The sequence below is a fragment of the Chrysoperla carnea genome, chromosome 1, assembly GCF_905475395.1.
Source record: "Chrysoperla carnea chromosome 1, inChrCarn1.1, whole genome shotgun sequence".
NCBI lineage: Eukaryota > Metazoa > Arthropoda > Insecta > Neuroptera > Chrysopidae > Chrysoperla > Chrysoperla carnea.
The window spans coordinates 26,108,866-26,180,954 of record NC_058337.1 but is presented as its reverse complement, the minus strand read 5'-3'; the positions used below and the strand labels follow the sequence as shown (position 1 = coordinate 26,180,954).

The following is a 72,089-nucleotide window of genomic DNA, read 5'->3' as shown; positions in this document are numbered from 1 at the left end:
AAATATGAACGTTTAAAATTCCTAATTAAACAAAGAGGAAGATACTTAAAAAGTGACGCCATTGTTGAGTAACACCATAGAAATTACATACAAAACTCTGTTTTGCAAGAAAGAGACGAGCAACAATCTTTGAATGCTCATAACTTCTTCGTTTTTTAATTAATTTTAATTTAACTTTCAAATTTTGTTCATCAAGTCTAGTTTTACATTTTTATGGGTAATGTAGCAAATTTGATATCAGCCATCGACCCAGTTATTTTCATATTCTTATATGGTATAAAAAATATTTGACAGTCAACTTCTGCATCTTTGACCAAAACTTATTTTTATAGAAGAAAATTATCTTTCATTCAAAATATGATATCCAATATAAATTATATTTTTAAAAAAACGCCATAGTGTCTACAATGACCATGATTTCAAAAAATTTTAAAAACAACAGACAGTAATATAATAAATTTTTTTTTTCATCAAACTCTTTAGTCTTAACAACAAGCTAAAACCACAAAAATCCCATTAACATAAATTATGGATTTTTTTTCTCCAAAGAAGGCCCCAAAGTTAACCTACCAGTTAGTTCGTTTTAAAAATATTCTATAATTGATTAACATCACTTTAAAAAAATAATCAAATAGATATATTTGTTACAATTTTTAGTCGTTAATTCATCCACTAGAGATTGTTTTCTTAGTTTATTATTGTAATTTTTTACAAATAAACAAAATAAATAAACTATTGTAATCGAATCAGTAGAAAAAAGTTGTTGCCTAAAGTAGAATTTGAAAAAGAAGAAAATTTCTTCCTTGTCCGCCATACGTCATACGCACTTTTTCTTCATCGTAAGGTTCATCGCATATATAGAAGTCAAGCCGTAAAAAAAATCAAAATTCATTATTTTTTTAGATTTCTAAAAAAATTTTACAGAAGGTAAAATATTTCAAATGTGTCAACGGCGCGCGCGGCGGTGGCTTAAAGCAATGAAGCTATTATAGTACAAAGCGACGGTATAAGGTCGATCTTCACCCATCTGATATCCAGTTGAGACATATTTTTTATGAAATTTTATTGATTTTTAAACATGTATTTTTTTTTCTATCAAAAAGTGTCAATGGTGATTAAGAAGCAAATAGACCTTTTTCACATTTTTTTTAAATTGAAAGTAAATGTCTTGATAAGTGGGCTAATTTTTTCCCCGATTTTTTTGAAGCCATATAACCGAGAAAACAGACAATGAAAATCATTAAAATTCAAATTGGCGAAAACGATCCGGAAACACACGATGTTACACGAAGGTTGGTTTGACGTCATTTAAAGTTGATAATAGTGATATATTAATACAACTGTTGACACTGTTTTATTGTCATTGCTTGTCGGATTGACATCACAGATCACGTGTGCGGTGGAGCCAAAAAAAATCGTTTTAAAATATTGCAAATATTGTGACTTTTTAACAATTTTTTTTCATAGTGTTTTTATTGTTAAAAATGGGTAATATTTGAGTTAGAGGCTCTACTCGACCAACATTTTCATAAAAAAATATCAAAAAGCATTTCTGTTTTTCATGAAAAAGGTCTATTGTGTGATTGAGCTGATCCCATCCTATTAAAAAGAACAACATTCAAAGACAAAAAACAACTTTTTACAAATACATGTTGCCCCAAACTCAATAGATTTTGCTACAAAATTACGTTTAGGTATAACTGGAATACCCACTTAATTTCAAAACGCTATAAATTCTCTAAATTAAAATTTTTCACAACATTTGCCATTAGTAAAATAATTACTTATTCACTGATAATACAAATTTTAAGAACTTGTCATATTTAAATGATTCTAGAACTGAATAAAGTTTGAAAAAAAGAGATGTTAGGCTATCCTCGGAATGTAGTTTTACCCAAGGAGGCCCTATTTACATACAGAAAACAAACTATGTAAAATTATCATTTGAATGCGTTTTTTTTTTTTTTATTATAACGAATGCCCATTTATATTTTTATTAAGAATGTAATCATTTAAAATGTGTGAGCCTTCATAAGGTAATAGGTCTATCAAAACTCTACAAAATTGCTACAAAACCTAAATTTATCTTAAGTCAAAAATGTCACATATGGCGATGTATCACATTCATTTATAACAACATATAAGGAAAAATTAGTTTAATCAGTCATTAATTTTCAGTCATAATATTTTGTGCGCCATGTTTAAGTGCTTAGAGGACAATCAAATACAATATTTATAATCTTAGCAAATGCCTTTTTAGCAAACTATAGAAAAGTTAATTAATCCTGTAATAAAAACAAAAACTTTCTCTTCATTCAATTTCCAAACGTTTTGGTATGAAAATGTACTGCTTATAATAAAATAATTTTAACTATTTTTCTTTAATTATTTCTAAATCACAAGTCATAATATATGCACACACTTTGTTATGTCACTGAAAACTAAAATCCAATGTTAAAATGGCGACGTTTTTATGTATAGGTGGGGTTGCCTTTTTTTCTGTGACAGCTTTTACGCATTAAAAGGCTATAATACCGGCTATTATAGGAAATGGGGTATCATTGATTTCATTATCATATTAGACTGTTTAAAAACAAATAATTTTTGGCTACACAATTTTTTAAATAGAAATGATAGATATCTGCATCAATTACGTATTTTAAATCGGGTTATTTTACAATTTTTTAAATAAATTTTTAGAATACATGCAATTTTTCAACCTACTTAAATAAGATTTGATAGCTGAGGTATAATAGTGAATTTGCATGCCGAAGATATCAAGATTGTTACATCCTTCCTCCTGTAAAATTGTATTATTATAATCAAAGATTCGTTTAATAAAAGATAATTTATTACAAGTGAAAACAAACAATTGACTGAGTTAATTGTTGAGATACCATGCATAGTCAGTGTTGATTTCTTTATCACATTACACATACAAACATGTGACACATACATAACTGATAATCAAGTACAGTACATATTATAAAATTTCCGCCTAATTGGCGCCATCACGTGTAAACAGTGATGTTTACGAAAAAATGTTTCAAACAAAAGTTGTTTAATTTTTGATAAGGAACATTTTTTACATTTAAACTTTTGTTCTATCTCTAACGGTTTACAAGATGGGTCCTACGGACCCAAGACCCAATTGACCTATGATGCTCATTTATGAACTTGACCTCACTTTTTACGCCCTGAGTGCACTGTAAAAATTTCAACTCGATATCTTTTTTCGTTTTTGAGTTATCGTGTCCACAGACGGACGTACGGTAGGACGGACAACCGGAAATGGACTAATTAGGTGATTTTATGAACACCTTTGACAAAATTTTTTTCCTAGCATCATTATTTTTAGCGTTACAAACTTGAGACTAAACTTAATATACTATGTATATTTCATATATACATGGCATAAAAACAATATTAAAATAAACTTTTGTATAATCATTTACAACATTTTTAGGCATATAATATACAAAATACATAATTTATATTCATAATTCATATAACCATAAATAATATATTTAATGACTTCTCATCTTGTTCAGGTAAATCATTAACTTTTGTCATTAGCGGATCATTAAATAGAAATATAACTTTTATTTTTATATAATATTTATTTAATTCTTATGAAATATATAAAGAAATTGTTAACATTGTGTAACACCATCTCTTAAAGGAAATGCTTCTTCTAAATGCAACAAAAAAAAGGAATACTTTATTTAATATAGTTATATAATATTATAAGAACCAAGAAATATTCCCACATCATAGAAAAAAGGTACATTAACACAAATAAAAAATCCTAGTTAATACGCGATTACTCGAGAAAGAAGATAAATGGACCGAGCCAGGTTGGAAACCAGCGAGAGACGAAACGAAAATTAGAATACCGATTTTATATAAATTTTTGAAACATACTGTCCTCCAATCTCTATAGATTTTTAACAAAAACAAACATTTTCAAGCATTTTTTAACTGACTTCAAACAAAAAAGGAGGAGGTTATCAATTCGACTGTATTTTTTTTTTATGTGTGTTACCTCAGAACTTTTGACTGGGTGAATGGAATTTGATGATTCTTTATTTATTTTAAAGCTGGTGCTTCCCGTGTGGTCCCATTTTGGCCCAGTTCTGGCAACGGCATCCAGGAGAAAACCATAAAAGTCTTAAATTTGCATAAAGTATGCACGACAAGAAGATAAATTACTCAATTTCACGCCAACCGATTTCGATTATTATTATTTTTTTTTTTTTTTAGAGACAAATAAGTTAGTGTACATCAGTGGTCTTTAAAAGAAAAACTTTTCCAAAACTGCACTAAAAAGTAAACAACGATAATATAATGTAGTTAACATTATTGTTATTTTTGGAGTCGGTGTCAGCCAAGCTAATGTAGCAAACTGTTCTGTCAGACTTGTTTCCTTGGCTGACACCGACTCCAAAAATAGCAATAGTTTTAACTACATTATATTATCGTTATTTTTTTTTACTTTTTAGTGCATATTAACTTGTTTTGGAAAAGTTTTTCTTTTGAAGTCTATATGATATATACAAACAACAGCTTTTACCTAAAAATTTTTTCTAATTTTGTTAATCAGTCTAATATAATCAAAATTGCTATAATTGAGAAAAAATCATGGACCTTCACCAAAATCTGCTAAGAAACTCCAGCGATTTTCTTTTGGTTAACTTTTCCAGTTCGTCTCCTACCTACCATATTGCATCCCATTGCCAACATTCCACTGATTAGAATTAACAAGCACTTTTGGTAAAAGGCACTACTTAGTATCCCTCCCTTTCCTTGAAAGAAACAGCTGAACCTTTATATAAAACTCAAAGAAAAAACAAGAGAAAACAAACAATTGACTGAGTTAATTGTTGAAATACCATGCATAGCCAGTGTTGATTTCTTTATCACATTACACATACAAACATGTGACACATACATAACAGATAATCAAGTATAGTACATATTATAAAATTTCCGCCTAATTGGCGCCCTCACGGGTAAACAGTGATGTTAACGAAAAAATGTTTCAAACTAAAGTTGTTTATGTTTTGATAAGGAACATTTTTTACATTTAAACTTTTGTTCTATCTCTAACGGTTTACAAGATGGGTCCTACGGACCCAAGACCCAATTGACCTATGATGCTCATTTACGAACTTGACCTCACTTTTTACGTCCTGAGTACGCTGTAAAAATTTCAGCTCGATATCTTTTTTCGTTTTTCAGTTATCGTGTCCACAGACGGACAGACAACCGGAAATGGACTAATTAGGTGATTTTATGAACACCTATGAAAACATTTTTTTCCTAGCATCATTATTTTTAAGCGTTACACGATTAGCACATAATAAGTAGCACGTTTCTCAGCAAGGCGTGTCTTGTGTTTGACATTACAAGGAGATTTTTTTTATATCTTTATGAGTTTATGACATTTCCGTTTTATGTAAATAAAATAATTTTTCCCTTCTATTTTTTACTCAAAACAATAGAAAACTCAAAAACGTTGAAAATGAAATAAAATATAATGGTTCAGAAATATTAGTCAAGAATATATTGCAAAAATTCAATACATTAATTTAATACTTATATATATACTTTATTTAAATAATGCAAAAATTTCGTAAAACAATCTGTTTGGCATATTTAACTATATACAAATCAATAATAAGCGATTACTTAAAGTAAAAAAACAAACGTACCTATTAATTACTAGATAATAATTATAACAAGAGAAAAATTAACTAATCATTTTGTTATTTTGTAAAAGAAAAATATTGTATTAATAATTATACACATGAAAGGCTATTGTTTTAAATTTGTTATGGACGTTTTTTTTTCATCTAAAATGATTTTTCAAGGTATTAATCATATCATATTGCTTAAGTTCAATAATTAAGCATGGATAAATTAAGTAATTATCTACTACTAACCTGAATACAATAATTAAAGAACAATAAATGAGCATAATAATTGAATTTTCGTTTCGCATTAAAGGAAAAGACAGCGACATATTTACGTATAAGCTAAATGAGCTATAGCCATGGTGATAAAACTGTAGGGGCGGTAGCTCAGAAAGGGGATTTTTTTAAGAGCGCAGTTCTCAATTTTTCAGGAGTGCTTTTTAGTAATTAATAACACCAGTCAACACAGATCTAATCACAGAAGCATGAGCTTACTTATTGAAAGGGAACAACTTGTTTTCCCTTTAAATTCGAAGTCATGCGTGAATTCGTAGTCAGAGTTAACTTAAGCCAAGTAAAGCTTAGATAGCCACACACAACTGATATTCCCATATAATACAAACTATATAATCAAAGGTAAACAGTGATGTTTACGAAAAAATGTTTCAAGCAAAAGTTGTTTATTTCTTTATAAGGAACATTTTTTATATTTAAAGTTTTGTTCTATTTCTGACGGTTTAAAAGACCCAATTGGCCTATGTTGCTCATTTACGAACTCGACCTCACTTTTATGTCTTAAGCACGCTATAAAAATTTCAGCTTTATATCTTTTTTCGTTTTTGAGTTATCGTGCTTACGGGCAGACAGACGGACAGACAGACAAACGTACAGACAAAAATTACTATATAATAATAAAAAGAAGGTAAGATTTTGCGGACACTTCGTGTGCTTTGCGTATGTCTTACACATTATTTGGAGTAGATGATTAGCGTAAAAAGATATTATCTAAGTTTTTTGAGTTTTTCTCAGACTTTGTGAGGGACAGTCAAAGAACGCAATCACAGAGTTAACAAAAAAGCCAAAAACCCCGCAGACTCGTTTTTCTATTAAAACATTACTCGAGTAGTTTTGTAAGAAAGCAATGTATATGTTTTTCCCACGAAAAAATCCCAACTTACTGTAAAATTTTACTTAAAAATAAATAGCGGAGAGTTTTCAATAAGCCAATTGAAAATACCCCCAAAGTCGATAAAAGAAAAAAATTCATTAGCATTCTTCTTTACAATCGCGATTTCAAGTGAAAGTGAAAACATTACTTTACCTAGTATGAATTAGTGCTGATGAAAATACGAAAATTTCATTCGGTAAACTATTATAGACAGTCTTTTTCTTTGCCCAAATCTAGATGAAAATTATCAAAATATCTCGCCTACCAGCCGCTTTAACATAATACCAATTTCAAATAGGCTTATACTTTTGAAATCAATTATTTATTTAAATAATCAGATAACCCCCCTCCCTTAAATTTAACTAAAACGTATTTAAACTACATATAAACAAAAAAACAAGCCTTTTCATGAAAGTTGCTACCTTGCTTGTATTTTCCTTAATTTATCAAAAATTTTGCGAAGAGGCGTTTAGAAGTATAAATACATAGACAGAGTATGTATTATGTACAACCAGTAGTTTCTTTTTTTTTTAATATTTCAATTATATTTGGTGGAATCCACGAAGGTAAATAAGAGACAGGTGTCGTCTTTTTTGACCCTGACCTTACAATATTCATAGTTTACTAGATATAAAATTTTTCCGTGAAAATGTCACCAAGCTATTTGCAAAATATTCTTTAATATGATGATTTTATCTTCTTTCTTTTTTTAAAATTCGGTTTATTTAAAATGTATACCATCATCTACAGACTTTAAAAATTTAATGGATATTAACCACTGAATCGGTGGCTGGCATTATAAAACCACTTCAAATGTTTCATTATTGACAACTTCTGTTTTTGTTAAATGTCGTAATTTGTTATTTAAGTTGTTTGATAGTAACCCCAGAAAAATCAGAAGTAACCACTGACCAAAATACTACAATTCCCTCGTATATCGTTGCTATTTAATTTTTGGGATAAAAGTAGCATACGTAACACAATAAACTATTATAATGCATTAATTATCTCTGGAAAATGGAATAGCAGATGTCTTACAAGTAAAAAGGCATCAATTTTCTTTTAAGAACCAGAACGGGTTAGGAAATTATTTCTACCACAATTAATTTAAGACACGTTCTGGTGGAGCCTTGTTTATAGCTTAGGAGTATAAAAGTGTTCGAAGAAAAGATTATCATAATTGAATCCAAAACTTTTTCAATTCTTAAGTGTTTAGCATATACTATTAATCCACTAATATTAATCAAAAAAAGGAGTCAATCTCGGATTTTCATGGAATTAGCTGAATATTTGTGCAAACCATTATTTTGATTGTACAAATGCTGTCTCACAAGTTGCATATGGTCACTTGTTAGGGTCTTTAGATACACAAGGTCTAAGGGCGCTGTTTTTTGAGAATGTGCCGTTTCCTTCCCCTTCAATCGTATTACATTTATTATAAAAGTTTTAGAGGATGAATCTCCAAATTTTGTCTGAAATATTTTTTTTATACCGTTGAACTGTTTTTGGAATAAACCACACCGTTTGCTACAAAAATTTTTTTAAAGCCAATATGATTTTCAATAAGAAAGGTTCAGCAAGTATAATAGACTAGGATTCACGATTCAGCCTATACAAAAGTACGTATAGCTGATCGCTCCATATTGTGCACCCTGTATTTCAAAAACGGTTCAACGCAAAAAAAAAGTTTCAGACAAAAGTAGATCATTTTATCCACTACAACTTTTATAATGAAAACCTAAGATGATTGGACTATATAGATTTTATAATGGACCCCGCAATATTAGATAGGAAAATGACTTTCTAACCCACCCCAGAATGTTCTTTGAATCATTCTGATCAAAAGTTCTCATGGCCACAAATTAATCATCATCAAAGCTACTCATATTATATTTATAGTACCTATATGGCTAGGAAAATGGCTTTTTGTGAAACTTTTTCAAATCGCCTCAAAATGTTATTCGGATCGTTCTGATCAAAACCTTTCACGGCCACAAAGGCTTTCAGCGGGTAGTACTCGAGGTACGGGCAGTAACTACTATAATGGCTATACTAACTATAATGTATGGTAGCATTGAAAGCCCGTAGCTTGAAAATTCCCGTTAAAAAAATTTTATGGCCATAATAGATTTTGATCATGATGATCGAAAGAATATTTTAGGGTGGGTTAGAAAAAGTTTCACAGAAAGCTATTTTCCTATCTAATATTGCGGATTACTTTGGTTAACTTCTACTTAAAATCCATTCTGCTTTACAAGGCAGAAAGCTGTTAAAAAACGAGTCGAATATGCTCCTCATTCCATAAATTGATATGAGTTACTGTCGAAGAAGTGCTAAATAAAGTTAACAAACACTCGATATGAAGGATTCCTATCATGTAATTCGTCACAGCAATGCACGTTCCTGTACCGAAAGTTGAAATTTCTATGATGATCGTCAATCTTCGATTTGAGACGACACACGAAATTTGAAAGAAAATGAATCATACAAGAAGATATTCCAAGTAGCAGGTACTACGTCCGACTAACTTTAATTCCTTCTCTTCTAACTTACTTATGACATTTCACAACTTATTCATTATGAATACGGAAATTTAAGTGTTTTATTTTTTTTTTTTTAATAACGGATATGCGATTAAAAAATTTGAACACTCCTTTAAATATACCTCCCCGAATTCTGAAAATGCTTAAGAGCATAATTATAATAATGACGTTATAACTACCAAATAATTAATATTTTTTTAAGACACAAAAATATCACCTATATAAACTTTCTTGACGTAATAAAAATGAATGATATTTAAATTTTAACAAAAGATTTAAAATTAGGTAGTCGTGTATATTTTTATAATATTTCCGGTTTTTTTTTTTTTTTTAATGTATATTTACTTAATTCAAGACATATAACTTAATTAATTATTAATAATAAAACGTCAGTAAATAGACTGAATAACAGATATGATATTTTTAACTGTATTTATTGTAATTTTCATTGAAGGACAACTATAATGATTTATCTAAACAATTGATTTATAAATATATCTCTCAGTAAAAATAAATGGTAAGTTATGATTTAAACATTTACTTGTTTAGTCTAGGAGGAAACGTCAGGTTATTGAAACAAAATTTGATTTTTATAACGAAATTCCTTAACGCGGCTTACCATGGTGATCTAACGAGTAGTAATCGTCACGTAACAGTGTGAGGTATGTTGTGTGTGTCTGCGTGCCATGTCCATGGCAACCACTATAGGTATATCCACCTTCTTGACACCAACCAAATGCATTATTAAGACTCTGTAATCTCTCAAACAAACAACAATTTATAAACGTTAATTATTTAATAAATTATTTTAACTAATTAGTTAAAATCTTTATTTAAGTGAGCAATCAAAAGCAAATTACATATATAATACAGATTTAGAAAAGTAAGTAAAAAATTGTGTAAGTATTTATTTAACGTTTACATTTGTTTTTATACTTAGTTCCTTACGAGGGTCCCACAACCGCACTCTCTTTTTTTGAAGAGCCATTTTTTTCTGCATAACTTGAAAAACCCAGGTAGCAATATAATATTATAGCATTCAAAATAAAAACTTATTTTTAATATAGGTACCACGTTTTTTTAAAATAATTTTAATTGTTATGTAAAATCTGAAATAAAAAAACCCTGCGATGCTGTTATTATCAGTCTCAACAGCAGATGTCGAGCACCTCACACGCACGGTTTGTAAACCGTCACCAAATTAGCAACGAGTAACATATGCTATTTATAAGAGTAATAACGATTAGCTAATTCATGCTGATGATGACTACTTGATAGTCGAAATACATATATATAAAACAAAAATTGATCTAGGTAATGGGGACAAAAGAGAAATTTAATTCGAAACATCCCAAAATTTTTCTCTATTTTAAATATTTTTTTACACTTAATTACAGCATTTTTAAACAGTATTTATATTTTTTACTATGTTATAACGGTGTAAACAATGAATCAATAATATTTAAAAAAAAAACATGATTTTTCCCTATTGCCCAGAAAAGCGGGTGGGTAACTGCTAGTTTTAAACCTGTAAAGTACGTGGAGCCTATAGAGTACCTACGGATATAATGAACAACATCAGGTGCGTCCACTTGCTTTCCACACCCATTTAATTACCTTGATATTAAATATTAGGATTTTATTATTTTTACCAATCATAGTGTTTTTTAATGTATTTTAAATGCTTTTAAAATTAATTTTTAAAACCTTTTTTATTTTGAGTCATGTTCTGTAACTAAATATATTTATTTTTTAATTAGTTACATATTTAATTATATGATTAAAATAATTGTGAAATTATAATTTTGTCAAATTTAATTTTATGATAACAAAAAAATTCAATTATTGTGTGGCCATTAATTACTTATTAATTTATTTTTAATTTGGTTAATTAACAAGAAAAGTCACAAAAGTTATATTTTTATGTATAGAATTTGGCAATACTTTTAATTTTTGATAACACTTATCACAAAACCTGTCGTATTGATCTCAAGTTCAAAATATTAAAAAAAAAGTATATGTATATAAATAGAGTTCTATCAAACCAAAATGGCACTGAGCAAGAGAGAGTGTAGATATAAGTGTACATACTTATATATCTCTTTCGCAGTGCCACTTTGGTTTGATAGAACTCTACAAGGTGGTTGGAATTTCTGTTTAATTTTACTATGTAAATATTTTGCTGTTAATATCTTTCCAAATTAAACCAAGTTTCTTGAAACATAGCTAAGAACGCTCTCGATCAAATCACTTTTAAATCAAAAAAACCACATTCAAATAGGTTCTTCCGTTTAAGAGCTACGGTGCGACAGGTAGAGACACAGGCACACACATATAGCAATTTAACTTATAGCACTCCTCTTTTTGTGTCGGGGGTTAAAACTAATAAAGGATAGATCAAGTTCAAAAGAGCAATTAAATAATACATTTTAGTTTATTTTGTTGCCTAAATGCCTCTTCACATTGGACCTTTGGCTTCTAAACAATACCTACAGAGAAAAGAAACAGAAAATACATGAGTAAAATCCACTCGAAATTATGAATTTTTCAATTTAATAACAAGTTTCTGAGAAATTAACTGAAATTGCATTGAGATATTTCCCTTCATAGAGAATTTTAGGCTATATCATAGAAATTAAACGTCCAATAAAAAATTAGTTTTTTTAAATCGAAGACAAAAAATGTTTTCTTACAATTTTCTCAGGGTGTAGGGTACCTTTTTTGAAATAATCGGGAAAATCACAAAAAAATTTTGTTTTAGAATCCGAGAGGACTTTCTGTATAGAGCAATATTGACCCAAAAATACAAAAACGGATTCATTTAACGATTAGATAAGTAGTGTGAATATCGCCTAAATTCTGTACGCAGTGCTTTTATTGCATAGCGATTCTGGATATATTTCGAAAACTAGTCATCTTGTCGTCAAATCAACTGGATATTAATGTTTTTCTTTTAATTGTATAAATTATTTTTAACAATTCCCATCCACGAAAATCTTCAAATTTATTGGTAAACAATGGATTAAAAAAAAAATATTATTATTCTACTCTTCTCCTATTATACCTTCCAAATTTTTTTGCAGTTCCTGCGTAGCGAAATAATTTTTTATACTTTTATCTATAATCAAAAAAACATATACTTTTAAATATCGCCAATTTTTTAACTTAATTTTTTTTTTTTTGCTGACTATTAATAAATTAATACATTCCGCATTTATAAATAAGAATACCAGATATTAATTCAATATTGACAAGTGAAAATAAACAATTGACTGAGTTAACTGTTGAAATACCCTGCTTAGACAACTTTGAATATCAGTGCTTACATTATTTTTAATAAATTAGAAAAGTTGAAAAAACTAATACATTTATCTAAAAATGTCAGAGACACAAGACATGTTGAAGCTAGCTAAAAATTTTCAATTCTCTATCTGTTTGCGACCTGACGAGTAAACCGTGTTGATATTTACGAAAAATTTTTTAAAACTAAAGTTACTTATTTTTTCATAACGAACATTTTTTTACATTTAAACTTTTGTTCTATCTCTTGCGATTTACAAGATTGATACCACGGACCGAAAAGTCAGCTGACCTATGATGCCTTAGCACGCTATAAAAATTTCAGCTCGATATCTCTTTTCGTTTTTGAGTTGTTGTGTTTCCAGACAAACAGACGGGCATTCGGGCAAACGATTATGGGCAAATTAAGTAATTTTATGAACGCCTTTACTAAAATTTTGTTCGTATCATCAATATTTCTAAGCGTTACGAACTTAGGACTAAATTTAATATAGCTTGATATATATTTCATATATACAGAGTATAAAAATTTATACTTATTAACAAAATCAAAAAGAAACCTATCGCTACTGTATGCACACACAATAACAACAAAAATTTTAATTAAATCTTAATAAAAAGATATTTGTTTATATTAATGTGAAAGTTGTTTTTTTTTTTTTAAAGAAATGATAAAAGCAGACAAAATTCTGTCCAAATTTGTTGTTAATTATCGATCTGAATTTATATATTATTGATATCAATATTCAATAAACTACAGCCATTTATTTTACTACTTATTACGATCCTGAATATTCATAAAATTTGATACGTAACACAAAATTGAAATAAAATTAAATAACTTGTTTTGTAAAATGTAAATGATTTTGACAGTAAATAACTTATTTAACAGTTTTAGTTTTATTCAATTAAACAAAATTTTTCATTCTTTAAAAAAAATGGGTAAGAATTTTAAATAATTAATTTCTAAAAACATTTTAATTATTTGCTGATTTTTTTGATAGTTTCTTTTCAAAATAAAAATATCATTTTTATAAATGAATATCATTAAAAGAATTAAAGTTGAAAAAAGTGAAAGTGAACAAATAATTTTTAAGTTACTCAAACGCAGTTAACAAGATCTTAAAATATCAGTTATAACTTTGAAAAAGTATCCTTAAATAACAATATTCAGATAATTTATCCTTAACAATATTAACAACAAAAGAATTTTTATATTTTTTTTGTTAATATTTATTCATTAATTAATATTTAATGAAAATATTTATTATTAATCTTAAATAATTTAATTGACATATTAAGGTTGTTTAATTAAATTTCTAGAACCGTGAATAATTGCAAAATAATAACTTAATTAAAAAAAGGTGTAATAAGTTAATAATATATTATAGTTAGTTAAAAATTCAATGTTAACACATTTGAGAAGCGGAAGACAAAAAATGATTATTTATTACATGTTCGGAAATATGAATTTCTATTGTATTTTTTTTTTAATAATAAATCTGTTAATTAATAATTTATGGTTAATTATAAAAAATGTACATAAATATCTTTATTAAAACAATTTTTTTTAAATATTAATGAGAAAAATTATCTAAAATACAAACCGTACAATACCATACAATACTCAATCAAGTACAGTCGCTCAAAAAACAGAGTGTATAAAATGTTTCTTACAGAGACATCTACGTTCAAACGAACAAAACAATTTTGTTTGTTACATTAGTAAACAATTACAATTTAAGAGGGCTTCTACTAAGTATAAGTTTATACCATGTTTATAGTTTATACAACAGAGGGTTATTTTTATTATTTTAATATAACTCATTCCATTATTTTAATGTGTCTATTATTTATATCTCGGCTTATTACTGATGTCTTATAAAAGAAGATGATTTATGCCAATTGGATATTATAGGATCACAAATAACAATGTGCCAACAATAAGACGCACAAGAACCCGGTACTCGGATGGTACTCGGTATATGCCTGTCTATGGTATATGCACAAACTAACGTGATTTAGATAAATATTCTTATCTCTAGTCAAAAGCTAAATTACTGCAATGATTCATTATTCTGTTCCAATTAGCATTTATTATATGAATTTATATTAGGTTTTTGGTAGTACACACTATAATACAATAAATAATTAAAAATAATTTTATTATTGGTGTATGACTACAAGTTTTATTATATGATCTCAAAATTTTTCGAACTTTCGTTCATTCTCAAGAGATTAAATTTAGTTTATAAACTACTAAATCTCTTGCAATTGGCCATAGACCATAGAATAATATATGCCATAGAAAAAATTTGCAGTTTAGGAAATAACTAACCCAACCCCTGCAGGAGGATTTGATAGTAATGATTTATGATAAAGATGGTGGTTTTGAAAACAACTTTTCGAATTAGCCATCACGTCGGCTACTCCTCATTCTGCAGTCATGAATTATTTAAATTACCAAATTTTATAAAAACAACTCTTTATTTCATTATATCACCGAAAATACCAATCCGTGGTAGCTCAACCCAACTAATAAAAGACTAGTTCGACCTAACTAACCTAAATAAGCCTTTTCTTCTATTTGCTATTGTTTCGGACAGTTGTGAAAAAACAATTCAAGTAAAGAAAATAAATATCCTTTACCTTTATCAAACAGCGCTTTTTGGCAAAAAAAGTATAATTTTTTTAAATGAAAAGGTCATAGATAAAAGATTAAGGTATGAAAAAGGTCTATTGGCTTAGCATGAACTGGCCTTATGCCCATGAAATGTATCAAACTATGTTTGATGATTTAACATTCGTTGAATATTTGTTGATCGAACGAATACGAAACTAAACCAATGGTTTTAATTGACTGCATTTTAGCTTCTCCTGGAAAACTGAACTGTTCTGTTTGTTCTTTTTGTAGCTATTTCAAAAATATTATCTATACTCAGTTATGTCTAGTCAAGTGACTTTTTGTCTTAATTTATTATGCCTTCAATAAAAATAAATATGTCAAAATCGATAACAATGAAAATAATGTTTTAAAAATTCAAATTATATTTTCTTTATGAAAATGGCATCTGCAAGTAGTACAAGTGCCCGTTCTTTATTTGCAGATTCCAAATCACGCTTGGCTGAACGAGTTAAAGTAAATGTGAATAATATCGCATCATTAACAAGGCAAATTAATCGAGGATCGAAAAGTAATGAGGTTAGTATTTTTTGAATTGAAATAGTGTTAATTAACTAGTATATTACGACCCTAGACCAGAAAGTTGAATTTCCTGGCGTGGAGCTTTATATTACTCCATACACCAAGGTACCCAACATTCTGGGCTAAAACAACTTTTATGGCTTGCTATAGCGTTGCTATGCTACCGAGCCAGCCACAAAAGTCACTCTTCCCGGAGTTAAATACGGCTGGGAGGAACGTAATTTCGACTAGGGGTTCGATTAAAATTTTTTTTTATAACCAAGATTACTTATTTTGTAGATGTTAATGCATTCTGCACGTAATTTTGCATTACAAGAAAATGCAATCGCAAATTCTGAAAATAATTTAAGGAATTTACATTTAATTACTGTTCATCTTGGATATCAGCAAGATGCTATGTTAAATTCAGCGCAACAACTTGAAGAAGTTAAAGAACAAGTTCGAGCTATGCAACGCTAACTATTAAAAATTTAATTCCTTGAAAAAGACTGTATACTTATTTGGGAAGTTTGTTAGAAAATGTTTAATCTACTAAACCTGTTTTGAATAATTCATAGTTGAATCTGGTAAAAGTAAAATTGCAATTTCATTTCATCTCATTTATTATGCCACAAATAAAATAAATATATGACTGGATCTCGATTATAAATAATTTCCGAGTTTTTCCTAATTTTTAATAATTCAAACAAATTTAAGCCCTTAACTGCAATGAAAACAAAATATTGTTATTTTTATAATTTCACCCACAACCGGTTTTTGTAATTTAAAAAAAAAATTTGCCTCTCTTGGATTTTCTTCAAAAAATCCAGTTTGTTTTACTATTAGACAAAATATTTTCTAAGAAATTGCTTGAAATCTATCCGAAAAATGCGTCCTTCTTATGTGATTTTGGACGGAATCTCCACAGCTATGATCCCAATCATTAAATCAACTCGATGTATATTTTTTGGGTTAAAATTATCTAATGTACCGAGTTATCAAAATTGGAAAAAAAAAAAAAAACAATTTTTCTCAATTTTCTTCTTGTTTCAGAATGTGAAAAAACTCGTAATATAGCGTAATTTTGACCCAAAATATACAAAAATCTGATTTAGCCGACGATTGGTACAATATTTTTTATGGTATAGCTCGAAATTTTCTATGAATTTTTATATTTCAGATAGGTTTTCAGTAGCATCTCGTTAGATATTAACCTAGTCGTTAAATGGATTAAATAGCTTTTTGTTTGAGTATATAATATAGATAAACAAATTTTGAGTTTCCCCATAAAATCAAAAACGTCAGATATCGGCTAAATCGAGCAATCCATAGATATGCAACCACCCTTGAATGGTGTTGTAGTACTTGATATTAGCGAAAAATCATAGGCTGTCTGTGACTTAGCTTTAAAAAACATTCGACGAACAAATTTGAAGATATTTGCACTTGTTAGATGTCCCTAATTTCGATAAAAATAACCGATCAAGTGGCCATCTAGTACTGCATTAAAGGTTTCCATCTTGTCCTATTCCTATACCGAACCAAAGTTATTTGTAATAAAATGAAATAAACAACTATTGTAACATAAATTATTTATTATTTTATATTATAAAAAAATTATTACATTAATATTTATAATTTAATATCACAAATTTGTCTCAATCTAAAACGATTTTTTGTTTTCAACCAATTTTATGACAAAATAATTATCCATAATTAGTTTATCCTTCGCTCGTATATTCTAACACGTATCAATATGCACTCAACAATGATTATGTTTTTATACAAATAAAAATTGAGTGCATAACAATACATGATACACATTTCCTTTTTAAATATTAATAAGTTTTGTTTTTTACAAATATTTACAAAGAAAAAAGTTTATGTCAGGAACTGTTAAGAAGTATAAAAAATAAATATAAACTAAATATAATACAAAATTATATAAATTGTTCGTAAAATAAATTAGTAATACTTGAATGTTTAAACTTAGATGGAGGTTTTTTAGCGAATATGTATTTTTAAATCCTTCAAAGTATAAAAATCAAATTAGCACCAGGCAATAATAAAAAATTCATGGAAAATGAACAAAGAGTGAGTTTTCAGAGCAAGGGAATGGCATCAATTGTGTCTGCAGTGTAGCTGTGATAAAAAGATTTTCAACTGAAAATAATTAATTTTAAACCAATTTTATTAAGCCCGTAAGGACAAACTTTTGACTAAGGTAAAAATTGAATTTAAGTATTACAATCCAAAATAACAACTTCAGAAATTACGCTCTTTTTTTCCATAAGGATTATTGTATAAAATAACAACTTTAGAATTCATGCCTTTAATTTTTTCCATAGTACCTGGATTCTTAGTGAAATTCTCCATCGCAACTCCGAAACCAAAGGTGCCATCAAAATATAAATGTATAGCTTCATAAGTCGTTCTTTTAGATTGTAATAATCACAGACACGATATTAAAATAGAATAAAAATTCTTGCAAGACTAACAATATTTAATATAAGTCTGTAATTATTCTCAAGTGCCTCAAAATCATAAACCCTACACAAAAAAAGTGCAAACGATTAACCGTAATGGGTTTTGATTAGATAATTAGAAAGTATTCTATAAATTATTTTTTTATATTGGACCCAATATTTACGTTTGACTCCACCACTATCGATTTATTAGTTAAAGAAATATTTCATTCGTTATGATGACCTTTGACATAAATATAATAATATCCACTGTAATCATAGTCCAGTCACGAAATATAAAGCTGCCATTAATGCGCCATGTTCAGTCAAAAATTGATTAGTGTTGTTTATGTTAACAGTGATAGCAGATTATACTTTATCTCTCTCTAACGCATTTCCAATACTTTGAATAAATATGGCGAATATGGACTTTGTTTACAGAGTTTCAAAATATAATGCCCGGTTGCGCCATTAATAGCCACCCACATAAGTTTACAAATAAAAGAGGTGATTATGGCATTAATTAATTACACGATTCACTTGATGAAATTTAAAAATATTTGCTTAAAAATAGCTGCCATGTTTATTAAATAACATTTTCCAGAATGTTCGTGCCAAGCATGCTTATTTAACTAAACGATATTTTATTCAATAACAATGCAATTTTAACGAATTTTGCTTAATGTTCGTTCATAAGAGTTAATTCGATATTTGTTCCGAAAATATAAACAATTGTTTAATTAAAATGTATACCGAACAAAGCACATTCGAAGTTATGTGTTATCTTTTTTATTTTATTGTCTGGGTCATTGATTGTTTTACTCTACTTTATGGAGGGTAGAGATAAGGAGAACTATCTTAAATAGGAGTTAAAGTAAAAAAGTGTAAAATACAGCAAATAACAGTTACAAAAACAGCAAATAACAGTTACAAAATTGACCAGAATGGCGCTTGTGTAGCAGGAAGTGTTTGATGTGAAATTCTGTATCCTTCTCGAACAACTTTTTTAGATCGTTATCTTACTCTTATTACTTTGAGCACTTCTTTTAAAACTTACACTTTTGCTACAGAAACGCCACCCTTATTTGCTACTTTTCGATGGACACTTTTTATATACAGAGATGGTCATCCTTATCTCTACCCTCCATACTCTACTTAAAGCTAAAATATTGCTTTTGTTTTTAAATATCAGAATCTCTACGATTGTGTTTTTTTTTTCTTTGAAAATATAAGGCAGTTAAAAATTAGAAATTTATTATTATATGTTTATTCATTGGGTCAATACTTGTCGAAAATCCATTATAAATGTAAAATAAAAACAAATGCTTGAATTTAAGACATAATTTATACAAAAATTAAAGATTATACTGAATGAGTCGCAAATCATACTAGACCACCAAGTTGGGTTCCGTGAGAAACATTCAAATACAGAACAAGTCCATCGCATAGTTAATACAACTACCAAAAACTTTCAAGAAAAAAATCTTGTACAGATTCATTTTTTGACGCCAGAGCAAGATAAACCATGGCACCTCTAATTGAATTTAAATTTTTCCAAAATTTACTAGCGTTTATGTCATAAATCAAAGTTATCATTAAACAAAAAACTACCTGCGTGGACTTATGGAATCCAACTATAGAGAACTGCTAGCAACAGTAACATCGAAATTCTTCACGTTTTCAATAAAAAATGAGGACATGCATCGTAGTCTCGAAGTGCCCACAGTGCATGAAGAAATTGCGAGGTTTAGTGACAGTTACTTGATTTGCCAATAGTGAAAGAGTAAATAGACTAAATAGACAAAGTGCACTAGATTTAAGATTTAGAATTACGTAAATAGTTTACTATCTTCGATCAGGTGACTACCAGTTGGTAGTTACCGTTCAATATATTTATGTAGCAGACCTTTTTATAGTTAGGAACTTATAATAGGATATTAGGATACCAAAAAAAAAATTAATTATATTTCACATTTTTTTCCAAGTTTAAAGAAAAAACTATCCGGACACTATTGTCGCAAATAAATATAATTTTGCGAAAAATAAAAACTTTTGTTTTTATTTCACATTTAAACGATTAGTATACTCTCTCTGTATTGGAGTATTATATTGAATTGTGGTTTGTGACTTCATTCTAATTAATTAAACCATTCATTTATTCTTTAGTAGACAATTATTTTAATTAAAAATTAGCATGCTTTAACAATTTTATGCATCTAATTTATGAATTCTGTATCACATATGATATTCATTTTTTGATCAAAAGTAACGGAATCAAAAGAACAAAAATAAATGGTTTACGATTGATCCTTGATTATATCATATTATTTCTTTGCCCCCAGTAAGTATTTAAAAAAATTAAAATTTCATTTTTTACCAGAAAGAATAAAATTCACATAATCACTAAAAACCCAAAAAGATTCATTTTTATTGCGATTTCTAAAATAATTATTTAATACGTATATATTTTTTGAAACATTTAAGATAAATAACGATTTTGTTTTTGACTTAAAATTAACTTATAAATATTCTGTTTTACTCTAATCTACTAATTTTTAAAGAACGAATATTTATCATTTTATATTTGTACTGTTTTAAATATTTAGTATTGCACAAGTTCTCCAAATTCAATAAAAAAACTACACTTTTGTATACGTGATTTTATATCGATTGGAAACTTTTCTGTTTTTAATTTTAGTACGGTGCAATTTACGATTTAATGTGGTCGATTATTTTGAATAGGTATTTGTTGAACTGGTCCTAATGGTAACAAATTATTTGATCCAAGTGCACTTAAATTTACAATGTTAGGATTTCGAGTTCCATCTACTGATACTACCGGTAAACCAAAACAACCGCTATCATTTCCCTGTAAAAAATTATAAAATTTGTTTAGAAAAGATGTTTATTTCAGCTTGAAACAAACTTCTAATTTGAAACAAACAGAAATGTGAAAAAAAATTTACCTGAGCTAATGGAATATAATGATAAATGCCAATTCTAGACAAAGTTTGTAACACTTGAGGCCGTCTAAGATCCACTACAGGTAATCCCAAATTCGAAACACTAGATGCGTTGCTGTTTTGTGAAGTATTAGCACGGCAGTTCTTTTTATGATTTAGTAGATCAGCCTGTTTAGGATACGCAGCTGGACATCGATCACAGCGAAATGGTAATGTTCGATGTTTTGCGACATGCAATGTATATAACTGCAATAAAATTTTAAATTAATATTTTCTAGCAACATAAGAGATATCCAAGCATAAGTTTTATAAAAATTATCAAATAGTACAATCGAACTAAATATCTATCAAGAAAAAAGTGTTATATCTTTAATATTTGGCATAGTTGCTTATTATGTTGTAACAACTTTCGATTGACCGTCGAAGTCGATTAACCGTAACTCTCTAACTCGAGATAAATTCAATTAAAGTTCGGATAATTAACATGGTGAACATAGGGAATTTTTTGTTTGGTTGTGTTTTTAACAAGTTTTTTAATTCTAGAAAAAAAAAACTAGATTTAAGATATTTTCAAAAAACTAACTGAACATTCTTGTATTTGTTTTGAGTTTAAAAAAAAAAAAAACAAAAAAACAAAATTATTGACAGCTCCATTCTTGAGATATAATTACTGAATTAAATTTTTTTTATAACAGAAACAATTATATTTAGAGTATAAGTAGTGGAAGCGAAATGTCTATTATATACAGAATCACAGATGTTTATAATTATTATTTGTCATACAGAATACATACAGTACAGTACAGTACAATACAGTTGAAAGCATGTTAAAACGAATACTAAATTTGAATATGGATGTGTGATTAGGATGTATATACATAGTACATATTATTGCTGTTGAAGTAGTATACACCATTTTTACAATATTGTACGGAGACAACAGCCTTGATTTTTTTAGACCCGTTAACAAAATGACGAATGCGCGTGCTTAAATGAGCAAAAAATTTATGATCTTAAAATTGGCATATCTCATTCAATTTTGAAGTCAGAAATTCGAATAAAAAACGAAAATGTACACAATTACTTCAGTTACAACTTTTATTTGAATTATTTTATCTGACGCACAGTTGTAATTTGTTAAAAACTGATTTTTTTTCTCCCTAACCGATTACCTTAGGTAATCCATTTTTCGGTACAAAGTTGTTCCAATCAAATAAACAACTGTGCCAAATTTTAAAGACTCAACAGTTTTTTCTATGATTTTTTAAATAATTTCGGCTACAAATTTGAGAGGCTATTGCCTGGGTCGTGCCAAATAACTTTTTCTCTACGAGACGTCTCCTTCAGGAGGCCTGACGAATATTTATTAAAAACGATAATTGAATAAAAACATAAAAGTTGTGTACGAAACTCAACAAAGCAGGTTTTCCGTTGTCCGATACCTTGAATATCGTAATTTTTAAGGTTTCGGATAACGGATATTTCGTTCATTCAAGTATCAAACAAAATGATTTTTGCATTATTATTCAATTAAATAATATTTCATGAACAATGAATATTTCTCAATTTAAAGTTTTAAATTTTTAGAGATAAAAGTTGTTAGGTACGATGTTAACAACAACCTCTCAAATTTTCAAACGTTTAAAAAAAACTATCATGTCAAATACTACGCCTTTCCCTAGACCTACAAAGATAAAATATTAAAAATTTACTTACATCTTGACTATTAAATTGTTTAGGGCAAATACTACATTTGTAAGGTTTATTTGGACGAATTAATGAAGAATCACGATTTACTGCTTGATGCTCTTCATCAGTTAAGTCAACTGTTGATGGAGGACGGGCAGGTCTTTCTACCGAATTTGATTTTTGAGCGGGAATAATACTAACAGCATTATTTAAGTTTATAGCAACTTGTGCTACGGCATTATTATCAGATGCCCTGTCATTACTTCTTGCTTGACTTGAATTATTTGATTTAGCTGCCGGTGTAACAGTTATTCCTCGAGTTGCTAGAATATCAGCAACTGCATTAGCTGGTGATGGCTGTGTAGTGGTTGGTGATTGAGAATTTCCTCCATTATCTGTGAAGCAAAAATCATTCATTACCGATATTCTCATTTAACCGTGATAGATGACCCATAGAGTTTAAAATAACAACTTTCTGATTAAGTAAATTATTGTACTTATTCCGAAACGATTGCAAAAATGTAATATGGATAGTTACTAAAAGTAAGAATATTTTACGATTTTATCTGGCCCGGTTTTTTTGTGATTTGATCGGTAAACTTAAAAAATTCTAAACAAATATTTTCTATGATATCGCTTACAGCCTTTTTTATGAAACCTTTCCTATATTTTGTAAATATTTTCGGTGATATCTCGATAATTATTCATCTAGTGGCTGAATTAACTAGATTTTAACTAATGTAATTAACTGAGGCCGTACGTGTAAAGGCGAACACCAGACAACAACGAAAATAGGTTAGTATAAAATGGATATATAATGTCGCATAATTAATGAATTGTATTCACTTTGCAATGTTATATAATGTTCATGTCTTGCCGTAGCTAAATACAAAAAACACAAAAATGCATTTTATAGTTGGGTAGTTTCCAAGATTTTTTTAAAGTTTGGATTTCGATATTTGGAGTAAGTACAAAAACTTTCTACCAGAAAATTAAAAATAAGTAAATCACTCACTTTCTTTTCCTCTAACACTTAAAGTAATTGAATCAGTTAAATGAATCATAGAATCTTTAACTTTGCTAAGAGGATCTTGTGCCGTTTCTGTTACATTTCCTTGTATGTTCTGAATTACTGGTAAATCATCATTACGTTGCTGGACAGCAATAACATGACAATCGGGATCATCATGCCGGTCGGGTAGTAGGACATCCATACGTTTTCGCTTTTGTGGATCGTTATTCTGTTGTTGTTGATTTGGCATAGGACGACGCATACGTGTTGCTTGATTTATTGATTGCGTTGGTCCTCTCGGTGGAGGGGGCCCTTGCATTCTTGTAGCCATTTGAGGTCCAGTTCGACCACGAATCGCAGGCGGTCTATACGTACCACGTACCGGTACTCGCATACCAGGAGGTGGTGGAGCCAATGGCGAACCTGCCTGTGTTGATGGAAGAAATGCTTGTCCTCTAGGTCGTACGTTTGGTACACCTGGTGCATTGGGACGTGGTTGTTGTTGAGGTGGTCTTTGTTGACCATATTGTTGTTGTTGTGAAGGATGGCCTTGTTGATTAGATGAACTTGGTGGAGCTGGAAGAGCTATAGGTTGATTATTTTGATATTGTCCATATTGCGATCCATAATGACTATTATTCTGATTATAGCCTTGTTGTGGACCTTGGCCTGGCGGCGCTGGTAAAGCTGGCATACGATAGGGTGATTGTCCTCCGTAAGGAGGTGGAGGTTGGCTTGGACCATACGGCCCGTACTGGCTACTTGGAGGAGGCATTCTATTAACCTGGGAACATATTTTATATTTAGAATCAATATTAATAGGAGAAAACAATTTTATAATACCTGTTGAGCTAATTGTTGCATTGAATTATCTACCATGGATTGGGGTTGTCCATAAGGGGGTAAAGGTGCCATTGATGGTTGTTGGATAACATTATTCACAATAACATTATGTTGTACTCGAATTTGATGTTGTATTGGTTGCATACCCCCTGCACCCATTGGACCATGAGCATTTGCTAACGTTTGTAATGCCGTTGTACCCAATGGTTGCAAAGCCGACGATGGCGGATGTTGTGGCATAGACGAATTACCATAATGATTTAATCTTCGCTTATGTTCTTCTAACGATTGTGCATCCGGGAATCTATATTTAAATTTTCAGTTAACAACTTGTTTGAACTCTTCGTTATTTTTAATTTGCTTACCTTTCTGAGCAAACTTGGCATGCGCTTATCAAGCGATCCAAAGGCATAAATTCAGCCATTGCTGGATTATCATTACCTAAACCAGGATTAACATTAGAATTAGGTGCATCCAAAAATGATTTTAATAAAGAATCATTGGTCTCTTTTTCTTTTTCCCCTTTTTACAAAAAAACAAAAAACAAAAAAAACAAAATAAAAATAAAATAAAACAAATGAAAAAAATTGAATCAATGAAGTTTATTATTTCTTGGATTTTATAGAAAGAACCAATTTTGTTGTTATTCTTGATAAAAATTTGTTTAAATTTAAATAAAGGAAATTAAGTTATGTATTGTATCTTTGGAAGTTACACAACAATCATTAATTGGTGAAAAACCGTTTTACTATAGTATTTTTCCGCTTATTTGACTTTATAAGATTACAATACAGACTATAACAAATTTCAGCTTCTGCTCGTTTCAAATATTTGCTCTACGTCAGCCTAGCCAGCGAACGAAGGGTAAAAAAGTAATTTTAATGTAAAGGTGTCTCAATCAGTGTTGCCAACTTTCAACTCTAAGGCTAAAGGTAGAAAAATTGTAGAAAAAAACCACTAGTTTTAGTGGTAAAACTACTAAGTTGACAACACTGGTCTCAATAAGAGTGGACTATTTAAATTTTGTGCTATTTTTTTCCGTACAATTGGCACCTCTGTGATTTGACAGTTTACCAACATGATTAGAAAACATAGATGAAATGAAATTACGTAGATTCACCACTGTAACTTTACGAGGATACTGTACTGCTATACCTAGTTACAGCAAAAATCTAGGTTATGTGTTAACAGTTGACTAAAGTTTTTTAGTTAGTGATAAACCAAGAATCATATTTGCAACTCCTAAATATTTCCTTTTTCCCTAAAAAACTATAGGTAAGTATCTATAGTTTTGTTCAAATTACTTCTTTACTATATAGTATAGGAGAAGTTAATAAATTGAAAAAAAAAAAACTGGTGATTGCTGCTGGATTCGAATTCGGAACTCGTAATCAGTAAAATAATTACAAAATGCTAGCGCCTAAACGCCCACAGCCATTTACCACACTTGAAAAAAACATAAAATAAGATATATATTTAACAAATGTCATTTATTTTTCATAACTTTTTCGCTTTTTTTCAAGGTTTAGCAACCGAATTACCGTCTGGCAAATTATTTTTAGGTTTTTGTATACTTAAATAACATAATATTAAAATTACACATATATACGTAATAAAATTCTTTTAAAATTTAGTATTATGACTTGTACATTTAGGCTACGCAGTACTAAACACAACCACTTCCGGCAGCCAGACCGCCCAAAGCTCTAACAGAAAGAGCAAGGGAAACAACATATCATAAAATCAGCAATAATAAAATTTTCTTTTTACCGACGTTGCGAGCTCCTGTACCAATAGGTATCTATAGTTTTTAACTCTTTATTTAACTGCCTTCATATGAAAACAGTAACAATGTATTTCCAAGAAATTCCTCATTTTGTTAAAATATATCCTCTTCAGGATCCACAATAAAAATATCTTTATGGTGATCCTGAAGGAGATATTTTAACAAAATGCATAAAACAGCTCACAGAAATGCTTATGTTAATTTGAATAATAAATTCCTCGTTAGAATTCGTCAATTATCGTTCCAGCAATTAAGTCGTATTTATGTTTGATGTGCATGTTTAAAGTTTTAAAAACTTTATTTATAAAAATTATTTATTTATTTATATTTTCAAAAATTCAAAATATATACCTAATTAATTAAATTTGATAAAGTTTTTAACAGTAATTATACCATGTATATATGAAATATACATACTATATTAAGTTTAGTCCCAAGTTTGTAACGCTTAAAAATATTGATGCTACGAAAAAAATTTTGGTATAGGTGTTCCTAGAATCATCTAACTAGTCCATTTCAGGTTGTGCGCCCGTCCGTCCGTCTGTGGACACGATAACTCAAAAACGAAAAAAGATATCAAGCTGAAATTTTTACAGCGCACTCAGGACAATTGGGTCTTGACCTATGGGTCCGTAGGACCCATCTTGTAAACCATTAGAGATAGAACAAAAGTTTAAATGTAAAAAATGCCTTATCAAAATATAAACAACTTTTGTTTGAAACATTTTTTTGTAAACATCATTGTTTACCCGCGAGGGCGCAAATTAGGCGTAAATTATATAGTATGTATTATATAAATTGTATATGTATGTGCAATGTGATAGAGTAATCAACACTATTTATGCATGGTATTTCAACAATTAACTCAGTCAATTGTTTGTTTTCACTTGTTAGCTTCTATTTTTTATTGCCTAGCCTTTTAAAATTGATAAAAATAAGTAATTAGTTTTTCTATATGACAATTTTAGGAAAATGTACATGTTTTAATGTATTACTTTAATTAAAAAAATGAACTTACTTATTGTAATCATAACATGAATAATCCTGTCAAAATTTGGAGTTTTATTACATTTCAAAAACACATGTCTAACTAAGATGAGATTTTGTTAGATACTTATGTTAAAATTTAAGTGTAGGGGATCTAATATAAAATCCATAAGTATATGTAGTACGTCATAAAACTAATCGCTCTTTTTCAAAAATTCAAATGTTTGCAATATCTCCGAGTAAAATGATCTAATCGGGATCTCCTAAAACTCATTCGAAACCCTGTACTTTGTATTTTTGAAAAGGGAGCCGAAAATTTTTTATCATCCCCGCCGCTTTGTGTCGGCTGTTGGAAGGATGAAAAATGCTATCTTATACTTTTCTAAAAACTTAAAATAGAATATGTTTTAACACGCTCTCGGATGTGCTTTTTTTTCTAAGTTATGCACTGTCAAATCAAATGAGATACTTTCGAATTTAAGGTTTTTTTAAACATTTTAAATAACTAATAATAACTTATTTATTTTCTTTACCAACCATGCTTAGAATGTACTTTTATGGATTATCGTTCTAAATTTAACCTCATGTTCTATATAATACAAATAAGTTCAGTAGTTTATATAGCGACTTTAGCTGCAGTCCGGGCCCATTATTGGGAAGAATTGGTCTAGTTTTTAATGGGCCCCGTCTGTTAAAGTCGCTATGTAAACTACTGGACTTATTTCTTTCTTTTCAGTTTTTATTTAATTCAGCCGGGTTTTATTTATTTTAGACTTTTTAGTGTCGCGGCACTAAAAAAAACTTTTGGTTGAAACATTTTTTCGTAAATATCACTGTTTACCCGTGAGGGTGCAAATTAGGTGTAAATTGTATAGTGTGTAATTATGGGAATATCAGTTATGTAATGTGATAGATTCATCAACAATGTCTATGCATGGTATTTTAACAGTTAACTCAGTCAATTGTTTGTTTTCACTTGTTCCCAATTAAATTTAAACGTAAAAAATTCAAACATCTATTTGAGAAGCTTTGGGCTTTTAAGGCGAATATAACGATATCTTAACTGTCGAAATCCATCGAGCCGCTTGGAAGATAAGAGGTAATAAAGAAGTTTACAAACATACGCGCGAAAAACACAAACACTCCTTGACAATCGGGTAAAAATATAACGTTTATATTATCTGGGTATTTGAAACTAAGCAAAACTTCTAAACAACCTTTCGGGCAATATTTCTTAAACTCTGAGTAAATAAAAACAATAAATAAAATTGTCTTAAAAACAATCTTATCAATATAAGTTATTACAGTAAATTTTAACCATTTTAAAACTTCATTGACTCAAAAATATACATAAATAATACAACTGAAAAAATGCTTACCACTTTGTGAAAGTTTTAAAGGATCGTCTTCTGGATTGATTGCCAGAGGGTCTATTGCATCAGCTCCCTGTCCAGTATTAGGCCAATATGATGATCCTGGTGAGTAATTACCATTTGCAACATAAGTAGTTTGATTGTAACTCGAATAACTCGAATATCCATTATTATTGTACGTCATACTTTGTTGACTCGTATACATATTTTGTGGTTGATGCCCACCCATTTGATGTGGATTCATATACGGATTCTGAGCATTATATCCCCCATGTTGGCTTTGATATGGATCATGGGGTTGTTGCTGTCCATACATATTTGGTGTAGCTAACTGATTTTGCATATGACTAATATTATTATTTTGTGGACTAGTCAAATTTGTACGAACACGTAACGTAGGCGATGAACCTTGTAACGAAGGTGAATTGCTAGAACTTTGGCTATGTGTTGATTCCGGTGTACCATTTTCTAATCGTTGTACCGATTCTAAAGAACGTATTCGTACACCTGGTATATACGTTTGTTGAGATGTTTCACTTTCACTAGTTTCTTCTGGTATTTTATCAGTAATTTCTTCGGGTTCTTTTTCAGTATTTTCACTTGAGTAGTTTGTGGTATCTTGTAAATTTTCTGTGTCATATGATTGCTCAGTTTGTGATGTTTCTTCATAATTTAATAAAGCGTTGTCATGATCCTCGGGTGGATCTTGTACGGTGGTATTCTCTTCAGTATTTTTATCTGTCTCTTCGTGGGTGATTTCGGTATGATTTACTTTTTCTAAATCCATTTTACTCTCAATTGGATCGTCTAAATCCATATTATCGTCATTAGTCTCTGTTATTTCATTTTCTAATTCCATGTTATCTTCTAAATTATGATCGTATTCTTCTCCTTGAAATTCATCAGCGTGATGTGTTGAGTCCATTGTATTATTTTCTTTATTAATTATTTCAAATTCGTGATTATTATTTGTTTTTAATGTCAATTTCAGTGATGACATTTTAGGCGAAGCCGTCGAAGCTGAAGTGGAAGGGATATATCTAAAATTGAGAAAAACCATGTACCAATTAATAACCGGAATTATTAGAGCATGCCCGCAAATGGATTTCAAAAAGTGTTAAAAAATAATTGAAATAAATAATACGTTCTTCTATTTTAAGTTTAACAGATTTATTGAAATAAGTAAATTGGTTTTACAAAATATTTCTGAAACTCTGTATTCTGAAAACTTTTGATGAGTAGTTTCAAAATCTCCGCGGGCAAGGGGTCGGTTTTTGAGACATGAAAGTTCATAGTTCGAATATAGACAATTTTATACGCATAATTTTTAAAAATAACATTGGATTAAAAATTTCAATTTAAAAAAATCGAATCCAATTAATCGCATGATACAAATAGAGAGCACATCGCTTAAAATTTTAACTTGCACCCTATAATTATTATAATTTAGCAATAAATACCTATATCCTGGTCCGCAATGGTTCTCAATTTCTTCCGGTGTCACTTTTGTCAAATACACATACGGTAAACGAATATGGGTGGAGATATGTCGCCAAAATAATGTTTTCTTTGAAAAATTTCTTTTACAATACCAACAAAATAAGTCGTCACTAGGATAACGTTCGGCCTGAGGTGTTGAAGTACTAGTTAAACGACGTTTTTTATTTGGAACCTATTTAAAAAGTACATTATTGTAAATTTATAAGTATTAAACATAATAGCACTCCCGGTAACGAAAAGCTACGAATGAATCCATTTTAACCGACATGATAAAATGTTAAAGAAGGTGACCCCAGGTAGGGTATGAGCTGAATCTTCCCAAAAATAACCCTTGAAATTTGAATATCCTCAATAATTATCCATTTACACAGAACTCCTTAGTACGTAGAAGACATTCGGCCTTACAAATTTGATGTTTGCGGATATTATAAACTTGTTTTAAACCTTATCTGTTGTAAAAGACAAACAAATTTCAACAGTCTTTTCGGGGTTACTTCCCAGATCAAAGTTTATCGCGAAGTCATACTTTCATTTGCACCCTCTTTAATACTTTATCAAGTCGACATAAATTGATCTCTTTCGATCCCTTCACCGAGTAGTGCTCTAAAGTATAAGAATTGCATATATATTTTTTTAATACCTCGTCTGTTTTCGATGAATCCGACAAATATCCTGTGGATTGTGAAGGCGTAACACTACGACTTACAGAATTCGAAAAATTTTCACTTTCCCCGCCGTCCTCACTAGGTGCTGTTTCGTTAAAATCACCAAGTTCCGATACTTCTTCGCTAATTCCAGTAATTTCACTTTGTGACCTATTTAAAACTTCACTATAATCCTCATTTTGCAATATTTTAATGGAGAGTTTAGTAGGTGGTTGCGACGATGAAGAAGTGGATGCTTCGTTTATATCTAATTGTTTTTGGGCTTCTTTTTCTGATTTTAAATTATTTTCTGTGCTTAGTTTTTCACTTTCAAGTTGTGAATCTTGCTGAGTTTCGTTTTCTTTACTAATTTGTGTTGGTGGGATTTCTATGTCCGATTTTCTAAAAGTATTTAATTCTTCTGTCGAGGAATTGTGTTCGCCAACTTTATTTTTCTCGAATTCTGACAAATAATCGATAGGTGATTCAGTGTTTTCGTTAATATAACGTTCAAAATCACTATCTTCACTTTCACTATAATTACTTAAAGATATCTTTTTTCCTCGAGTTTGACGTCTTGTCACTACTGGCGTTCTAACATGACAATCAAAATCCTCGTCAGATTCGTAATGATGGCCACGCCGTGAAGCTCGTGAAGTTCTTCCACTTCCTGCCGGGACACGATTAAGTGCTCCTCGTGGTCGTCCACGTCCTCTTTTAACTCCTCTTCTTACTGTAACTTTTACTTGGCTATTTTCTTTATTAAAATTTTCGAGTATATTTTCCTCCAAATGTTCATTAGATGCCAAAGATGATGTATTTGAATTACGTCTCGATCTAGATCTAGATTTTTGAGATGTATTTGATCTAATAGAAGATCTTCGTGCGATATCTTTTTCCGGTTCAGTAGACTTTGATCTATCACTAAATTCTTCTTCTTCTAAACCTGGTTCTTCTTTAATTTCTGTTAGTAAAGGTTCATTTTCTGCTACAGGAGTTACTGATTTTTGAACTGACGGTACAGGTTCAATAGTAGTTGCAGATTTTTCAACAGACGATAGAGATTTTTCTGTAGTCGTTACAGGTTTGATAGTTGTTACAGGTTCGATAGATGCTACAGGTTCAATGGATGTTACAGGTTCGGTTGATGTTACACGTTCTATAGATGTCACAGGTTCGATAGATGTTACAGGTTTTTCAATAGGAGTTACAAGTTTTTCAATGGAAGCTGCCGAATTGACAATGGAAATTGCAGATTTTTCAATAGGTTTAACTGTAACACTTTCTGTTTCAATAGGATATTCTACCGGTTTGTCACTTGTATTTTTTACGCTGTCTGTACTTTTTTTTCTAGCTATCGACACAATAGATCCTAAGGAACTTAATTTTGCAATTGGATCATCGTCATCAACAACACTTTTTGAACTTGACGCAGTACTATTTGAGCGTGTAATTTTTTTAACAATTGATATTGAACTATTACCTAACAATTGATTGATATCAACAGAATCATCATCATCTTCTTCTGGATATTCGAGATTTTCTTCGTCATCCTCGTCTTCAGGTTCAATTTTAGGTTCAACAATTGGTATAACTTTACAACCTCGTTTTGGTACACATTTAACGGTTATTCCAAAATTTCGAAGTGTGTCTAAATAATTATCATCATTTTTCGGAATAAAAGTCATTAAATTTGGTTTTTCCTCAGCTTTTACAGTGGTTTCACCTATTATGGGAATGGAAACAATATTACTCAATAAAAAATTTTGAAATAAAATTGATATTGTTTACGTACTAGGTTCATTTTCTTCTTTTTTAGGTTCTTCGACTTTTAAGTCACTTACGGCTGAAGACATGTCGGAACTATAAACAAAAATAACAAGGTCGTTAACATTCGATTGTTGTGGGAAGAAGTTCGAAAAAAGTTTTGAAAACTATAAGCTAACAATCAGATTTATCGAAAATCTACTTGAAAACATTTGAAAAACTTACTGTCATTGTTTCAAATTAATTTAAATCACTTATATCAACTTTTTATTTAATTTAAAAAGTAAAAATAAAAAATATTGACAGAAATAAATTCATAAAGTAGAAGTTTAAAAATAACTTTTAATAAAAATAAAATAAATTAATTACATTTATAAATAAAAATAAACAAAAAGCATTTTTCACAAATAAAAAAAACAAAATATTTTTAAAGAAAATCACAACAATGTTTTGAAAGTTCACAATAATTCAAAAATAAAAAAAAAGGTTCACAACTTTTAATTAAGTGTAGGCAAAAAAAAACATTTATTTTTTTTATTGAATATAATTAAAGGCAAATGACAATAATATTTGTCACATGTCAAATGCCTATATTTTGTATTTATTTCAAATACAAAAGATTTGTGACTATGCGTTCTTTTCTAACCGGTACAGAAGGCATTAATAATGGCCACAATCTGAACTGCTTTTGGTCATATTTTCTTAAATGCAATGCACAACATACATCCATGTCGCTTGACATACACTAAAACTTTCATGTTACCGTTAAATAAAGACAGCACTATATAAGTGTATACAACAAAATGAAATGTCATGTGCAAACATGCGCGTAACAAATAGACAAAGATAAATAGATACGAATTTGGTATGGTAAGTGTACCAAACAAAACTCCTTTAAATTTTTTTTTCTATTTGGTTAAACTTATCTTTGGAGGGGCGCGTCTAAATCATGCAATTGTAATATTTTGTTAGCGCATGTAGATGTAGACTACCTATTATCATCTCGAGTAGTTCGAAAGATAAATTGTTTTAAATTTCCATAAACTGAAATATTTTGGTATTATCTATCTCATTCCTGTATGTACAAACTATATCAATAAGACTATTTTGACGTCTGACTCATATGTTATAATATGTGTTTAGAATTATTTATCTTTTGTAATGCAGCTTTGTTTAGTCCCCACTATAAATAGGCTACATAATTATAATATATATTACATTTGTCAAATACCCCCACCGAGTGTTTACAGTGTAAACATTTGACTAATTTAATAATAATACATAAATTAATATACACATACTAATTAATTAATGTTCACATTTAATTATTATTATAAATTATTTATTGAAAAATAAAATGCTGACCCTATAAAATATAAGTTTGGTGGCATGTCCACAAGAGTGAAGGGTAAAGAGTGACGATCATGTTTGGTATGAGTGAATGAGTATGTTATTTGTATAGCAAGTAGAGAGTAGCACCAAAGCAAAACTCAATACTAATGGCATCAGTGGGGTTACTGTGGCATAAAATGCTATACTCTCTGCCAACTCATTTATAATGAATGTTTTCTACTGAATAAAGATATATATGATATTTTAAATATGTTAGATAAAGATGTGTAATCATATACCTTTTTCATGATAATATTTATAAAATTCTGTGAGCTCAAACAGGCGACGATATCAACGAACTATATTCTATGTAGAAAATAACATATAATGTTGGATATTCGATAACAATACCAGCAATGCGGGCAAATAAAATTGGAATTTGCTTCTAGCCTTACAAAATATACAGTGAATCATCAACCAAATAAACTGTTTTGATTATTATTATTCCATAATTTCCATAGTTACATGTAAATTAATGTATATGCATAATCAATTAATCAATAAAAATAATTAATTAATTCAATTAATTTTTTCAAAACTATGAACTATTAGTAATGGTGATTTTACTCACTGTCACGTTTTAAGAAAAAAATCAAAACAATTATCTTCTATCTTTTTTTAAATAGCAACCATGTTGTATTTTAGCTAGCAACACACAAAACATTTTTGTAAACATGTTTTTGCAAGTTTCAAGAAACCTTGTTGTTCAAAATCATTCAGTTATTTTTAATTTTTTATCTTTAAAGTAAAAAAAATTACGTATTTATTAAAATGAGATAAAATGATTAATAATAATTTGTTAAATATTATCTATCTTTGTTTTTTTTTTTTTTATTATTCAAACATATTTGATATAAAAGAAAAAAGGGGGGATTCGTTTATGTTGAAACTACAACACAATTCAATGTTTTTTTTAGCTTTATACAACAAAAAAAAAAACTTTTTATAAAATGTAGGTATAAAAAAAACTTACATACCTATACATATAATAATAACATAATATTATGTGATATAACGAATCTACTGAAAAAAAATAATTTTAGCTTTATTTATTATGTTATCTTGTGAACACAATGACGAATATTATTTATTATTCAACTCGAATTGTTTTTTTGTTTATTTACTTGAAATATCAACTTTTTTTAAACTGAAATCGAATATAAATGTTTTGTTTTGGTTTTTTTATCATTTGTATTGTTTTTTTTTTTTTTATACGATGTATGTTGACATGTTCTATTGTGTTATTTTTTTATTATCATGCAATTTGTTTTGTGTTTTTTTAGCCTTTACGCATTTTATTTATTTTTTACAAATATTTTTTAGCCTATGCTACTTCCAAATTTAGTTAAAGCTTATAATATAGCTATATTTAGAATATATGTCTGTATTATATTATATTTTATTTGTTTGTGTTTCTTTGACGTTTGTGTGCATATTAAACTTACATGTGCATTTGAAATTTTTTTTAAAATTGACTCACCAACACCGTTCTTCCACCCCTCGAACTTTTTGGAAAGTCTTTGTAGAATCGATAGATTTTGATGAAAAATGATGACAAAATGGGTCTTTTGGATATAAAAAAAAACATTGAGTTAGAAGGGTGGTGTACAAGGTGTTCTATAATTGACTGCAGAACTCTTGACTTCCTAAATAAGGTTATAAATACGAACGAAAAAGATCTTTATCAAATTTCGATCTGACGCCTAATTTCCGAGATAATTAATTAACCAAATCAATTAATAAATTTATCCAAGGACAGAGCACTTAGAAATATAAGGATGTCTTTATCGTTGCATTTAGTTATATTATCTATCTCATTTTTTAAAAATTTTATGAAACTTATCCCAGTAACCCCTAAATTATTACATGCCATGCTAATTACTGGGTGGGGTTTATTAAAAATTTGAAAAAGTGCGATAAGTAATTTGATAATTAAATGCAACGATAAAGACAGCAATTTTTCTTGTATTATTTACAGCAAAAACAGATGTCTTTATCATTGCATTTATCACTTTTCTAAATTTTTACTAAACTCAAGCCAGTAACCTTTATTTATTATTACATACCATGGTAATAACTGGGTGGAGGTAATTAAATGCAACGATATCTCATTGGACAAATTTATTAATTGATTTGATTAATTATGTCGGAAATTAGGCCCCTGATTCGTCTATATAAGCTTATTTAGGATAGAGTTCTGTAGTCAATTATAGAACACTTTGTATTTCACTCTTCTTATTAACAAAGCCAACCCGCACTAACTCAACTTTTTATAACTCAATGTATTTTTCCGCCCTGGGGATAATTTCATCATCTTTTTTGTGAAGATGTTTCGATTCCACAAAAAATTTCCCAAAATTCTGGAGGCATGAGAGGGGGCTATAATTTTCCAAAAACGTTCTTCTGGTAGTAGAATTGTAAATATATTTCTAAAATTTTCGCTAAATGAAAAACTGTCTAAATGTAATGTAATTTGACATCTTGAGAATTTAAAACAAATATGTTTATTGTGACTAACGATTGTTGAGGTCGGTTATTATTATTACCTGATCATAGCTAAAATCTGTTAAAAAGGTTAAGATAGCCCTTAATTCTTTTAAAACGAGTTTAGTATCTGTGAAAACATTCTGATTGGTCGCTGCATGTGGTCTTCATCACACATATTTTGTAGGTGATTAATAAAGATTATTTCGGATTAACATTAGGGTTTATTCCATGTTTGTAATTTTTTTTTCTTTTTTATATAAGTAGGAAAATAAATTTTGTTAGCTTGTCCATGTTCAAACCTATCATGCTCTTTGAATTGGCTTAAAATACTTTGTTTTAGTGAAGCGTAAACAATTTTACAAATCCCAAGAAAGAGCAAACAAGGGAAAATAATTAAACAAAATTCACAGGGTTTCCATAACTTCTTTTTATTTCTTTGTACAAAGTAAAAATAGTATGATAATCAACAAAAAATTCTTTTTAGAGTTTCCAACGGAAATATCTACTTTCAGCATTCCTGAATCCATATTTTTGGAACGTATACATGCATGTAGATTAGATTAGATTTGAGTTTGGAAGGTATTTTGTGTTGAGATTAGTTTGATCTATTGTGCCTTCTTTGCTTCAAAAGTGCTCCAGGAGCCTTAAACCTTTAGTAAACTTTAGGATATATGATTGTTTGTATTGGAGCTTTATCGCCAAATGGCAGGCACCACATGCGCATCTTAATAATTATAATATTTAACCTTTACAGCTCCTGAAATCGGAATCGCCCTAGCACAACGACCCCAACTCCGATATACAGTGTGGACCATCTTAATCTATTATGGCCATTAGCTCGTTTAGTAGTTCAAAAAATTGTAGAAAATACTAAACAAAAGTTGCAGAATTTGATGGGGGACCTCATGTTTTGTATTCAGATTCGACCTTCTTCTCCGTATTGCTTTAATAGTCAATTTAGATCCTAAAAGGTAAGAGATAGAATAATACTTTAAGTTAGCAAGTTGATCCTCATAAGAAAAATAATATTTTTTAATTAAAACATTTCTTCGAATATCTTTAGCTATCGGAAAAATTTGTCATTATAGCATTTAATCGAAAGAAAACACGCTAGCTACAGAAAAATGCTTTAGCCAAAAATTGTCAAAGAAAATAGAGGACATCCACCTGTGACCATGACTTTGACTTGAAATTCTAGTTTCAAAGTCACCTAATAGCCAAGGTACCTTGTTCTTCATATTATCTTGAAAAACCTGGGCTTAAAAGTTATTAATACGTACGAATAGTCTTCATTGCCCTTGATAATTTTGTCTAAAATATTTTTCTAAAGCTACCGTATTTTCTTTCGATTAAATGCAGTAATGGCATACTTTTAAGTCGCATTTCCTTCGACAGCTAATTATTTTCTAAAAAATCATAGTTTTTTATGAGGATGAACTGTCTAATTTAAAATGTTATCTTATGAAGCATTAAGGAATGAAAAAAAACTTAACTGCTGATTTCTAGTGTTTTTTTTTTCTTAGTATGGAATTTTTTTTTTTTTTTAAATATTATACTGCGTGCTTAACTACTTTGGTCATATACGCAGTGTCAGTAGGTAATGGAATTTTTAATATCAAAAAATTAAAGGATATGTTTATAATGCACTCCTTATTTATTTTTAAAATTTTCTAAGAAAAAGCATGTATAATCATTCGCCTCTACTTTAATCTATAAATCATCCGCTTTGGATGGATTTTTAGTGAAATCATTCAGATATAATTTAATCTGATCATTACAAAGAAATGCACTCAACTAAGAAATAACTAACTCAGGTACATTTTATTGCTGCTTCGTTGAAACCACAAACTGGAATAAAACATTTTACACTTTTTATAATTTCGAAGAATGTTTTTAGTGGTGACTGGTGAAAGAAAGCTTTATTTGTTGTTACCTATATATAAATATAAATTTCAAATATTTCAAATTAATATTATGTTAATTGAATATCGAAAATAATCGAATTTATTACATAACTAATAAAAGTTACAAGAAATAATGTTTTATCCATATAGTTTTTTTTTGTGTGATCGATTTTTAAGCATGTCAGTAAAATATGATTGATATTGTTCAAAAAGCCAAATTAAATCCAACATTAAATTTGGTGAATGACTACATAGAAACACTGAATTTACGAGAGTTTATTATTTTAATCTGCGGTTTGTGGTCGGTTACTGTGGCAACACATTAATTCTGTCAGAAACTCAATATCAATCGAAAGCACTCTTTTCCCGCACGAGACACAACCTTGTGTTACGTTAATAGAGTTAATACTTAGTCTTCGAACAGGACAGGGCTCAATAATCATAATAACATGCTCTTTTTCATTACTGATGCGAATATTAATAACCTAATATAAGATTGTATTCCGGACAAGAACAATGTAATTTTGATTGATATTGAATCTCTTTTGAAATTTTCGTTGTACTAGAGTCAAAACCTCGCTACTCCGAAAAAACAGTAGGTCTATTATGGCAACTGAAAAGAAAATGCATTTGGATAAGGAATACATTGCAAAAAATCGCACACTTCTAACTCCCTTTTCAAATGGTAAAATACTTTTCGATCAAAAAACACTTGGCTATCATCTACACATCAACTACACTTATGAGACTTTTCAAAACAATGATTCCGGTAACTACATTAAATAACTAAATTCAGACACCTAGAAGTTCTTATTTCTTATTTATCTTGACGATTTCCGAGGATTTTTAATTAAAAAATTTTTATTTTTGCCACTTCTAGGGGTAATTTTAATAGGATTGCAATCATCTTCAGTTGCTGTTTGTCGGCGGATTTATGATGACCTCGGGAAACCATTTTCGGGATGGAATTTAGAATTTTTTAACCACTGTTACTATTTTAGTGCTTTGGGGGTGGAAAAAATACTCTCATTTTCAGTTAGTGTGGCTGAATGTTCCTGGAGGCCTAAAGAACACGTGTAAACAAGAATTTATGAAATCGAAGCTGCTCTACTAATTTTCCACATTTTCCGGCTTATTAAGTGTACTAATATAATGTAGTTTGCTTAAAGTCTATGCAGCAATAGCCGCAATAAACAAAAAATGCGAGAAATTTATTAATTTTTTTTTCACTCAATTATACAATACAATAGTTTATTATGTTTTTTGTGGAAAAAATAATAGTAAAATAACGCATGGGATTTTAAAATTGAGAATAGGCTGGAACACATATTGTACAGCGCGCTTACATCATTATAACAGGTGACTCACAAAATATTGCAATTTGGCTTTTGATACTGTATAATGATATAGCCAGCCTCTATGACTATGAATATAACTTCATTTAACTTTTATTATGTTATAAAATAATAGGTATAGGTCTGCAAAGCATCACAGTCTTCTCTCCGAACCCATCGCTTCCAATCTTAATGTTAAACATCGGCAGCTTGTTTTCTGTAAATTTTTGTGTAATTGTTTTTCTCTTAAGACAAGAGGCAAAGCTATACAACTTCATTGTTAAGGCAAGAAATATGTCTTAAGATAAAAGCCCAAACGACTAAAGAAATGCTTTCCATTGAAAATACGTACAATATACGATTTGCTTTGTACCCTAATACAAAACGAATTAATTCTGCTACTTTCCACTGATGGAGCATTATTACCGCTTATGGAAAAAAGTTTGAAGATGCCAAATGACGGTCCGAATTAATAAATAAAAGGATGCTTTCGCCATGCTTCAAAAGCTGAAGATTTTCTGAACCAATGTAAAAATTGTTCTCTTCCGTAGATGTCACGGTGAAAACATCCATGAAGCTTGTGATTGTCGTTCGAACGATTACCTTTCGATATCTGAGGAGTATCTTTAGGATATAGATGGCCACCGGATATTTCTATTGCGGAGAATATATGTATAGCCTAATGAACACTAAATTGTAGGTTTGCAGAAGATGGCCAAATAGGTCTTGGAAGTAACGTATTGAGGAAGAGGAGAAGAGGAGGGTAGAGAATGGTGGAAGGAAGATTTGGTCGCATATACAAAATATCTGGTTATTGTGTGACTGTCTTTGGTACAATAAAAGGCAGGAAATTAAATACAGAATGTATATACTTTGTATACTAAATAGGAGGACCTCCTATTAAAGAGTATGGGAATATTTTTTGAATGGGTAAAATATATGGAAATCGCCATGGTTAAATTCAGGGCGTTTCGCCTGTATCTGCAATTAAAAATTTTCTCCAAATATGAGCACTTAATGTAAATAGGGTCCTCATTAAGTTTTCCATTTTAACTCAGTCCTATATGAAAAAATTCATATCTTTCCATTAATTGAATGCACAGCAAAGTTCAAAACATATTTTGCACGAAATTGAACCCTCTATAAAATAAGTCTCTTCCGCTAGTCTAACCATTTAAAAGATATTGACAGCCAAAGAATGAAGAACAAAGCTAAATTTCTTTTCTTCTTCGTTTTATAATTTGTTATTTAATAAAACTCATACAATAAGCAACACATATTTTTGTAGAAAATGAACTGATCTATAAAAATGGTCTCCTTTATTTAATAGATTTTTGTAAGTGTTTAAACGATATTCGTAACCAAAGTTTAAAAATTTTAGATAATTTTTAATAATGATCTTAGAAAATATGGCTTTTTATTCATTTATTTTTGATATGATGATAAGACTAGAGTAGGACACTGAACAGACACCTAAAGTATATATTTAAACGGTGCCTTAGTAAAAAAAATTCTTAATCTTTTTCTTTCCACCTTTTTCCCGGTGTATTTTCTTGATCGGCAAGGGGGTGCAAGTGCACTTCTCCTCCCACTACCCATAGCACAATACAAAAGCATAAAAAAAGTTGCGAAGTTAAAGAAAATTAAATAACAAAACCAGTAGTAGCCCCACTGGTCGGTCACTATTACATTTTTAATAATGTTTTCATGTTGATAAAACGTCGTAAATTTGATGTATAAATCATTCTCAACCTAACTCATATGAACCTCATCTAGAAAGAGAAGGTATATACTTTGGATTACATCCAGACTTTGTTGTAATCGATATTATGCGGCAGTGGTCCAGTAGACATACATATCTCTGAAAATCAGAAGCGAAACGAGAAAAAACTATAAATACGTTGTATTTCGACCTACAAGACATAAATTAGTTAAGTTTGATTCAGTTTAATAGACATAAATTTGATTCAGTTTTTTGATCACCAGAAGAGCAACTGTACTATAGTTTTTGTTTTTTTATTTCCTTGGATATTTTCGAAAAATCTCTTTAAGCACATAAATAGAAAAACCACAAGAGTATCACTAATTATGAATTACGAAAGCCAAAAATAAGACTAAATTTCGAGGATGGAGGCCAAGAACAAGATTAAGTGTGAAAGATAATTATTGAGAACAATTTGACCTTAATATACAAAAACAAGCAAGTGTACGAAACATTGACAGCGAGGCTCCATTTTCACCTTTTAGAATTTGCATACGTAATTAAAAATAGAAAGTTAAGCCCGAACGAAAATAAATATGTTTCTATGTAGCTTAATATATCTTGAACAAAGAAGTGGCTATAGAGTAGCAGAAAGTAATAAACGCCTAAACTGGATTCCAACGTGACAAGGTCGAAGTTAAGAAACTGATTTTTTGTTCTTCCATTTGTAGTGATATTTTAAAGACAAAGCCTCGCAAATTTTTTTTCAATCATTTTCATCGTTTTTATTTTGTTTTAAAATCGATCCTCCGTTTCTAAAAAGTTCTGCCGATATTCTCGATAGAAAGTTAAATACTTCAGAATTAGGTAATCAAAAGGATTTCATATTCAGGCAAAGAGATTTCATTATTTATTTGTTTCATATTCAGGCATAATCGACAATTCTGAGCAGCTTAATTATTAGGATAATATTTATTTAAATCTGTAAGTATGGAAAATTTAGGTATATAAAACATTAATGATATAATCAGGTTAATTTCAATGCCTCCCGACTTTTTGGTTTTATCCCGACTTCGCGAAACACTGAGGTGGGAACCAAAATTACTGTGTAAGATATAAAAAATGTGTAAAAAGCAATTTTGTGAGCTGTTTTTTTAAATAAAAATTAAAACTGAAAAACCTACATTTGCCTAGTTATTTGTAGAAAACTGGTTTTTTAAATTTGGACTTTTACTCCGCGTCCTCTTAATTCATTAAATATCGTGAGGAAGTTTTAGAATCTGTAAGAGCAATCTCTTACAATTTATTACACATACCAAAAGCTCTCTATATCCATTTTCATCTGGTTAATAATTTTGCAAAGGTCCTTTGCTGGAGAGGATTTTTGATACACAGCCTAACATTTTTGCAAATTTCTGGTCTTGACTATTTTCCATGGATTAACAAGAACACAGAATGAAATAAGAAAATTATTAAACCTTAACATTTCAAAAATAAATAAAAAATAAAATGTAGAAATTAATCTATTTTTTAATTAATAACTCAAAGTATAAATAAATGTCCAAATAATCAACATAGGATAATGAATGGCATCTCATCGTCTACTATTATTATTGAAAATCATCATGAAACGGAAGAAGAAGAATCCAATCAACTAGAATGGATATCGCGTTGCATACCCATTTTCTAAATGAATATAACAAACCTTACATAGTACTTTATTCTAACAAACAAAACGAGGGAATTGTTTGAGAAGAGAACCTTTTTTAACACGGAAAGGAACATAAAATCCTCGTATCCATGGTAACCACTTCAAATAGGATAAGCATTATATACAACGAGTATAATAATATATAATGTATTAAAGCCGAAGTGTATATATATCCATTATTTTGGTATACGAAGTTCGAACGAAATATTCCCTTGAATGTTATGTTCGTTCACCGATATATCACGTTATGTGATATTCCAAAGGAGGGGCGAGCGAGCGATTATGTCACAAAATTCAGCACGAACGTATTTACAGACATACAAGCTTCTAGCTCCACACAGCTCCACTCACTATAATGTTTGTTATGTATATATATATATATATATATAATAAAATGCAGGCAGACAGAAGCAGGCTTACGTGAGTACTATACATATAGCGACAGCAAAGTATCGATCGATAAACTTTAATATGAATAGAACTGAACCCTGCAGCAGTGTTAGTCCCAAGATTATCATCATGATGAGGGAATAATTATGGAATGGAGATGGGAGCTATACTCTTTCGAATTGTTCATTTCCTTGTTCATCAAGCTTAACGCAAACATACTACCAGTTTGAAAATGCTCTCTATAACTCTCATGAAATTATACAAACTTCAGTGAGTTTTTTTTTTTCTGTACAAAAACCTTTTCTGTCCTTTTTTGTTATCCCTCTCATTTGTGTGTGATTGATTAGTTTTCGTGTTAAATTTCATTTTATATTTTATACTTAAAAAAGAGAGTTCGTTTTTACTTATTTTGAATATTACCGAAAAAAATAAATGGCACGAAATTTTTATAATGTAAAACAATGTAACTCGAGGCTTTTCTCGTGTTATATATGTTTTAAGTATGTAACAGATACAATACTAGGTATTTTCTCTAATTCTATATAAATGTAATAAATTCTTAGAATTTCTGGAATTAATTCTACGTATTTATATTATATATTCAAGAATATCTCATCAAATTCGGAGAATTTCAAAAATAACATTATAGCAATGTTTACCAAGAAAACTGGTGTTTATTCTAAAGTCTATATATATTAAATGCTTTGTGTTGAATGACTAGTTGACTGACTGACTGACGGATCAACGCACATTTGGAAACTTGGATGGTGTGTTCTTTGTATGACGTAGGCATCCGATAAGGAAATTCAACACCAAAGGGGATGAAAAACGGGGAAAAGTTTGTTTTGAAAATCCGTCATTTTTGAATCCATTATTTCACCGATTTTAAAAATTCTTCCACCTTTTGAATGCTCGAAGTAACATGGGCAGTATTTTTATTTAAAAAAACTAGAGTTGCGCATCAAAGAGTTAAAACCCATTAAATTGTGAACGAAAGCGGAGAAAAGTGAGGGGAAGGGAGGTGATAGGCGGTCTTTGTTTTTAAAATCGAAATTGCCCAGCGGGCGAGTAACTGCTAGTATTAAATAATGAGAAAAATTATTCTACAAATATTAGAAATTATTAAAAAATAAGTGAAAATAAACAATTGACTGAATTAATTGCTGAAATACCCTAGAGAGACAATGTTGAATATCTTTGAAACGAATTTTTAAACAATAAAATTTTTACTCGAGAATGGACCAGTTTGACCCCTTAAATCATCAATCTCTTACGATTTAAAAGGTTAATAGACAGGTGATTGTATTCAAATCAATCTCTTACGATTTAAAAGGTAGATCCGTCCGACCCAAGACCCTATGTTGCTCATTTACGAACTCAAACTCACTTTTCTAGAGTACACTAAAAAATGAGTACACTATAAAAGAGTTCACTTCTTGAGTACAGTAAAAAAATTTCAACTCGATATCTTCTTTCGTTCTTGAATTATTGTGATGGCGGACGGCCAGACGGACAAACGAAAATGGATTCAACAAGTGATTTTATGAACACCTATACCAAAATTTTCACATTGAAAACACCTATTCATGGCCGATCACTAAACTTAAACAACATTGTACAGTCAGTACTTGAATGGGAAAACTCTTGAGAACATTGTGATGCTGTTGCCTTTTTATTATTTATAATCGTTTTTTTGTACCCATTATATATCTTATATATTATTAGCTTCCGTATGTTTATTGCCGCAAAATTAAAAAGGTAGACGATGAATAGACAGGTCGTTGCATTTGTACCCAAGAGTGCTTTATAAATACTTTGTTTGCATCTCGGATTCTTACGAGAACGAATATTAAAAAATACTGAAAAAGAGATGAAAGTCATATAATATAAATGTCAAATGTGTTTCTAGATTATTTTTACTAGTAAGTTAATAAATTTAATAAATTCAATTTGAAAATTATGAAATTTTAATTCTTTATATTGTAATTAATAAAAAAATCCAAAAAAACACAGTTATCCCAAAATTTTAAGTTTGCATCTCGGATTCTTACGAGAACGAATATTAAAAAATACTGAAAAAGAGATGAAAGTCATATAAATGTCAAATGTGTTTCTAGATTATTTTTACTAGTAAGTTAATAAATTTAATAAATTCAATTTGAAAATTATGAAATTTTAATTCTTTATATTGTAATTAATAAAAAAATCCAAAAAAACACAGTTATCCCAAAATTTTAAGTTTTCACTTCTATTGGCAGTCTCTATGACTGCCTATCTTTTTTTTTTATGGTAAAAAATTTATGTGGCTGTTTTTTCTAGAAGCCCCCTTAATGAGTATGTTCTTCTTAATTCTCCCGACTCATTCTTTTTCTTCGTTAATCTGAAAATAATTCATACTGGTTTTGTGGTGTACAAAAACCTTTTCTGTCCGTTTTTTTTTCTTTAATTTGTGTGACTTACTAATTATATTTCGGGTTAAATTTCATGTTATATTATCCTATATTTTATTTATAAAGGAGAGATTTTATTTTACTTATTTTAAATATTTGCAAATCAATAATTTAATATTAATATTTTTAAAAATGTATCGGAAATTTATCTTTAGTATATACAATCGAGATTTGAAACGGAAGTGAAATAAATATGTTATATATCAATAGGTAAGATACAATTCGAGATAAGTCCTTATTATTTTTAGGAATTTCCTTTAATTCATTCAATGTGAATTCTAAGAATTACGGCAACGAATTCTATGTATATATAATAATATATTCTAGAGTAGCTTATCAATTTCGGAGAATTTTAAAAACAAATTGGTTCATAAAAAAGTGGTAATACTTGCTACAAAGAAAATGACTCTACTTACTATTCGTTGGGTGCGTAATCATGGTAGAGCCAATGAAATCTACGCCCGCGCTTCTATTGGATTAAATCTACACCCGCGCTTCTGCTTGCAAATTTTCAACTCTCTATCTTTTATAGTTTTGGAGAAAATGGACACCAAAGTTTTAATTTACTTTGTACTCTCATGGGTAAATAGTGATGTTTCAAAATATGTTTCAAACTAAAGTTGTATTTTTTCTTATATCTTGCTTAAACATAGGAACTAACTGGTAGTCTTCTCTCTCATTCATCATATCGCAAATTTTGGACCTTGGCGTTCTCTATGTATAATATTCTATGGTGTGTTCCTATATTCAATTATAAACGACTGAAGGCATGTTGTTCTGAACAACATGTAACAAATGTAACAAAACCACGTCCTACGCAATTAGCTATATAATTTACTTTCTGCTTTTGAGTGGTTTTAATAATTATCAAAAGCCTGTTTTTTTTAAATCATAAAATGTAAATTTCAAATTTTATTTATTTTTTAATTAGCGTGTCACAATCTTCAAAATATGAAAAAAGCACACCTACCAAATAGACCTTTTCATCATGTCATATGCGCAAGTGCAGAGTTTATTTTTTCGTACTGACAGCAATAAGTAGGACTAAGATAGAAGATATTTGTTATGTATTTTATCACATTGGCTATAAATCATTTAGTACGAAACAATTGTGAATCGTGATTTTAAAATGAAAAGCCCTATTAAAGAATGATTTTTAGAGGTATTAAAATTGTTTTTATCTGTTTCGAAAATTGCTATGTTTCTCCAAGGGAAATCTTATAAGTGAAATAATAAAATGAAAAGTTGTAATAGTAATAAGGGATTTTGAATTATATTGTGAAATAATTTAAAATACAAGGCATCAAGATATGAAAGAAGTGTAAATAACTATCATATACCTGATAAAATTTATAGTTACCTATTAAGTACAGCACAAATGATACGGACGTACACACAACCAGGCAGATCCCAATGAATTTCGAAAAGATCGTACTCTCTAAAAATACTGAGCAGTTATGGTAACCAGTACGAGCCGGAAACTTCGAAATTCCACAAAATTTAAGTTCCATGCAACTTGTAAATTGCATGACAGCGCTAAAAGGTAAAATTAGAAAATTTCTACTTTGAAGATACGTGCACATAAGCTTCTTGATCACGAGCCACCTATCGGAAACATTGGATGTTATGACTTATACTTTTGTTGTACCTACTAGATTAAGAATTAAATTAAACAGGATATTCCGGAAAATAAATATTCGTGTTTTTCCGGAATATACTGTGATTTGCAAGACAAACATTTAAGACCTTAAAGTACATGTAAATAAGCTTGGAGGCTGATGTGCTTTCTCTCTTCCCGTGGGAATTTTCAACACATGAATTTTTTTTTTTTTTTTGACATGTACTTGCGAATGCGAATTAAAGTATATCCCGGGAAAAGATGAAAACTTATTTTCCGAAGTATGTTTATTCATTTATTTATTCGAATTACTGCCTTTTAGTATTAATAATGAGTCAGTAATTAGTCACTGCAATTCCATCGTAATTATGTATCATACTTATACATTTATTAAACAAATCATTATTTATTTAAGGTAGTACCAGCATGAAATCACTTTTCGACAGATTTGGCCGAATTTTTTTTCTCGGGTTTATAATAGCTTTATTTATGAATTCCTAAAATTTCATAATTTTTGACCGTTTAGATCGCGAGATATTTAAAGACAAAGTTCGCGATTTTGAGGGTCATGTCCCATTTAAAGCATGTAAAATGTCCGGTCTCTCCAACTATTTTTTATGATATTATTATATATTGAAGAAAAAGTAGAAAAAAATGTTTATACAATACAATTCTAAAAAAAAAATTTAGAAATTAATTTTCACTTTCGAGATATTAATTTTGACGTAAATTGATCGAAATTGGGACGTTGGCATAATTATTTCCCATTTTAAACGGTCAAAATTTCTGAAACTTTGGGAATTAATAGTAAGCATTATTAAATTCTTAAATTTAATTTTTCGTTAAATTCTGTCGAAAAAAAAATTGTACCATTGCTTTAACATAGAAACTGCAAATACCATGCTGGAACATCGTTAATAAAAGCATACATTTAGATTTAGATAAGCAAATAATAGTTTTAATTAATAGGCAGGTGATCGTATTCAAATAAACACCTGCGCTACGATTATTATTACAAAGAAGATTTTTATAGAGATAGAGAAAAGAGATATCTATTCCTACATGTTTACACATGGAAAAATTATTTAAGGTGCAAAATGAAAAACCAACCAGTAGAAAGTCTATATTCGTGTAAAAAAATATTTTTAAGAAAATTATAGTTAAAAATTTATCTGATATTTAAAACCGCTATATAATCAAAATTATATAGAATCAAGTTTCTGAAAATCATTTTTGTAAAATGCTGACATTATTACTAAAATACAAAACAATTGCAATTAATTCGCTTCTTTGGAATATGCATTCATCAAACTTAGTGAAAGTAGATGAGTTGGCATAAAAATGTATAGATGAGTTTAAATATACACTTCCCCAAAAAAGTTTTTTCCCGTTTTTTTTTTGTCTTAAAAGTTAGTTCAAAAAGTTCAAAAATGTAATCTAAGCTATCGAAATCGTTTTTTATTCGTTCACTTAATTACAATTGTTAAAGTTCAAATTTTTGCAAGGTAATATAAAAATTTTTCATGAATGGTTTTGAATCCAAAGAGTTTACGTAGAGAACGCGAGAGATCTGCTAGCCTGTAAGTGGATGCGATATTATGAATGAGAATACCGCCAGTGAGTTCCCCTGTGTCCCTGTCATAGTCATATGTCATAATCATATGATGCATAGAGATTTTGTGTCTGCTATTATATTTGTTTTGTACAAATAGGTTATATACAGTTTTGTATTATTTTTTTCAGAATATTTATTATTTTTGTAATTGAAATATTGGTAGATGAAAGAAAGTGCACTTAAATTTAAATAATAATTAAATTCAATAAAACTCATAGTTAATTTTATTAAAAATTAAACTGTTTATATTGTGTTTGTTTTGTAAATAAAGTTTCTTTTGACGTTTTTACTTTTTGAATAACTTTTAATGTGTTAAATAATATTCCATAAATCGTTTTTTAACTACTTAATTAATAGCAATAATGGAAACAATACCTACACTGGCAGTCTTTTCTCTCATTCATCAAATCGCAAGTTTTGGGCCCTGGCGTTCTCTAGTTGTATAAACTCTTTGGTATACTAGAATTGTCACAACAGATGACGAAATGTATCATTGCGCACGATTCTGAAGTGTTTTAATGTCACAAATTTTTAAAGCTAGTATATTTATTGCAACACTTTTAATTGTATATATTTTATTATAGGAATCATTTTTTTGGTCCCTGCAATCGATTCGACGTGTTTTGTACATCGAAAAATTCACTGAAAGTATCGATTATGAAGAACGAGAAACGGTTATAGAGGTATTGATGGTTAATATTTGGGAATTTTTTCAAAATAAAAAATAATTTTATATTTTTTGATCAGTTTTAAGCAAAAAAGTACTCTTATCATTTTTTCTCTAGGCACTTAGTTTTCGAAATACAAATTCTTGAAAAATTAAAAATGCAATATTAGATTTTTAGAAAAATGTGTTATTTTTTCAATCTCCGAGGGAATTTACTTAACTAACGCAGCTCCTGATTTTTTTTTGTCTACAAAATCAGCTTGCAGGCTTTTTGAGCCCTAATACGTCTATTATTGTTACGTTTCATCTCCCAATGATAAATCAGTATATAAACCTATGGATACCGATGTATATATCGAAACATCTAAAGGTCTGATTCCTATACTGCGTCTGACGCTGTGCGACTGACGCAGTATACTGCTCTTATGAAATTTAATACAAGCGTTGTCTATGATGCGTCACTACGTCTGGTGTGACTGCAGCTTATTTAAGTAGTACTGACGCAGCCACAATACACATACATTTATACAACACAATTTGAATACATGTTTATTTTGTTTATGCGTGATACATTAAATAAATAGTTGTCAAAAATGACTTCGAAAGTAATTTTTTCAAGTGTTGATGACGAAAAACTAGTGGAAACTGTAGCTAAATTTCCATGTATTTACGACACTAGTAATAAGTTATATAAAAATCAAGTTGCCAAAGACAATGCATGGAAGGAAGTAGCAGAACACACGAAGAAATCAGGTAAAAAAATTATTTGTGTTATATTTTTCTTAAATTATTCTTTATTTTAAATACTATGTTTACATAATACCATTTGCATTCTTTTTAATACATGTTTATGCGTGATACATATTTTATGCTTATACATATTTTATTAATCATCGTTCACAAACAAAACAATATTATTGTAAGTAGCAAAAAAATCGACCAAAGATTTTTCGGCCGACAAGCACAGACTACGATTTAATATAAAGAGAGTAAAAAAATAAATTTAACCTTCACATGGGAATTAGTTAGATCTAGTTACATAATTGTTCTGCCAAGCGATGCTCCAGCATGACGGTTAAAGTATTTCATAAATGAATATCTCACATAAACCACACCAGCAGTTGTATCAGATCTTATAATTGGAGTAAAATTTCTCGATGATAAAGGATCATAAGGATGTAGTTATAATCATAATATGATTTATTTTGTGTTTTAAGAAATGCACCTCTAAGCATATTATGCAGACAATAAATGACGATTATTAAGTGATCAGTAGTCTCAGATTTCAAAGTAATTGGGGAGTAAAATATGAGAAAAATTGGACATGCAAACCGAAGGCATTCTCAGAAACTCTACTAGCCCTGCAAAAACGATAGTTAAAACTCGCGACAGTTTTGAAAAAGGTTTCCTCTTGAAAGAGGCAATACATGTCTGAATTAAGGTGCTTTCGAGGTGGTGGGAACATAGTATCGTTTCTAAATTGCTTCCTAAGCTTACTTTTATCAAAGATCCCGCTGTCCCCTCATTTGCCATAAAAACCTACATCAGTGAAGATAAACTTTTAGTTTGCATCAACTTTGCAAGCAAAACGATGGAGAAGAACTGCTTATAATTGAAGTACAAAGAACCACTTCATGTAGGACATAGTATTCGCACATGTTTTCCGTCGATAGCACCGACACAATTAGGAAATTGCCATTTTTGTTCAAATTGTTCTGTTTTTTACTCAATTCATTAGAACTGATAGCGCCTGCTTTACAATTCTGATAATATAACTGGACGAAATTCTAACTGAAAAAGCCAGTGAACGAAATGGTTCCCCTGTTGTCATAAACCTGAAACGAAAAATACGGTCATTTGTTTAAAAAAAGTTATTTGTAAAATGAACGAAAACATAAATTAAAAATCATTTTTGCTGTAAAAGATACCTAAACACTTATCCTATACTACTCACACTGGGTATTTGTGTCCATTTTTTTTACAGCGAATGATTGTAAGAAAAGGTGGAGAAACATAAAGGATACATTCTTCAAGAGGCAAAAGAGACGAACGGGTACTGGATCTTCTACTAATATGAAACCGAAGTCATGGCCATTAGCGAATATGCTATCGTTTCTCGGAAAAGCTAATCATAAGCGAGAGTAAGTTACTCTCTCGAGTTTTTATCTTATATAAAAAGCTTTGTCATATTTTTAATTTACAGAAGCATATCAAACACATCGGCTGACAATAACTTAAGCCAGGCAGACGATGAAATCGGCAGCCAGGCGGACGAAGAAACGATGACACATGAAGACGTTGAATTTATTACTGAAGATGTAACATTAGAAGCGAAGCAACCTCATTCTTTAAAGCAAACGTCAACCCCTTCAAAAGATTTATTTTTTCACCCTAGTAAAAGGCACAAGACTAGTGAAAAAGTAATGAATTTTTTGGAGGAAACGCGAAAAGAAAGAAATGAACTTTTAAGGGGATTGAATCAGAACCGCGATGACGAGATTGATTTATTTTTTAAAAGCATTGCGATGTCTGTAAAGAAGCTGAGGCCAGAATTAATAAATGAGGCGAAAATGAAAAGCTTACAGATGGTCTTCGACCTCGAAAATCGAAATTCCATGTATACCTTTGCTCGACATTCGGCATCTACAAGTAATTCTGCAGCAGAATCACCATCACCAATAGTTACGAATTATAGGTATGGCCCAAGTCTTTTAAAGTATCATGACTCAGACTCTTCGCATTATGATGAAGAAATTATGTAAAATTTTTTATTCGAATAAATTATACTTAAGATAATATATAGTTCATAATAATAACATTCGTTCTCCAATAACTCTAATATATTGTTTCCTTTTCCTCACCTTTCTGTATTTACGAGCCAATTTTCAATCATAATTTTCATCGCGCTCCCCTCTCATACAATAACAATGTATACAAAATATGCTTAAGCATTTTGACGCTAAAAAGCTACACTAGAAGCTTAATTACAAACCTTAACCCAAATGTAACAAAAATATTATTATTTTTTTTTTGCTTACCGACAAGTTACAGTCATTTTTCATGAGGAGTGTTTTGGTACTGATATCTGTATGAAGAATTTGTTCTAAAATCAACCTTTATAAGATCCAAAACATACTTAAACTGAACGACGTTTAGTCTAAAAAATTCAACTTTCTGTCATCCTGCGGTAAATGCTGTTTTGCAAAGAAACCTTCATCTTTTCTTGTATTATATGAGGTATGGTCTTCAGCATTACCATCAAGCATCAATTGTTGAAATAGAATTTCTTCTTTTTCAATTTCTTCCAGCATTAATAGGCGTAATAGAATATCGCGATCATTCATTTTACTTCACTTTTGTTTTTAACAGCCAAGTATGACAGCAGTGCGCGTCAGACGCTTGCGTCAGTCGCAGCATAGGAAACAGTGAAGTATGCGTCAGGTACAGTATATAGGAAACATATTTTAATATTGGTAATTCTGTATTTTTTTTAATATCGATATATCGTTGCCTTACTTATTCTTGAATGCATATTACAACTCTGAGTAATGTGTATTTATCACTTGGAGTGATAACCTATCAGGGCCTAATTTCTTCCTAGTCTATAAATTAACTACGTATTTATCGAGGTGTTTTTATAATAATTTGAAATATCAATAGTATTTTTTTCTAAATATAAAGTATATATGGTAAGATCCAAATTTCAAAAATTGAATAATTTTTATTTTTAACCGACTTTAAACAAAAACGGAGGAGGTTATCAATTCTACTGTTTTTTTTATGTGTGTTACGTCAGAACTTTCGACTGGGTGATCCGATTTTGATGATTCTTTAGCTGTTTTAAAGCTGGTGCTTTCCGTGTGATCCCATTTTATTTTGGCCCAGTTCCGACAACGGTATCCATGAGAAAACCATAAAAATGTTAAATTTGCATTAAGTATGCACGACAAAAGGACGAATAACTCAATAACAAGCCAACCGATTTCGATTATTATTTTTTTAGTGACAAATTAGTTGGTGTACTTCAGATTCACTAAAAATTACAAAATAAAGATAACCGACTTCAAAAGAAAAACTTTTCCAAAATCAATTAATATGCACTAAAAAGTAAAAAAATAACGATAATATAATGTAGTTAAAATTATTGTTATTTTTGGAGTCGGTGTCAGCCAAGTTAATGTAGCAAACTGTTCTGTCAGAGTTGTTTCCTTGGCTGACACCGAATCCAAAAATAACAATAATTTTAACTACATTATATTATCGTTATTTTTTTTACTTTTTAGTGCATATTAACTGATTTTGGAAAAGTTTTTCTTTTGAAGTTGGTTTTCTTTTTGTTAAAAGTTTTCTTTATCATAAAACATTTCCAATGTTTAATTAAATCCTTATTATTTACAATTTTAATTGAAAAATAAATTCACATCAAAATATTTCATTTTATAAATTTAATAAAAAATAAAATATTTTAATACAGTATTGCTGGTAACAAAAAGTAATATTTTCGTCAACTTTTCACCAGTCACTGAATTCTGAATATACATGAAGCTTGCCGTTAAAAACGCTCGACAACTACAATGTCCATTTTAGTGTAGCGGCTGTAAAATTTCAAGATTATTGTTTAAACATGGTGAAAATTTACAGTCGTTATTTTACTGTATTACATTTAAAACAGGTTAAAGTAAGATGAATATAGGTCCATGCTAAACAATATTTATCTAATTTGGAAAATTTATATGTTAACGACCTGCGGATGCAACAAGCACTACGGACAGCAGTGAATCCGATCTTCTTCATGGGAAGTTCGACTTTCTGCGACATCATACCGAAAACATTTATCTTTAAAAAGTATAAAGATATAAGCGTTAATAATTTTGTTAGCTCACGTTTCGGCTACGTCAACTGATGACCAAAATAATGTGATTGTAAACAACCAATGGCACTAATTACGATCGATATTTTCTGTCTCACCATTGAAAATTGAGCCTTTTGGATAGGGAAAACTATTTGACTGATTTTATTCCGTCGAATATACTTTCAAATAAACAAAATTTAATGGAATTTCCTATATACATAACTTTCTTTTTATACCATTATATGAAATATATCAAGGTACACTAAGTTAAGTCCCAAGTTTGTAACGCTTAAAAATATTGATGCTATGTACAAAATTTTGGTATAATTGTTCATAAAATCGCCTAATTAGTCCATTTCCGGTTGTCTGTCTGACCGTCTGTCTGACCGTCTGTCATCACGATAACTCAAATACTAAAAAAGATATCAAGTTGAAATGCAGCGTGCTCAGGACGTAAAAAGTGACGTCCATTTCGTAAATGAGCAACATAGGTCAATTGGGTCTTGGGACCGTAGGACCCATCTTGTTAACCTTTAGAGATAGAACGAAAGTCTAAATGTAAAAAATGTTTCTTATAAAAAAACTAACAACTTTTGTTGACTCAAACTTTATCAACCAACCCCCCCCTCCCCCAGCGGAAGAAAGGGGGGTAACATTTTTCCCCTTAATTTTTGTATTTAAAATTGATATGAGCACCCATCTACCAAAATCCAATATATGTAGTTCAACCCCTTAGATTTTACTTTGTTTTGTTAACTTTAGTTGGACTTTTTTTAATGCATAGTTGGATATAATTGTATTTATGGACTAATATATCTAATAGTACTTACGCGGGATTGGAAGTTTTGTAAGAAGAAAAACCGGGATAAATAGACGCCGTGTTTTATGAAGGATTTTAGGTCGCTGATTACGAATATGTGCTTAAAATTTACGTAAAGTGGTACAAACAAAAGTTATTAACAATTTAATTGATTAAATCGCTGTAATTCGGAAACTATCGTTTGCAGCGACAAAAGTTGTGCTCAAAACTTGTGCAAAATAAAATTTTTTATTTTAATTTGTTTTTAAATTAATTCACAAATATCATTCCTAGCTAAGAGACAGAGCACTTGAACTTGCCAATTACCAGTAATTATCTCCATAATTATCAGGAATAGAGCAAAAATTCATGAGACCTTTTTTAAGGAAATTTTGATTTTGCACAAAAGTTGCAAAATTGGTATGGCGTAAATAAAGACAATTTAATACTTAACAAAATGTTAATCCAAATAGAAGTCACCAGTCTTAATTGTTTAAATATTTATTTTTTTAATATTTCTCGGAACCAAAAAAATTTTGCATTACATTTAAAAAAAACAGGAAACAAGTCTTAAAGTATAATTTGTATTCATTTAGAAAAAAAATATCGAAAACATCAAACACATAAAAAAAACGGAGCAAAATTAAACAGAACATAAATAAAACTGTGATGAAATACAGAAATAAATTGTAGAAAGAGAGAAAGATTTAACTTTTTTTTTAATTTATTAACAGAGAAAATATTTAAGTGCTAAAACCGGTTAAAGCACTCAAAGAAAATAATAATAAAAAAAGATAAATCTATACTAAAATCGCATAAGTAAAAGTGGATAGCATATATATTTAATATATAGTTATGAATACAATACACAATTGGCAGTTTAACAACATTCATCAGTTTAGGTGTGGTGTCTAGGACCCTAACTGAGTTCCCTCAATGTATGTGTATGTGTATATTTGGATTGAATGTATGTATGTGTAATATTGATCTACGGATAGGTAACCTACTGTCTGTTTGTCTGTTGGTCGTAACTCGGTCGTATTAGGACGTATCATGTTACCCATAATTTTATGTGTGTAACTTGTATATACATATACCATACACATACAGTCGTATATTTCAAGGTCTTTTTATATGTAATATTATACTAACTAGGTTCTCTCGTTGTTACACTGCTGCGGCGCGTCCGTCATTCGCAGCAACAGCAGTAATACCAACCGCACAGCGCACACCATATTATTCATGTTGATACGGATCTCTTGTGTTCATTTCCTCTTTTTAACCCCCTCATATCCATCCATTTTACTCTCTTTCTGCATGTATACCAACCATTGCCACACCTCAATAAACTCTATTCTCGTTCTATAAAATAAAATATCTATTTCTTCAACATAATTTTAACGATAACTTTTTTAAAGGTTGGTAATAGGAACAAAAACGAAGCGTGTTTCATTATTCATTTTTAATGACATATTTAAATGAGGGAAAATATAAATTCTTAATTTATTTTTAGAAAAAAAAAACATGTTTAATTTGTTTTGCTTGTATCTACATATTTATTAAATTCGAGATTGAAGTTTGAATTAAATTTAAAACTATTGTGAGTCATTTAAGCTGTTTGTATATTATTAAATCTAAATCGAACTTAAATCTAAGAAAATATTAGGAATAATAATAACATGTATCATATACATCTAACTGAATCTGTTTATGTAATAATATAAAATGTATGTGTTATACATGTTTACATAACATATTCATAGAATTAATATAAATTTAATGTAGTTATTCCCACAAACAAACTTTAGTCTAAATTCCATTATTTAACTAGCACACATATTTTAATAACTGTAAACTTTCTAAAATTGCATTAAATATAATTTATTTATATAATTATGAACACGTTAATATGATTTAATATATAAATTATTTATTATTCGATTTGAATATAATTATTACTGATTGAAATATCCTTCTGAATTTAATGATAAATTCCACTTCCATGAAGTATGGATACTTGTAATAAAACAAAAGAAGACATCCGGTCTATTCATTACATTTGTATGCGGTATTTAATAAAAAAAAATCGTGAAGCTGTCACAATTCTGTTTTCGAAAAAATATTTCGAAGAAAATAGTTAATTTTTGAAGTGAAAACTTTTTTAGGCACGTTGAGCACTTTTTGGATTAACAAAAATCATGGAATTCGCGTCATTGTCACGCTCCATACATACCACATTGAAAACAATTCTGACTCATTTATACATTATATTTATTAATTTGCATTGTAATATAATTGTATAATATTTTTTATTATTTATTGTGAATAAAGTTTATTTTAAAGTTAAAGGTTCTGACCCGATCACTGAAGTTAAGCAACATTGAGCACACTTAGTTCTAGGATGTGTGGCCGCTTGAAAACAATGTGTGTTGTTTCTTTTTTTTTTATTATTTATAATAGTTTTTTATACACACGTTAATAATTTCAATTTACAAATAATAAAACTTTAATTATAATAAAAAAATTAAAAAAAAAAAAAAAAAAACAGTTATTCCATAGTTTTAAATTTTCACTTCCGTCGACAGACCCATGACTCACTTTTTTTTTTTAATGAACTACTAACTGTTTAAAGTATTATTTCATGATTTACCAGTAATAATTATGAGAAGACTTTAAATGACCTTGAAAGTTAAGGTCATATTCATGGTCGTCATAACAAGTTATATCTATCTAATCAACTTTTTTAAACACATTTATTGTTGTGGACTTTAGTTGTTAAAGACTTTTATTGTTATGGGGCATCTTTATCTTACCTATTGGTCTTAGTCTTGTTTGGTTTTGCATATATGAAAAAGCAAGATCAAAATACAAGATCTAGAAGGCAAGACAGAGGTAGTTATAGAAGGGTCAAGACTAATGTGTAAGAGAAAAAGTAAATTATAAGTTTAATTGTGTAACATAGTCTTGTTTTGGATGGGTGCTTATCACTACATTCGATCCATTTCATCCGGGTAATATTATCCACCCGAAAATCTCTTAATGGCCTTTCAACGGATCAACGTGTTAAAGGTCCTTTGAATCTAAAAAGACTTTTTTTTAGTGATTGGGTATGTGAGGATGTTACCTAACTGCACCCAAACGTAAAAGAGGTTGTGTAGCGATCATGATTTAAAAAAATTTTTTCATAACTAGAATTGCAAAAAATTTTGTAATTTCTTAGATTAGTAAATTTAAAAATTTAATTTCTAACACAAGCTCAAAGGAATCCTAGAAATAGTAACTAAAGCACATCAAACTTATCATAGAATCGAAAAAGTGTGTGGGTCATATTTGATGTACGGTACACAAAATTCTGCCTATAATAAGAACAAAACCTCAATTGGAACAAAGACTTTCTACCAGAATTATAATTTATTAAATTAACTTATAAAACTAGAAAACCGTTCACACCAGTTTCAACATAACGATCTAAGACACACCTATTTTACTGGTAAATGTGGTACACAAAATTCTGCCTAGTAATAACAAACCTCAACTGGAACAAAGGTTCTATACCCGAATTAGAATTCGTTAGATTAACTTTTAAAGAGTAAAGCCAGAAAACCATTCACACCAGTGCAAACAAAACGATCTTAGAAACACCTATTTTACAGGTGTTACTAAAATTAATGTAATTCATATTTTAATCCGATTACAATTTTAATCCTGTGTTACAAAGTTTGCTTAGACTTGAGATTTTTTTTCAATATCTATGTTAATTTTGCATGTACCTACGTTTTATGTATAACATGGGTACTTTTGCTCCGTAAGTTTTATTTTTAATTTTTATATGTTATATAGGCTTTATTTTTTATGGTTAGTTGTAGCTTTATATAGCAAACTCACTTCATGCCATACAAATAACCATTTTTAAGGTAGTTTGGTAGAATAGAAAGAAGCATACCAATCTAGTCAAATCAACAATATATATATCTATAAGGGTGAATATTTTTTTACTTCGAATTGAGACATAGTTATATAAATAAATACCATGATACTCGAAATAAATTTGTATATTAAGAAATTTTATTTAAAAAAATATAATTAAATAACATACTACAGGCTTACATTTCGCTAAATATTAATATTTCGATTGCAGCGCAACCATCGTCAGTAGCTAAATTTTATCATATAACACATTACAATCATTCTTTACAAAGTAGAAAGGAATTATTTAAACATTAACAACAAACTACAGTAACACAAAAATACAAAAATTATCACAAAGTTGAAAAAATAAATATTTTTTCAAGAATTTTTATAACATTTCACTACAAATTATTTAGTGGTGATCAACGAGTTCCTTATATTAAGTACCGGAGTACGATTTATAAAACCGATTGGTACTCTTACCGATTACCTAAATAATACTTTTTTATGCATTTTAATAAACAACGAAAATATTAATAAAACTTGATTATAAATTATTTTTGTTGAAGTAGATCTAATTGATACTCAGGCTGATTAAAGTTAAGTGGTACGATTATGGCAACCCAGGATTACTATAGTCAAGAGGTGATGATATTGCGTATGGTTATATGAATAAGATAGAGTACCCCCATTTTTTTCACTTCCATGCCGGCAGTTTTTTCTGATTTGAATTGAGCTTGAAGAACTATAGATTATGCAATTTTTTAACAGCTTCTAAATTCACAGCATTTCTAACTTTAGCAACAGCAAAATTGTTTAAGGCGCAATATTGAAAATTATCATGGTAATTCTAGTAAAACTAACTGAAACGACTACTTCAGTATTATTATTATTTATAAAAATACTATTGCAGTTTTTAAAATTTTGCAAAATTATCTTAATATAACCGTTTACATCACAAAATTATTTAAAAATGATAGCTCTCTAAGCCCTCTTCCAAGCCCTTATCGCAGTTAATCAAAGTTCACTTCTATTATGCGTTGTTGTTAAACAATAATTTTTTTTTTTTTTAGTAAAATTAAAAGCAGCATCAAAATGTCTATTATTTTGTTCCAACTGTCTACATAGAAAATAAATATACAATTAAGTATCTATAAACAAATTTCCAAGTTGAATAAATTGAATCTTTTTTATTTATTGTACATATATTAGGGTTGACTGACCAGCTCCCTTCTCACCTTTAACTGACTGACTGACATAACTGTTATTTACATGCATTATACAATCAGTATAATAATTTTCAGCTTTAGTAAATTCATTTAAATACCACTGCAATGATCAGCTGTAGTAAATTCAGAGCACTTTTTTGACTTCGCTCTTAGTCCAACTGTTCAATTTAATTATTGCAATATTTTAAAGTAATTTGTATCGATTAATAAAAGTTTTTCCTTTTCGTTATGTTTCAGATAAATCAGGTACATTGGAATAAAATTTACTGAGTTATATTTATTCAAGAAAGGTGGGAAAGATTAATTGATGAGTTTTGAAAAGCTGTACGGTCAGGTTTGTGTTACTTTAACCGTGCTAATGTTGAAAGTTTTGGGCGTTTTATTGATGCATTTACCATCACGATATATCATGCGCAGCTGTGTGCTTGTCGCTGAGCCATTATGACCACCCTTTAGTACACAGTGACTCTTTTCTTTCAAAAATTTGAAAAATGATTTAATATCATTATAAAGTATATTAATTACCTTGTCTTACCTTGCAGTTCCAAATTACTATATCATAACTTTATTTAGGGTTGAGTAATAAGGCTTGGGAAAAACCAAACCACTGTTGACCACTTGACCCAATATCAGACAAATAATTTATAACAACATTTTGATCATATTTTTGCGCTAAACGATTATTTCGCAAATGAGTTTATAATATATAGATAATTAAATGCCCTTTCAAACATAACGTCACGCAAAAATATAACTTGCGCAAAACGCAAATAGTTTTATCGTGTATAGAGGCATTAAAAGATATAAAACTACGAATAATAATGGCATTATAATTGCGGTAAAATTTTTCATCCATTTTATCTTTATTTGATTTTAAAATTTAAATTCAAAAAATTTGCCTGTATTATTGGTAACGCTTCAAAATACACAAATATACCTGTTTTGAAAAAAGCTGTTATTTATATTTGGAATTTAGGTTTACCAAGGTTTCTATTATATTATTAAAAGAATAGATCTTTTCAAATAAAACAGGTAGACAAAAATATACCCTTACTTCATAGCGGCTTGAAAACTAGGTAGATACCGGTGTATACAAGATGTTGTGAGTACAATGAACTTAATTTTTTATACACCAGTCAACCTTCAAGTTTTATATTAACGAGTTTAAGATAATATGAAGGAAGGCATAAAACATTCCATTGTCTTCATTACGTCAACTTTAATCAAATACATTTCAGAAAATTCATTATGCTTTTGCTACATGAAAATATTTAACATTATGAACAAGATTGTTTATTTTACAAGTACATAAACATGCGTTAATTAATTATTTATTGATCTCCATCTTCATAAAACTACGTTACGCCACTTCAATAAGCTGTGTCTCAGTTAGTGCTTGGTCTAATTATATCATTGCGTTCAAAAACGGTTTTAGCGCTGCTCACGGAAATTCATATAACTTTTATGTAGTTTCATTGAACTATTAATTTGAGCTTTCACATCATGATTTCATCATTTATGTAATAATATTGCCTATATCTATCTATAAATAATACCATTTTTTTAAAATACAAGCAATATTATAACATTAATGATACAACGTTATGTGAAAATTGAAATTAACAACATTATGAATCGAAATAGAAGTTAAGATATTTATGCTAACGGCGCTTAATTAGGTTCTGCACGCAACAAATATAATCATATTAATCGGGGACAACATATGGAAAATGTCACACAACGAACGATGATCAGTTAAATATATATCTACGCAATCAATGTTTGCAACATATGTGAAGTTTATAAAGTCATCAAACTCCAAAAAAAAAAAACTTCGGGAAAATTGTTATTTAATAAAAAAAAAAAAAAAATGAAACGGCCTTCCCCCTCTTTTTAAAAAAATAAAAACATTTAAAAAAAAATATAAATAGTTTTATTTATGAATATTTTTTAAAAAATTCATAGCGCAGGAGCAGCGTTAGTTAAGCGAATTCCATTGGAGATTGAAAAATAACACATCGAATATTGCATTTTCAAGAATTTTATTTGCAAAACTAACCGCCCAGAGAAAAATCACAAGAGTACTTTTTTACTTATAACTGATCAAAAAACAAAAAAATATTTATTGTTTTAAAAAATTCTAAAATTTCGTACTTTGCACAACCAACATTACCCCTCCCCCACTCTATGCTTGTCTGTCTATTTTTCTTATTAACGAACTTGATCTTTTTAGACAAAACCCTTCTTCATACAAAATTTTTTTCAAATTGGACTTAATTTGCAACAGCTTGAGAGTTTACAGACACATAAACGTATTGATACATATATGTATATCGATCCTATCTAATAGATGTTAAAAATGATCATCGTTATATTTATTAGGTAGGATCGATGAACATTTGAAGAAATTTTTTCAAAATTCCATCATCAGTATAAAAGCTATAGCTCCATTTCTTTCGACAATTCGCTAATATTAGGTGTAATGTTGTATATTGGAAAAATAATAATATTATTACTAAGAAAATTAGAATCTTACTTATGAAAGAAAGATAAAATATTTCTTGGTTAAGGATGTATGAGCATGGTAGTGGGGGCACAAATTTAAAAATAGATATTTTCAATTTTGATGATAAATTTATATTATTACTTGACGATATAAGACGAAAAGTAAGAATAAAATTTTTCGATATCTGGCTTAATTTTCAAAATATCGAAAATTGAAAATTTTGTTTAATTATTTAGCTTTCGATATTTCGAAAACCAAGACACATATCGAAAAATTTTATTCCTATTTTTCGTCTACATTCATGAAGTTATAACAAAATTCATCATCAAAGTTGAAAATAAGATAAAAATAATTTCAACCCTTAATCTTCCCTGCTCTTACATCCCTTATATGGACGGTGACACTTAGTTTTTTTCTTTTCTAATTCATTGCTAATATATTTACTTTCTATTAAAAAGTTTTTTTTAAATTTGTTTTCATTCATTCTTCCAAAATATGTCGTTTTTTGAGATTCCTCCATAAGAGCCAATGTATTTTATATCGATTTTTAATGACCTTTTTCTTAAAAATTTGCACGGATACCTAAGCTGAAATTTTAACCACATATTCTTTGAGTAAAAGACTACCTACAAACAAATTTTGAGCCTTTAAATCAAACATTGTTGTCATGCTCATACATCCTTAATACATAATTTTAATTTCATGAAGTTTATATACCTACATACTATTTGACAATAGTTTCTTTGCCTTTTACTTATTTATTCAGCTTTGATTACTATTTGTTTTATTTGTAAGCTTATTTTATTAGTTTTAATCATAACAATATGCGAATACTTCAAAACTATTTAACTAAGACTTTAAATTAATAAAAATGCATTAAATATTTACAAACTTTTCTTATATCCAGTGATGCGTAAACTGCGATTTCAAAATAATTAATTAATACAAAATTGGGCAGAGTTTCATTAGTTACCTGGTTTAATTTGTGCAGCGTGAATATAATATAATTTTATTTTCATTTAATTCTCTTTTTCGTTTTTTTGGGTATTTTTAATTTTACTGATTTTCATTTTATATAATTTGGTTTTTCCTGCTACATGATTATTTAACTCTAATAGTTATACTTCAATTAAAAAATGTTTTCATTCTGTTTCAGACCTACATTGGTTGTATTTTTTAATTTTTTACTTTTAATTTCTTATATTTTATTTAATATTTCATTTTACTTCGACCTTAAACAAAACCTATTTTCTCAACAGCGTGAATATAATATAATTTTATTTTCATTTAATTCTCTTTTTCGTTTTTTTGGGTATTTTTAATTTTACTGATTTTCATTTTATATAATTTGGTTTTTCCTGCTACATGATTATTTAACTCTAATAGTTATACTTCAATTAAAAAATGTTTTCATTCTGTTTCAGACCTACATTGGTTATATTTTTTAATTTTTTACTTTTAATTTCTTATATTTTATTTAATATTTCATTTTACTTCGACCTTAAACAAAACCTATTTTCTCAACATTTCAATTCAGGAATAATTTTTAAGTGTTTAATTTTAATTTTTTATTATTCTTTAATATTAATTTTTATACCATGTATATATGAAATATACATAGTATATTAAGTTTATTCCCAAATTTGTAACGCTTAAAAATATTGATGCTACGAAAAAAATTTTGGTATAGGTGTACATAGAATCACCTTATTAGTCCATTTCCGATTGTTTATCCGTAAGCACAATAACTCAAAAAAAGAAAAGAGATATCAAGCTGAAATTTTTTAGCGTGCTTAGGACGTAAAAAGTGAGGTCGAGTTCGTAAATGAGCAACATAGGTCAAATTGAGTCTGGGGTCCGTAGGACCCATCTTATAAGCCGTTAGAGATAGAACAAAAGTTTAAGTGTAAAAAATGTTCCTTATAAAAAAATAAACTACTTTTGTTTGAAACATTTTTTTCTAAACATCTTTGTTTACCCACGAGGACGCTAATTAGATGCAAATTTTATAGTACGTAAGTATATTAATATGGGAATATCAGTAATGTGTGTGTGGCTATTTCAAAGTGGATATTTTTCTTAATTTACGTGACGTCAAAAAACAAACGATTGCGTCATCAACACTCTATACATTGTATTTAAACAATTAATTCAGTCAATTGTTTGTTTTCACTTGTTTATTTTAGTCTTAATCCTTAATTCTATAACAGTGTGTGCATATTTATATTTTATACATTGTATGATATTAATAGTATTTATAACGAAAATCCTATCGTAGGATTTAATTTTCTATTTCAGATAAAATTAATCAATTAGTGTGTTACAGGGCGTTATAAATATTTTTTAGTGTTCATTTATTTATAATTTATATTATTTGGATTTTTAATTTTAGTCTTAATTCTACTGAAGATAATACTACCAAAGAAATCGATACCGGTCTAGCTAATTAATTTTTTCTAATAAAAAAACTCTTACATGTGTGGCACAGAAAAAACATGTTTGAAAATATAAAAGATATGCCGTCTTTGGACATTTTCAATAAAATTGGCCACTTTGTATACGGGTCACCTTACCTAGCAGTAGCGCAGAAGAGCACGAGGAGAGTTCTGGCTAACTTCCGATTGGGACGATACATGTGGGAAAACAAAAATAAATTAAATAATGTCCAGGAGTCATTGAGGGTAAAAGACTTGAATTGATGAGAGGTGGGTTATCGTGCTTAGAAAGTGTTTTGAATGTTAGAGATGAAGAAACTGTCTTGAAAGTGGGCAACTTTTTTGAAAGAAATACTGAACAACAGAGCAGCAAGATTAACGGGGAAAATAATCTATGATTAATAAAACGGGGAAAATAACTTGACACTCTTTCCCCAACGTTTCATTTCATTTAGTTTAATATAATTCCGAAATCCATTGTTTCGATATTTATAGTAGTATTTATTAATTAATTGTTTCAAGAATTTGAAGTTTTCTTTTTTGCGATGTAAATATACTTTTTTATTGTTTTATCAGAGCTTATGTACTTATGTATGGATTGATTAGCCCAATAGGGCATATCAAATAAATAAATAAATAAATAAATAAATTAATTAATTAATTTTTTCAATAAATTTAGCTAGATATTTTTATTGTGTTGCCTGAAGGGGATTAAAAAAAAATATTAACACGCTTTTTTTAGTTTGGCATGTATCTATGTATCTATTTAACAAAATCTTTGAACATGATTTTCACCTACTTCAAAACGGCTTATAGAATTGAAACTTCACAAAACTATCAAGGACCGATTGCAATACAATAATTTAATTTATTTTTTCCGATTATCCTGATCAGGATTTCCATATCTGAAAATATGTATACTTGTGGACTTGTGGATAAATGTGACAAAGCTGTATGTCAGATATATTTGGTGGCATTAAAACACATATTAATTAATGTATATGTTTCAACCACCAAATAAATCTGATATACAGCTTTGTCGCACAGATACATTTATTTGCGCTCCCACCATAATTTTTTTTTTTTGAATTATTTTACAATTTTATAGTAAAAAAGCGTGGGGTGCTTTTAAGGATATTTTATAATGATTTTACTTTGACCAGTATCTTTCAAAATATTTTCAATAATTGAAACCTAACACCCCACACTTTTTTACGACAAAATGTTTTTTTTTTAAACCATTTTTTTTTAAACCTTAATTTTCGAAGTTTTAATTCAATGTTTTGAAGTAGATGTAAATCAAGTTCAAAGATTCCTTTACATAGATACATACCGAGCTAATAAAAGCGTGTTATTTTAACAAAATGCGTGACACTTTTTGTTTTGTTTGAAATACACAATATTTTCAGGCAAGTAACTTTGTTACCCTTGGCCCTGCCTGCTCTTCCAAGGCTTTTTTAAAGGTAAATAATTTAGCTCTAAAATTCGAGTAGTCATGGTAATCGAATAAAAAGTTCAATTTTTATTCTGTCGCATTGTGCGTACCACGCCCCTTTTGTAAAGTCTGTTACGCTCTTTAAAAAACTCTACTTATTAACGATTTTTCTACTAATAATTGTGCTTCGTTAGACTACATTATTCTAATGAATTCAATACAGAGCAACCTGCATATTTAGATATCTTTAGTCTGTTCTTTTTAGCTCTGTGAAGTTCAAAGCAAGTGGTAAAAAATAGTGTTATTTTAGTGAGTCTATCTGTTCCACTTAGTGTGTACTACATTATTAAAAATAAGATGATTTATGTACTCAAGAAAATCATTGCTTGACTATTACAAATGCAATATAAATATTTTAAGTCAAGTAGTTTGACTTTGAAATACATTAAGAATGCATGACTTATTATTGTCTAACTAAACCATACAACATAAATACTTTCTATGAGATTCCATTTAAAAAAATAAATTTCCAATACTTGTAGTCTATACAATGTAGGGTTGTTAACTTTTTTCCCACAAATTGTAGTATTTTATAGTACAAATTAATAATAAAGTGAACTCCAAAAAAATTTTGTGTTTTTTGGAAAGATTAACAAAAAGATTTATATAGTGTGACTTTTTATACCATGTATATGTGAAATATATACATAGTATATAAAGTTTAGTCCCAAGTTTGTAACGCTTAAAAATAATGATGCTAGGAAAAAAATTTTGTCATAGGTGTTCATAAAATCACCTAATTAATCCATTTCCGGTTGTCCGTCCGTCCGTCCGTCTGTGGACACGATAACTTAAAAACGAAAAAAGATATCTAGCTGAAATTTTTACAGCGTACTCAGGACGTAAAAAGTGAGGTCAAGTTCGTAAATGAGCATCATAGGTCAATTGGGTCTTGGGTCCGTATGACCCATCTCGTAAACCGTTAGAGATAGAACAAAAGTTTAAATGTAAAAAATGTTCCTTATCAAAAATTAAACAACTTTTGTCTGAAACATTTTTTCGTAAACATCACTGTTTACCCGTGAGGGCGCCAATTAGGCGGACATTTTATAATATGTACTATACTTGATTATCAGTTATGTATGTGTCACATGTTTGTATATGTAATGTGATAAAGAAATCAACACTGACTATACATGGTATTTCAACAATTAACCCAGTCAATTGATTGTTTTCACTTGTTTAAGTTGACATATGCTTGAAACTCGAAAAATAAGTTTTATTGATAAAAATACTTCAAGCAAAAAATGTTGGGCGTGTAGGCGGACATCTTACGCAAGTATTAAACTTTTTTGTTCGAAACATTTTTGCACAAACCGTACAGTTTAGACAAAAAAAGGACTGAAAAGTTTTACCCAAAACTGTTTTTTCGTATCACAATTGTTATTTCGTAAAATTGTTTCTGTGGAATCTGGGCACATAAAATTTTCAATAAATTCAATAAAAGTGGTTTGTTTTTCTATAAAGACCGAACAAAAAGCTAGAGTTTTGCTATCAACTACTGTTTAAAGTATTCGGCTTACAATAAATTGTTTCAAACAAAAAACGTTGACGTATTTATGAAGAACAACTTTCTAATTTAAAACGTTCATCTAATATTTTCAGTTATGAAGCACGGTGAGGTTTTAATTGAACCTGAAAACTAAGATCGAATTCCATGCCGGTATAAGATGTGTGTCTTTGAAACTAACATTTTTCGTTTTAAGAATTTTCTTCGATTAAATTTATTAATAATATGTCAACTTAAAAAAAGACACTCTGTATATATATATTTCCACATCCTACGAGTTTTAGAGAGTACATACATATGTATATACATTAAGCAATGTGTTTAAGAAAGATATTCTATTATAGGTATGTTTTCTTGTATACATTTTAGCTTCGGTCCGATTTGATGTTTGATCCGATTTGAGTTGTATGATGGTACACTACTATACTGTGTGTCTACTACCGATGCTACAACACATGCAAGAAAACATGCCTATAATAGTATCTCTTTCTTATACATATTGCTTAATGTATACATATGTATCTACTCTGTCACACTCGTGTGTAAATCAAACGACCTGTATATTCAAGAACAGTTGGCAACTATAAATAAGGGTACTACATTAGGACGGGTAGATTGTATAGACTCTCAGGAATTTTTACTGAAAATTAATGTGTTTGTTTCAGCCGCCATTTTTGTCATGTGCTATATTTTTTAATCAAAATAAATTCCTAAGCATACTAAAATGCCTAAAATTTGATATGAATGAAAAACATGCACTCGAAGGATTAAATTTTATTTCAACTTCAGCTACATGCTATCGATCATTGAGTCCAAAGTTTATTCAGTCGGTTTATTTATTTATTTATTATTAACTTCTCATATTTAAAAGTTATTGTAATAGGTTCGAAAATCAAAAATCGAAATTTTTAACATACCATTATTTATCGTTCGTACGTAAACATTTTTGCGTCCACGTTTTCTCGTCAATAAAAGATGATAACGATCTAGAATTTGCGCAAACAGTATAATAACATCAAGATCTGTTTCAAAGACTGGCAAAATAGTGTAGAACTTGGGGCGTTGAAGAGGGACGTAGAAAAAAAATTTTGAAACTCTTCTGTTTATATTAAGAAATAATAAGGAGTCTATAATTTATAAAGATAGCAGTTACCCGCTCGCTTCTTTAGACGATTTTGATTTTAAAAGCATCTTAATTTAGATTTCATAATAAAGAGTAATACATTTTCGAATGTTATGGATAAGGGGATAAGTGAAGACAAGAGAGGTGTAAAAAATGTTATTGCAAGTATACCCTTTATCGTTCACTTGACTTCTTGCATAGAAAGCACGTTTTAAGCCTATAATCTAGGTACATAGCTTTACTGTGAGAAATAATTAACGCTGCAGTACTTAAAGCAGTTATAGGTTACTTTCATCATTTGGGAAGTTGATGGTTTGGACCATAAGGGTCGCATACACATGAATAGCTTGTTTTAAATACTTTTCATGCCAACAAAATAATACATTTTAATTAAAATTTTGCCAACTTTTAATATTAAACAAGTGAAAACAAACAATTGACTGAGTTAATTGTTGAAATACTCTGTGTAGAAAGTGTTGAATGTTAGTACTTATTATAGTAGTGTTATTATAGTGTTAGTATTATTTTTAATAAATTAGAAAAGTTTAAAAAACCAACAGAATTATGGAACCCTTTCTTTTACCTCCTTTGAGACGCCTCCCATTGCATTGCACTTTCATATAACACTGCCAATGTATGTATCCATAACAGACGTTAATGTGTTAATGTGTGCTTAAAACAATTCATACGTCTATCTTACTCGCACGCATGTCTATCTTACTCGCACCAGCCCTCACGAGTAAACAGTAATGAAGTTGTTTATATTTTATAAGAAAAACTAGAGTGATATCCACCCGCTTCGCTGGGTTTAAAGGTAAAGATTGATAAAGATTTCTCTCGCTTATCTCCTTTCTAAAACACTCGAAATAAAGGTAAGGATTGTTTTACACAGGTAAAATATATGTGTTGTTTTCTATTTTTTTAAATGTAAAATAGTTGTCATTATTCATTGAGTATATCAGGAAAGATGACCTTGAAATATTTTGTATAAACTATTTTTACATAAATCTGTCAAATGTCAAATTAATTTATTTATTTTATTTTTTTTATTTTTTATAATATATCTTTATTCGTTGTGTGCGTAGTCATGGTAGGGGTAATAAAATCGATGCCAGCGCTTTAAGTGAAAAATTTTGGAGATAAAGTGGGCTGTTATGACTAATTTGCAATTATTTACATGTTAATGATATAGAAACTGTCAAATTAAAATGATTGAAAAACACTAATTAATTAAACTTAATGCATTAAAAATTGTGAAAATAAGAAATCAAATTGTACAAATATTATTTTTCAAATGTTAATTATCGTAATTATTTATTTAAATTTGTGAAACAAGAATATTAAATTTTAAATGTAAGTTTTCAATGCAATCCACACAATTATATATGCATCCATTAATTCTATAATTAAAGTAGTGTATCGTTGTCATGGAAACGAAATTCACGCTCGGAGCGAATAGATTATATTTCATGTGTTATTCTGATATATCAACCATATTGCTGTATAGTTTCATTAAAAACCATTCGCTAGTCTTAGCGTGAAAGCGTAAGAAACAAACAAACAAACATGCTTACTTTCGCATTTATAATATATAAAGATTTTTGCTTTTGTTCTATCTGTAATGGTTTACCAAATGGGTCCTAACGATCCAAGACCTTGACCTATGTTGCTCATTTAAGAACTTAACCTCACTTTTAACATCCTGAGAAGATGGACATACGGAAATGAATTTTTTGAACACCTACACCGAAATTTTGTTCGTGCATCAGTATTTTTAAGTGTTACAAACTTGGAACTAAATTTAGTATACCTTGATATATAATTCATATAGGTATATACAGGATATACAAATAAAATACTACAAAAAAAACAGCTGTTGAGTTTGATTATAAAAATCAATTTTCCTTGCATCATAAACATAAACCAATTTATTCTACTAATTACCAAAAAGTTATTGATTTCTTATCAAAAAATAAAAACAATCAGGATAGGGGCTGTGAAAAATAGTTTATGATAAATTTTTTTTATCTATTCCATATTC

General features: G+C 29.2%; 3 protein-coding genes across 4 annotated transcripts; 2 read left to right on the top strand and 1 right to left on the bottom strand.

Annotated features, from left to right (window-relative positions):
- The first annotated feature begins 13,606 nt into the window (after positions 1-13,606).
- Positions 13,607-16,589, top strand: LOC123305817 (BLOC-1-related complex subunit 7). 2 transcript variants are annotated; one of them, XM_044887647.1, is made up of 3 exons: positions 13,607-13,649; positions 15,815-15,909; positions 16,192-16,589. In XM_044887647.1, exons 1-3 carry the CDS (start codon positions 13,646-13,648, stop codon positions 16,369-16,371), a joined length of 279 nt encoding a protein of 92 aa, XP_044743582.1. In that variant the 5' UTR covers positions 13,607-13,645; the 3' UTR covers positions 16,372-16,589. The 2 variants fall into 2 exon arrangements, with proteins under 2 accessions (XP_044743582.1, XP_044743580.1); XM_044887645.1 differs by lacking the exon at positions 13,607-13,649 and having other exon boundaries at positions 15,721-15,909.
- Positions 16,590-20,951: 4,362 nt separating this feature from the next.
- On the bottom strand, positions 20,952-33,009 carry LOC123305025. The gene is made up of 10 exons (XM_044886623.1): positions 32,949-33,009; positions 31,150-32,879; positions 30,470-30,681; positions 29,016-30,049; positions 25,229-25,385; positions 24,864-25,167; positions 24,024-24,804; positions 23,036-23,403; positions 21,323-21,565; positions 20,952-21,225 (listed from the first exon to the last, which is right to left on the bottom strand). Exons 1-10 carry the CDS (start codon positions 33,007-33,009, stop codon positions 21,073-21,075), a joined length of 5,043 nt encoding a protein of 1,680 aa, XP_044742558.1. The 3' UTR covers positions 20,952-21,072.
- A 17,156-nt stretch (positions 33,010-50,165) lies between these two features.
- On the top strand, positions 50,166-52,952 carry LOC123296726 (transcription factor Adf-1-like). The gene is made up of 4 exons (XM_044878379.1): positions 50,166-50,206; positions 50,775-50,943; positions 52,175-52,331; positions 52,394-52,952. The coding sequence occupies exons 2-4, from the start codon at positions 50,784-50,786 to the stop codon at positions 52,950-52,952; spliced, it is 876 nt and encodes a 291-aa protein (XP_044734314.1). The 5' UTR covers positions 50,166-50,206; positions 50,775-50,783.
- The last annotated feature ends 19,137 nt before the right edge of the window (positions 52,953-72,089 follow it).

Coding starts and splice junctions, on each gene's coding strand:
- LOC123305817 (XM_044887645.1), top strand. CDS start 15,766: ATGAAAATGGCATCTGCAAGTAGTACAAGTGCCCGTTCTTTATTTGCA. Junction 15,910..16,191: donor GAGGATCGAAAAGTAATGAG/GTTAGTATTTTT, acceptor CTTATTTTGTAG/ATGTTAATGCATTCTGCACG.
- LOC123305025 (XM_044886623.1), bottom strand. CDS start 33,009: ATGTCTTCAGCCGTAAGTGACTTAAAAGTCGAAGAACCTAAAAAAGAA. Junction 32,880..32,948: donor AAAAGAAGAAAATGAACCTA/GTACGTAAACAA, acceptor TTCCCATAATAG/GTGAAACCACTGTAAAAGCT. Junction 23,404..24,023: donor AAGTGTTAGAGGAAAAGAAA/GTGAGTGATTTA, acceptor TTTGCTTCACAG/ATAATGGAGGAAATTCTCAA.
- LOC123296726 (XM_044878379.1), top strand. CDS start 50,784: ATGACTTCGAAAGTAATTTTTTCAAGTGTTGATGACGAAAAACTAGTG. Junction 50,944..52,174: donor AGAACACACGAAGAAATCAG/GTAAAAAAATTA, acceptor TTTTTTTTACAG/CGAATGATTGTAAGAAAAGG. Junction 52,332..52,393: donor AAAGCTAATCATAAGCGAGA/GTAAGTTACTCT, acceptor TTTAATTTACAG/AAGCATATCAAACACATCGG.